The 53,763-nt window shown below is 41.4% G+C and overlaps 1 protein-coding gene across 1 annotated transcript; it reads left to right on the top strand.

Moving 5' to 3' along the window:
- Nucleotides 1–2,245: 2,245 nt before the first annotated feature.
- Nucleotides 2,246–40,253, top strand: LOC117415786 (FYVE, RhoGEF and PH domain-containing protein 4-like). Its single transcript, XM_034922072.2, has 16 exons — nucleotides 2,246–2,397; nucleotides 10,509–10,680; nucleotides 12,400–12,922; nucleotides 19,001–19,090; nucleotides 21,963–22,108; nucleotides 23,392–23,548; nucleotides 24,932–25,070; nucleotides 28,497–28,555; nucleotides 29,268–29,414; nucleotides 29,927–30,099; nucleotides 31,327–31,357; nucleotides 31,684–31,779; nucleotides 32,552–32,677; nucleotides 35,238–35,387; nucleotides 38,054–38,194; nucleotides 38,286–40,253. The coding sequence occupies exons 2-16, from the start codon at nucleotides 10,601–10,603 to the stop codon at nucleotides 38,538–38,540; spliced, it is 2,313 nt and encodes a 770-aa protein (XP_034777963.2). The 5' UTR covers nucleotides 2,246–2,397; nucleotides 10,509–10,600; the 3' UTR covers nucleotides 38,541–40,253.
- Nucleotides 40,254–53,763: the final 13,510 nt, after the last annotated feature.

Here is a 53,763-nt window from a genome sequence, read left to right as displayed (position 1 = left end):
ACAGCTGCTGTATTTTCCCTAGTGGATGGAGCTTACAGTAACTTGAATGTAAAACCATTATGTTATTGAATGTTTTGGGGGTTCGCTATTACCCTTTTCATACTACCTAAATAATGCATGATTGCCATTCACTTCATTTGTTTTCATCCATAGCTATAATACTCAATGGTGCTGAATTTAGAAATATTTAAAGAAAGTTAATACAGTCATTCTTTTTCACCATGCACATTATAGTGTGAATATGTATCTATAGTTCACGTGCTAAAAGAAAATGTCAAGAATTAAAACCTTAAATGGTATGATTTGTTGAATCGTTAATTATTTACTCTGTGAATATTTCTGCAACCTGAACCTTGTTCTAAATGGATTAATCGAACCAAGTAAAGCAGTTAATGATATAATTAAACATAATAAACCTGGGATAGCCAACTCAAGCTGTTGATCAATAAAATAAATCTCCTTGGGACAATTATAAGTTGGGGTATTTGGTTGATATAATACTTTTGAAGTAAAAATAGCATAGTGATTATAAAAAACGCATCCTAGCAAGACCACAGTCTTATATACCTGTGAGCACTGGTTCAAACCTGGGCTGGGAATTGCAGTACCCGCATATACCAATAGTTTACTTTTTTGCTGGAGGTTGTCAACAGAGCTCAGAGAAAGGTTTAAGCACACACATGCATGTACTGTAAGTAAGTATGTGTGCCAACGACAGTTAGACAGTAAAGCATTGTGAATCTTTTATCACCCTCTTCCATTCCACACAGCTGATTGTTTTCTGTGAAAAAGGACGCGCTAGAATGTTTGTGACTGCAGTGTGTTGAGCTTGTCCTCTATATGCAGCTAGTCACAAGGAAGCAGAGTTTTATATGCATGTTCTGGCAAATCCTGGATAAAATAATCCTAATTATCCTTTGCTTTGGATGAACTTCCCCTACACGAGGTCTCACACACTTTGGAGCGCCAGCGTCTGGGACATGTGGAGTCTGTCTGTCCATCCATGTTTCACACTTATATTTTAACACATATCTAGAGAAGCCCTTATCCAATCGTAATGACATTTTTGTAGTTATTACACAGTGCCTGTCTGTATGTCACACTAACATTTGTACACATTTATACAGTGGCTGTGGATCATGTTCTACTTATTCGGGATTATTATTTATCTATTAATTAATTAATTAATTAATTAATTAATTAATTAATTAATTAATTAATTAGCAGGCACCCTTATCCAGGGTGACTTAGTTACAAAATATCACATTACCGATAAGAGCAGTTATAAAATACAAGTCAGCAGTAAGTAAGAGCAAAATCAAATAAGAGAAAATTAGTACAGAAAATAATTACGTTTGAGAGCGAATTTGACTAAGAGCAGTTCAACTTATAGTAAAAATATTTGCTTACAAGACTAAATTCCATTAAGAGAAAGTAGTAAGTACAATAAATGGATAAGAGCAATTACAGAAAACGTGAATACGGTTACCTTTGGGAGTAAAATCAAGTGCAAGAAAACATGATTATAATACTGATCATGTTGTAGTCTTGTTATTTTAGTATTGCTTAAAATATAAAGCCACATGGGTCAGATGAATCAGTTGCTATGAAAATAACTGAGCATAATTCATGTAGTGAATTTTATTTCTCACACTGTTGCCTTGGCTCATCTTCTGCTGCTGGTTACATCGTCTTCTGATAGACTTGTGTATCATGAAACCGCTTGACAATACAAGCAGGAAGCTGTGAATCTGATATCGACCCCCCACTCAGCATCTGTAAGGTGTTTGTTTTGGTTGGTTGGCTGAGGCGGAGCAGAGGTCTAATTCACTAATCTTTCACCCCTGGAGGACACAGTTGAAATGAGTTTGCAGGTTTCAGTAAGGGCCCCATTGGACACATCAGAAAAATATACTTTTTAAAAGAAGAAAAAATAAAGATATGTCTCTGACAATCCGCTGTTGCATTTAATGATCAGTGACTTAAAAACCTACATTTTTAAAAGTTTATTAAAAAAGTAGTGTTGTCTTAGAAGCTAATATTACAGCATTACTTAGTTGGAATTTGTAGTGTCAACGGTGAGCTCTTAATTTGCTAGTCCAGCCTAATTGAATGCCAGATTTATTGAGTGAGTTTGTTCTCCTGACATCTCTTACTGTATGTTCTAGTTTATCTTCTCATGTGCTTAGTTCTGTACTGAGGCTCTTGCACTGACTGTGTTCCTCATATTTGTTCTTGCAGTTGGCAGCAGTCCAAAACCTCCTTTACCAGAACATAAACCGGCCACCCCAAACTCCTGGATAGCTCAGAGTGCCGGCCGCAGAGATGCTTCGGGGATAAATCGAGGAAGTCCAACCTGCAGGATTGCATGCCAGACATCCAGCCCCAAGCCTCTAGGTTGGTATTGTCATCCAGTCTGAATGTGTGAAGAACTGTATGCAGGGTGCAGTCTTCACTGTTGAAAATAATACATCCACGACACTCTTGCAAGTAAAATAAAAGCCTCCTTTTGTTTGTAGGTGTTGATCAGCACAGACAAGACGATCTCAATGCATCTTTGCTAATAGGACAACTCTGCAAAAATGACAGTCAGAGAGAATACCCATAACGAAAACAATATGTACTCCGCAGCATGACAGAGTATTGACCCGCTCACTAGCTCTCCTCAATCATTACCCACAACCAGACAAAATAATCTGATTACCCACAAAAATAATCTATCCGCTACTTGGGTAGAGATATGCAAATGAGCTTAATATCAATTATGAACAGTTAAAGAGGTAGGCTATGTATTAAACAGATTCATTCAAAGGGAATTAACCTGAACACCTTAAAAGATCAACTCATTACAAGTATGAAATATCTCACTTGTAGTATCTAAACAACATTCTTCTTGGTGTTTCAATCCTTTTCTGGTCCAGTCATTGCAGTACAGGGGCTTCCCATTTTTATAACACTGTAGTCAACAGCCATAGTTACAAGACCGTGCTGTTTGTGTGCTGCCTTATAATGAGGATGAGAGTGCTACTGGAATGGCATTATGAGGCAAGTGGGAGCCAAACAATGTTGCCTTATAACCAATTATGCAATATAAAAGTGGCTGCCTTATAAAGGGGAGCATTGTATCTGTTACACCAAGAGGGACACCATAAACCTTCCTCTGGGGTCAGGGTGTTGCAGGGGGTCAGGTTAATGGTTAAACTGTGTTGAGGACTCAGGGTGCACTAAACTTCACCAGAATGTAGAGACATGGACAGAAAAAATCTAAACAGGAAGAATATAGTTAAGATCACAACAACCACAGCAAACAGACTTACACATGCCTCAGAGCGCTGTACACATTGAATACAGAACTACATCAACACAATTAAGAGAAGCAGGTCTAGGGAATTGCAAAGGTCAAGCTATATACATAGTTTTTCAAGTTTGTTTTGAAGGATTGAACAGAATCCGCACTCCACCAAGATCTTGTGACTTCAGGGCACACTAGGGACATGTGGAACAGTAATATTTCATGCCTTATATCAAATTGCTATTTAAATGCCAACATTGATAAATCTGGCACTGATTAAGCAACACCGACACCCACGTGGGCGTTATGCCAAATTATTTTTCTGTGCTAGGTCTGTTTATGTCGAAAGGTTTTTTTAAAAAGCGTAGGCATATAATGTTTAATAAAAATATATATATAGTTAAAACATGAAGTATACACACAAGAGGAATGCGCCTGTCTATTTTGATTTATATATTTGATTTATTTTATTAATATGAAGGCCTGTCTGTAATAGAATGAATAATGTTTTTTTTTGTGGATAGAACAAAATAAAACTTAATTTGTGAAAATAAAATAATTTGATCAGGCTCAACCTGTACGCATTACTGAAACAAAGTAATATACTTGTAATACACCTGCTTCATTATTTAAATTAGTAAACTACATACAGTTGTTCTCCATACAGGCACACCTCCAGGCCATATACTGTGCATACATTAGCAACAAGCCACACAAATAAGAAAATACTTACAGAATGAGCAGACTTCAGAGGAGTTCACTCCTTTCTGCAACTCGGTCTATTACTCCATCAAAATCAAGGCTCATAAGAACGTCTTTTTCTGTTGCCATCAGTATGAAAGACTCCCAAATGCTCCTGGGAAACACTGCTCCTCAGGCGGTTCTTGATGACCTTCAAGGTGGAAAAGTTTCTCTCACAGGCAACTTGCGTGAAAGATAGTTTGTAGGAATTTGTAGGCCAGGCCAATCACATTTATAGGCATCAGTTAAAAGATTGTATCGCCATTTGATAGCAACGAATAGCACAGTTCTACATGCCAAGCACTGCTCCATTTCCATGCCACCACATTCCTTACTCTTCTGGTCTTCCGCAGGTGTTTTTCTTGTCACCCTGACTGTGTATTCTTCTAGTGCTGATGTCTTCAGCTTGTCCCAGTGCGAAGCTATACTCGTTAATTCACACCGCAAATTTTCAACTGTGGCTCTTTCATTAAATTTGAGCAAGCGTTTGCTTAATTCTTCTAGCGGCAGTGTCTGAGGTCCCATGATCTCTTATGTCGGAGAAGTTCCTAGGGTCCAGACAAGCAAGGTCTGCATAGAGTGTCCCGCTGACGAGAAAACAGCGATACATGCTCTTGTGATTGTGTTGAGGATTACCTTGTGGATCCTATAGGTTGTAATAGCGGACTCGCTTGCCATGTTTTTCTTTTTTCGTAACCTTTTTCAGGCAGAGCGTGCCTGTACTTCAAGTTCACAATCTTCCACTTCTTGCAGCTTGTCATTTTCCCACTCTACAAAATGATCTGCAGTTTTCTTAACAACATCAAAATCTCTTTCAAACTTTTTGAGCTCCTCCTGTGTTCCAGACACCATGTGATGAGCTTTTACGTATCCATTCCACTAGTTTGGAGATATTTTGACAACAATGAAGTCAATTCAAATATGCTCAGGAAAATTTATATAAGAACTGTCCTCGTATTTAAGCAGCGATTCTGTATATGCTTTCGCCTTTATGCGCACGTCAGGTTTTGATCTTGGTTTCTCTGGAATCCTTGTCAATGTGAAATAAGGTCAACGTATAGAGTCTGGATTTGAAAATGATCCATATACTTTTTTCGGTGCTGCATCTTTAGACCACCAGCGAGTTTCACCGATCATATCGAGTCTTCGATGGTGAGTGTCCTGACTGACATTTTCCTGTGTACTCATCCGTTGATATGACTCCCAAATAAACACTGCAACGTCATTCACCAAACCAAATAGTGATGCACTTGCAATCACAACCTTTGTAGTATCTGACAGTACTAAATTTAGTACATGTGAATAGTACGATACATGAATTTGGTCTGGGGACTCTGTTGATAGCCACGCAGAGAAGACTTTATATTCCCCTTGCATATTTGCTGCACCATCTCATTTAACTCTTAATGAAAAAAACACCCAAATTAACGGTTCAATTACTTTTTAATTTTTAATTTCTAGGTGCCAGCAGGGAAACAGTACATTAAAGCATCAGAATATGTCACCTACTATATTACAAATGCAAATGGGTGAAGAAAATATGTACAGAGTGCAGTACAGTACTTTCAGTATTGAACGACAGTCATTGCAGTTTATGGTAGCTGGGAAAGGGTCAATTACCTTGAACTTTATTTCAATCTGCTTTATTGTCCTCGTTTGTTTAATTTGGCCGCCAGCAAAATTAGTGCAAGCCAGAAACGTGTAGTTCATTATAGGTTTGAGTTAGGACTTTGGAGTTTACACTAGTGGAGTTCCCGTAGTTAAACCAGGCACAGACCATAATAACAGTGAGTAAGTTAGAGAATCGGAGAGCGATGGAGAATCCGTCATTAAGCAGTACATACCTTATTGTTCCTGTTTCTTGTACTCCTCCAGATAGAGAAAGAAAGATATATAAATAAATGGTGGTTCATTTTGAAGCCGGACCCTCGTTGATCATTTCAACATGTACTATACTGGTAATATTATATTATTGCATAGCCTTTCTAATGTGTCTCCATCTTCTGACACATCTCAGATGCCACAGTTTCTCTTTCCTTCAGTAAGGAGGCTGTGTGGTCCAGTGGTTAAAGAAAAGGGCTTGTAACTAAGAGGTCCCCGGTTCAAATCCCACCTCAGCCACTGACTCATTGTGTGACCCTGAGCAAGTCACTTAACCTCCTTGTGCTCCTTCTTTCGGGTGAGACGCAATTGTAAGTGACTCTGCAGCTGATGCATAGTTCACACACCCTAGTCTCTGTAAGTTGCCTTGGATAAAGGCATCTGCTAAATGAACAAATAATAATAAATAATAATAAACAAAATTACTTTTCTTTTAAAGCTGTATTAACAAATGTTCATGAAGTTTGCTGTGCAGCCATTTTAATATACCCGGTACTGTACCGAGAGTAATATCTGTAGTGGGCAGTGTTGTGCAAATGTGGAAGCATTTGAGATATTGTTTTTACAGGAGAGCACTTATTGTTCCCTTTGATAAAACCATTCATTTTATACCAGACATGCCAAATGTGTCTTTCAGAAAGGACAGTCTGTATTTCACAGCTTTTTTACCCCTCAATACATGCACTGGTGGGACTGCCCTTAGGACTCTGGCCTCCTGTCATTTTGTACATTTTCTTATGATCCTATGTTTCACAGAAACTCTACTCTGTATGTGGCAGAGCCATATATAGAGAGAGTTTGGCCAACCTTTGATCTTTTTGGCCGAACTCTCTCTATATACGGCTCTGGTATGTGTATATCTCTACCACCACCTTGTGTTAAATATTGGTAGTGCACAAATAATCAATAAGGACATTTTGAAGTAGTTTTGTAAAAGGATTGTTTAAGTAAGGGGTGGTTTCAAAATTATACTTCCTTATCCTATGAGCACGAGCAGTAGTGTCACTGGCCCCCTTTTCTTTTCTTTTGGTACTTTTTCTTGGTTTTTTATGCTTCAGTTTGGAATATGCTGGCATTTAAAGGACTTACTCCAATGGCATACATTCAGACCAGGCAATCCACTGTAAAGCAAATGAATGTAAAAAACAAAAGTGGTAATGTGAATAAAGTTAACAAGCAGTGAGAAAATTGATTTTAAACATTTTAAAACATGGATTAGCACCTTAGCATACAAAGTAATAAATATATACCAAATCATTCTATTTTAGTGTAAATGTAATCTTGCAGTAATTTCGAATGTGTTTCTAGACATTTAAGCTGTGTCTTTACAGCATGTAGTCCACCAGTCGCTATTTACTATCTATGCTTACGATTGTAAGTCGCCCTGGATAAGGGTCTGCTAAGAAATAAATAATAATAATAATAATAATACTATCATCCGTTTTCTAATACCAGCAGGAAGTCCTGAATCTTTTTCATGCTCCACTGACAGATCGTGTCTGCTCGCTTCCTCTCTGTTCTTAGACTTACTTAACAGCAAAGACTACGAAACAGGGAGATAATGGCAAAGAGCCCCCTTCATTGTAGAAAACTGACCTTGTGCCTTCTCAAGTTTGAGATCATTTAACTATTAGGAAAACATATATGGTGGCTGACTTTCCACTTTTAATTGAGTCGGTTCTTGAGACTTGTGTGTGTCTGTGTGTGTGTGTGTGTGTATATATCTATCTATCTATCTATCTATCTATCTATCTATCTATCTATCTATCTATCTATCTATCTATATATATATATATATATATATATATATATATATATATATATATATATACAGAGATGCAGAAAAGAAATGCAAACACTCTGATGGAGTTAATCAAATATTGTAAACATAGAGATCAAACAAAATCACAGAAAATGTGAACAAAAATACAGATCAAAGAATCATGATAAGTTTTCAGTATGAAACGTGACACACTGTCAAAATGAAAACATTGCGGGGGCTCCTGAGTGGCGCATCCAGTAAAAGCACTCGCTAGAGTGCAGGACGCGCTCTATAGCCTGGACGTCGCGAGTTCGAGTCCAGGATATTCCACAGCCGACCGTGGACGGGAGCTTCCAGGGGGCTGTGCTCAATTGGCCGAGCAGGCAGCTTGTTTCCTTATGGCCGCCGTTATCTGATGCCAGGGACTATGCATGAGATACGCCCTTTTTTTTTCCGGCTTGTCTCGGCTCCTGTCGCTCCCACTCGGCCATTGAATGGTTTTCTCGGCTTTTTCCAGAGAAAAAACGACTAGAAACCCGTTTTTTGTGACTTTTTGGTGATGTGGGACAGGGTCCGACATTGGACAGCAAAGGGTTAACACAGTCCTGGCAGCATTGATGCATAGACCTGATCAGCCTCTGGATAGACTGCTGTGGGATGTTCCGCCATCTGCAGCCAGTTGGCGAAGGTTTGCCAGTCGCAGTTGTCTCCTGTGGATGACATTGGCGATTTGGCGATCCAACACCCCACTGGTTGGCTTCAACAACGCAACAGTCAACATAACGCTTACCACGACTTTCAAACTCGGAGAAATCTTTGCTTCTACCTCTTATACTGCCAACTGACTAGCAGCTAACTGCTCTTGGCCTCATATACTGTACAGTGAGTCTCGTGACACGTCTCCTGGTTGGCACAACCGTGCCTTGTGAGGTCTGTTTACTAAATAGTTTACAAACAAAAAATTACGATAAAGACCAACATCCTGAATTTAAATAAATATTTACAAAATGTAGTCATCTGAGGTCTTATTAAAATAGTTGTATTTCCTTTCATTGAAAAAAAAAAAAAAAAAAAAAGTTTTTCAGCATTAACACATACATTTGTGTAGGCGTTGCTGCTTGCAGAATGGTATCACATGCACGTATCTTCGTAGGAGAAAAAGGAAGGACCAGAATAATTATCAAACCACACTTATTTACACCTATGACAGTGTCAGTTGTCACAAGGTTCTGTGGATTTTCATTAGCTGCACTAAATCATTTTCTAGGAAGTGAAGATGCTTTGATCAATGGCATGTATTGTTGTTAACTTCTGCACTCACAATAAATTAGAGGTTTAAATAGAGCATAACCAACGAATCCTGTATCTTTCACAAGATGCTCTCTATTTTGCATACGCAGTTTTATCATTCATATTCTAGTGTCAGAAAGACATTTCGGTCATACTGTTAATGAATAACTGGACTCAGTTGGGCTTCGCAAGGGTTCTGTGTTAATCATGCTGACCACTTGTTCACAATAGGTTCTCTCCTGTGCCCATTATACAGAGAAGGTGGTATAGAGAAGGACAACCAGCCTAATCCAGTCTTACTAGAAAACAGCCAGCTAAGGGCAATTCAATTGAATTTACCAAATCCTAAAAGGTAAAGTTAACCCCAGTTTGAACCCGGATTGATTTATTGAAGAAGACAGCAGTGATGATTCATTTACACCGTTTTATAAGAGAACTTAAAAGCAGAAGCAGTAAACAGATGGTTTATATTGTAAACACTTCCTGTGTAAATACTTCCCATGTGCCTTTTGAAGTTTCATTTTTAATGGAGGGGAGGGGGGGGCTTTCATTGTCATAAGCTGTGAACCGCACTGTACTTTTAAAGATTTGTTTTTTGTGTTCAATACACACCAGACCAGAATGAGAAACAAAGGCCACACCCAGTCATTCTTTGTTGGCAGTAAATGAAATAATATTTTAATTCAGCATATGTGGTTAGCAAGGGGTCTGGGTGGGATAAGACAGCCTGTTTGCTCTGAATTTTGTTCATTTCTCCCAGTTCTTGTTAGGGCAGTGTAAACAGAAGGCTCCAAACCCTGCCTATAGTGGGCACTGCATCACAGGGAGAGATGGGAAGGTTCCCAGTGGATGCATATGGATCCCCAAGCAAGCGTCTAACTGTTGTACAAAAATGTCAGACCAGTTTGCAGGGATAAATACTGTGATAAATATTTAGGTTTTTTTGACAGTCAGCTATTACATTTCCATGTTGTCTCTGCTTTTAATTAGCACTTTTTCAAACGGCACTGACCTTCAGTAATTTTCCAAATTCTTAAACTTTAGGATTGTCCGTGCTGTGAAAGCACAGCAGAACATATCGCTTGTGCTTCCTTGTGCCATCTTGTGTGTTTTATTAATTGTCAGTTTTATTGAGGTTCTTTTTTGTTGTAATTTAGTTTTTTGTTGGTAAATATTTGTTGTAACACTACATAATAAGGCTACAAGTTTGAAATTAATTTCAGTAGTTTCCACAGTTTTTACATTTGTATTGGTATCGCTTAGAGATTTTCACGGTTGTAGTGTTTCCTTAAATTTAAATAGTTTTCTTCCCCCTCATTCAATCAAAATAATTTCAAATCTGGACATCATTATGATCTGCTGGTTTTGCCGTAGCTGTTCTTATGCGAAGTCGGTTTGTGTTTTATTTTTTACAGGTGGCACGTACAGTTGTCTTATCTTACAGGGGTCGCACATCAGCTCTTTACTAATAAGGCTGTGAACTCCTGCAGTCAACACACTTGTAAAGGGTTTGCGTTTGTTTTGTTTTTTGTTTTCCGGCAGTGCCTCCAAAGCCCTCTGCCCTCCAGAGTCCGGGGACGGGACTGACGAACCAGAGCAGCGGCAGCAAAGCTCCCCAAAGCGAGAGAGGCAGGATGGAGGAGACGCCGCCGGCACCACAGGGGGGCCCCAGGGGCAAGGTGTCCCATCTCATCAGTCACTTTGAAGGAAGCAGGTACTGTGCAAGAGCCAGCTGCTCTACACCAGTGTCTGTCAACCAAGGGATAGGGTCTTCCTAAAACCTGTCTGACCACACCAACCTGTATTCATTTATTTATTCATTCAAAATACGTAACCTGGAGAAGACCCACTGAGAAATCATCTTGGTGTCCAAGGGAGATCTCCGGCTGAAAGGTTCATTCATGCATTTCATTACATATATAACATTGCTTATCCAACAATAGAGTACCCACCACAATCTGCTGGTTTTAGAAGACGGTATACTAAGTTACTGTGAAGGCCGGATGCATTTGTAATGCCGTTGGAAGGCCATACCGAGCGAAGACTACCCTGTGTCTGAAAGCAAGAGAACCCATATAGTTCTTAACATTATGGGGCTGTTTTTTTAATTTCAGTGCAAAGTTACCAAAAAACATATACTAAATCTGAACATAGAGTAAATGTCCAAAAAGGGAAATTAAAGTGCGTACTGCAAGTTGTTTCTTATTGCATTAGTAATCAAAGTGTCAACTGATGGGTTATTTTATTCAATGAACTCCCAGGGACTGCCACTGAGGCTCTCACAGTCCAGTCAATGAGAAACTCTGGACCTCCTTGGGCTTTCTGCCCTTCTCTTCAGTGATTACACTGCACAGTACAGTGGCAGTGTCTTTATTGCTATAGCAACGGATCAGCAGCGTCTGCTGCACATGACAAAGGTGTCCGGGCCAGTGCTGTCTTTTGGTTTTAGACTTGACACACTGTGTAGAGTGACGAAATAATCAATAGGGAAGCAACGTGGCTAACAAGGGCAACACTCCATCAGCTGACACTGGCTCCTGCTTTTCTGTCACATTGGTTAAAAAATGTAATAAGGCTGAGCTGCTTACTGCAGCCTACTAGGGTTCGAGGTTTGATTATTATTAGTAGTCATAGTAGTCTTTGTACTTTGCAATTCTAATATTAGTAATGCTTTTACTTTGCTTTGTCAGTCTGACAATATTTAAGTAACTCAACTCTCAACACTGCAGACCTGTAAAAAGAGCAAGGAAAAATAACTCCATTCAACACAGCGGAGCAGTAAACTGGAACCACTAGTCCATTAGTTAAAGTAGGGTTGTCTCTCTGCAATGCTGAATCGGTTAACTTAAAGACAGTGACGCCTTTTACAGCATTGATGGAGTGTAGAAGCCATGTGACTGCTATTGTAACTTACAGCTTCCTTTTGCAAATTTCATTTCCATGTAACACCTGATAAACAGACTTGTGCATTACTGACACACACGTGTTAGAAGCTGTTGGGGGATGATTTAGCAGCTTGGTATGTATTTAAAGAAACGGATTGAGCAGCAGGTTTTGCTGTTAATGGGAGCCTTTGTGAAACAGGATTAACAGGATGTATAATGTCAATGAAAGTAAATGGTGACGAGATTTCACTTGTCATACAATTAAGACTTACATTGTAACCGCTTCAAACAGACCGAAAACAAAAGGGTTTCATCCACAATGTGTGTGTTTAAAGCTGAAGCTGAACATTGTATCTGTTAGATATAGGGCAGACACACCCCTGGGACTGTAGCGGTGCTTCTTTGTGCCTGGAGTCTATGTGGTAAAGCTTCCTTGCTTCGCTCTGTTTACAAGCTCAGTTGTATTTCAGCACTGAAGAGGAAGTTGCTGACTTCAGGTTACACGGCAGTTTTTCACTCTGATTTCTCTCCTTCTTTCTCATTTCAAGCCCTTGCGAAGCGAGAAAAGATGGTACTCCAGCTGCGAACACTCCCAAAAGTCTCGTGAAGCAACACAGCGCCACCTCCAAATCTTGGCTCTCATCGCACTACCCCAGACAGAAGTCAGATCCTGTGAGGTGTAACCACAGCACAGATGCAGCCTCGGAGCCCCAGGATTCACAGAAACACACAACCAATGGAGTGGTAGCGCAGATGGAGGTGACAGATAAAGAGGAGATGCCCCCGTCCTCATTCGAGAGACCAGCTCAGCAAGACAGCACCACGGCGGACAGCGCTTTAGTGAACGGAGACAGAGGGGACTTATCAACACAAACTACAAACGCCTGCAAAGGACAGGCTAAAAATAGCATCAGCAGGACTCCAGACAGCCAGGCTATAGCCCCTCTGGATACAGAACCGGGAGTGTGTGTGGATGGGACCAGCACAGATGGTTCAGAACCAGAGCTGGAGAAAACGGAGGAACCTGAAAATGAGCAAAATAATAAGAAAGTGGATACCATGGAAATCAAGGTAACATATTCTTACTGTCCTAGCAAAAAGGACAGTGGAATGGGCTGATCATTTTTTATTAGTGCATCCAGGTCAAATTATTTTCCTGTAGGGCTATCCGATGGTTCATAGTCTTTGATAAAAGCAAGTACAGTCAATATTGATGCAGAAAACTACTCAAACTGTGCCTTAGTGTAGTTGGTACTATTTAGTCAAACTTTTTGTATATATATTACACACGTCTAATCAGAAGAATTGTTGTGTCTATTATCTTACATCCCTGTATGAGATGAAAGTCAAAAGCTTAACTTTTAGGAAGTACTGGTATTGCCTGCAGGGCAGAATTGAAAGTCAGAAGTGAGCACAAGTTCTGCTCCATGCACTGTAACTCTGCTTAGTCTTTTACAGAGACTGCAATGGCAATACTGCATGTGAAGTGGTACAGATTTAAGCTGGTGAACAATAAAACAATTGCATGCATCTGTATTTTGCCTAAAAACTTGTCCGAGCTAATTCTGTTGGGCTCTTTTCATTGATGAACAATGGCACTAGACAGAAATGTTTGACTTGGTGGTTTGACCTCAATTTCATAAATGCGCAATTTAATAAATAAAAGCTTAACACTTATAGAAGCTAAGTCGGGTAGACTAATGTTTTGGGGGGTGTTCTAGTTGCTTATAAGTTTTACTTTAGAATTCCGATTGAGCGTTTTGAAGTTATGGATTCATAAAAGCATAAACTACCAATCTCTGTATTACTATGGAAGGATTCTCGTTTCTTTGTAAGAAATGTCAGAACACTACCCTACCCTCAACTAAAGAGGCCTGCAGTGCTTACTGGTAATATGTACTTGTCCAGTAATAGCTATGAAGATGGCTGTTACTGCAGTGTGGTACCTATTTTTAGCTGTAATTTTATCCAATCTATCATGCGTCATCTGTCATCTCTCAAAGGCCGTAGTGTACCATATTTTGTTTTGCCGGACGAGTTGTTTTTCTTCACCATGGGAAAGCAGCACATTGCCCCTTAATTATTATTACTGTAGGTACTTTCTGTGCTGAATGGCATGTCATTGATTTAGAAATTATTGTTTGGCTTTGCTGTGCCTACAGTAAGGATGTGTTGAAATACTGTATGTGTAGCTTATTCTATTGACTTATTTTATTTCAAATTATTAAAGAAAAATGTTTTTAAATGTCACGTATAAGTTAACCCGGGTCCCAGACACCCACCTCAGGATGTGGGATGACGCGCTTTGACCCGGGTTGAGCGAGACAAAATGCTTGATGGCCATTCGTGAGCCGACACAAAAAAAAAACAGCCACGCCTGCATGAAGGTTTCACTGCCACAAGGAATGTTTCTGTTTGTTCTGTTTAGCCATATTTGTGTTGCTTGAGACACACCATGAGCCAGATTGCAGCAGGGATGAAGAAACATTTTCTCTAATCAACATCTGGGCAAACAGTTCAATCCAGAGAAGCTTGGATGGAAGCGTCTGTAACAAGCTGCTTCCGGGGCACTGATACTCGCATATTTTACTTGCGTCTGTCAACCCTGCTTTATCAAAAGCAGTGTGAAATTGCGTACCCGACCTGCATGACACCGGGTAGGTTCTGACCCGGGTAGATCATGCCAGTGTGAAAGGGATGTTTTATACTGTCAGCAGGAGTGTGCAATTCGTATCGCCGATGCCCGGCACAAGTTTCTGAAAACTGAATTGCAGAAGTCTAGCTCCTACATACAAATATTTAAAAAAGTGTTTACGTCCCACCCCTATCACTTCTGATTGGCTAGCTGTGGGAAAAGCTGATCCTCTGTTGGTTACAAAGAAACACATAAATGACTGCCAAGAGAGCCTCTGGCATTGACTAATCTTTTAAATTTAAGGTATTATTTATGTTTTTTGTAAATTAGCAAATGTGATGCTGTTTTCTTAATGCATGAACCTGACATTTAAATGGAGCAATCTAGTGAAGTTACAACAACAAAAAGGTATTAGAGATTAGAAGATATCGTATAGTGTAATATTTAAAGTTATTTCTGAGTCTACTTCTGTGGTCAAGCATGTACAGTACTTGTTGGGATGTTTTAAAAAGTGAAGTTTACTGTTTAGAAGCATTTCAAGACAAACTTTCCCTGGCAAAAAATGTAATGATTTTTTTTTCTTTCGATTTAGTGTTGCTAACCTAGTTTGCTATTTACCATATTTACATTTTTTTAAATGCTATATTAAAAATAAATAAATACTTTTTTTAACTAGATTTGAACAGAAGCGATATTAGTTATTTATTGGACATTCACAATCCATCGATTTTGTGAAATGAAAACATGAAGATTGTCAAATATGTTTATAATGATAGAAATGAAATGCTTATATATGAGACTATCTGTACAATATTTTGTTGTTATGTTAAAATAAAATACAGGGTATGAAACCAGGATCCCCCTGCTGCAGCAGTGTTCCATTAGCCATCATGGGACAAGATGTTAGATGAGGAAAAATAGCTGTAAAATGTTGTACACTGTTTAGAAAAAAAGAAAAAAAAAGAAAGTATATAATAGAAATAAAGAAAAGATGAAACATATTTTGTCTTTGCAGAATTTTATGGGAGTCTACTGTAAATAGTGTGTGCATTTTGGTAGAAAAACAGTACAAAATGCAGAGAAACTTGACAGGGTATACACAAGGCCTTTAAAAATCAGTCCCGTTTCTGTGCAGCTGGGCTAAATCTGGATCAAGCTGCAACACTTCACAGAGCACAACTGCTTGCAGGCTGTTAGATTAGGAAGTACAGGTTTTTTAAACTCTGCAAGGCAACTAAAATGTGGCCTGTTAATCTGAGATAACAAATAACTACTGAAGCAAATGAATGGCAGCATATACCCTAGTGCATGTTATTCAAGTAGAACAGCACTGGCCTCATTTGAAAGTATTGTGTAATATTAAAACAATAATATTGTGTCACGTTCTTAAAGATGCCTGAAGCTATTTATACTAGCAGGTGGTATTTCATGGCAACAGCAGCAGATTGAACAGTTTTATTTTATCAGTTGATTTGTAGTACTCATAGCTTTAGGATGCCTCCACTTACCACATTTTTTCCACTAGAGGCTTATTTTAGAAACTTGCTTTTGAAGTGTACGCATAGATCAGTTCTACTCTATAGCATCATGGTCATTTATTTTTAGTGCAACATTTGTTCAAATTTGTATTAGGCGGGGGAAAAAAACGCATAGCTTTTCACAGCTTTGTTTCTGAATGGCTGGTAAGGGGGTGTACGGTATAATTACTAGCATGCTTGTTTTGGTGTGCCACGATACTATATTATATAGAAATTCGATTTTTGTTCTTATAACAGATTTTTGAGTTGGCTATTTATAATTAACTTTTTAGTTGGATGGTAACCTGGTGTAAAAACAATGTCAAGTCTTCTGTTTATTTTATTTAACCAGGAGATTTAACCATTGAGACCGATGCCTCATTTACAAGGGGGTCCTTGGTGGAAAGGACAATTGCAAAGTACAAACAACACAATGAAAACAAATAGAATCAGCATCATACAGAGATCAAAGAGCAGAATAAATGAGACAGGTATCTATGTGTTAATGTGGACTGAAGGAGGTAGGAGATTCTGAGCAATTCCCCAAATACGATCTTTCAAACCAGCGAAAGAAAGATGATCAAATTCCATCTTTATACTCTGATGGAACTGTTTCCTCGTCATGCAAGTGTTGTATTTTATGTACAGTAGACATTTAATATTATTACACAATTACTGCACTTTCGTGGATCTCCAAAATATTAGTGGGAACAAATATTGTAGATATTAGGTGCCTTGTGACTGTAGTGCGATACTCCTTGAGAAGAATATTATTTGAGTTATTAAGTGAATCAGAAGCTGAGGTCTCTCTGTCAGACCGCTTGACTGTATATCACATATTTTTACTTTACCTAGAGAACTTCTTTTCTAATAGTGGTGACATTTGCTGAGTACCTTCTTAAACACGAGTTATTGAGTATTGCAGAATCTGGGGGTGTATGGAGGCTGTCTGTAAGTAACACTAACATTTTAACATATTCTAGAGAACTGCTTGTCCAATTGTAATGAAACCTGCCAACCTCTCTGTCTGTCTCTGTCTGTGTATCTTTGTCTCTCTGTCTGTCTATCTCAGTATGTCTGTCTCTGCGCCTCTGTCTGTCTCTCTGTATGTCTCTTTGTCTGTCTCTTTGTCTGTCTGTCTCTCTGTCTCTGTCTATTTGTCTGTCTCCCTGTATGCCTCTCTATCTATCTATCTGTCTGTATGTCTGTCTCTTTGTCTCTCTGTCTGTCGCTCTGTATGTCTGTCTGTGTGTCTCTGTCTCTCTCTCTCTGTCTCTGTATGTCTATCTGTCTCTCTGTATGTCTGTCTTTGTCTCTCTGTCCCTCTGTCTGTCTATCTATCTGTTTGTCTATCTCTGTCTGTCTGACTGTATGTCTATCTATCTGTCTCTGTATGTCTAGCTATCTGTCTGTCTGGCTCTGTATGTCTGTCTCTTTGTCTCTGTCTGTCTGTCTGTCTGTCTGTATCTCTATCTATCTGTCTGTCTCTTTGTCTGTCTGTCTGTCTCTCTGTATGTCTGTCTCTGTCTGTCTGTCTGTCGCTCTGTATGTCTGTCTCTATGTATGTCTCTGTCTGTCTGTCTCTCTGTATGTCTCACTTTAAAATATATCCTGCAAACTTCTTGTCTAATTGTGATGAAAGTTGTTTGGAAGATTCTTTAGCACAAATCATTAGAAGCTGGGGCGATATGGAAGCAACCATCTGTCCATACATGTGCAAACAGTAGATCATGGTGATGTACATCATATTCCTGGTAGCTGTAATTTTGTATTTAGAAACCCGACAGGATGTGTGTCACTGATATACTTGTATAATAAAGTGAGCAACACGATTTGAAGCATGTAAAGTACTCTGCGAACGAGACTGGTCTCTGAACCTGTAGAGCGCTGTTCTGCTCTCAGTTTCTACCTCTGTGTTGTGGTAAGGATGTTATGTATAAGCAGCTTACAGTAAGTTTACAAACGGCAGTGGAATTGTATATCATTGTTACAGGGCGGGGGCTGGGTGCGACCCGCCAGCCCCGCACACTGCAAGCAAGCACCTTAACTGCTATGCAGAAGAGCCAGGCATCTCATATCACTGACGGGACAGAATCCGTAACGCCATCCGCTCCTATACATTTCATTGAGAAAATACTTCTGCAATAATTTGTCTTGCAACAGAAGTTTAACTTCTGACCATAAGTTACTGTATCTTTGTTATTCATGATAAAAAAGGGATCTGTCTCTGTGAAGGCTTTTGTCTTGTGAATCAAAACACAACACAATGGAATTTAGTAACTGCGGGTCTACATCTCCACCCTCAAGAGGTCAGAGCTGTACCACAAGTGGGCTTACTGGCTGCTCTGACCAGGAGTGTGTGAAAATCAGCTTGTATTTTACACAGCATCCTACACTGTATATTTTATAATATAACAGGAAACAGTACATTTAATGTGACATCATTTCCATCTGGTACAAGCCAGTTGATACAAAGAATATCAGGGTCTACAATAAAGGACAGTAATATATTTATTTAAAGAGTTAAACACCCAAATGTTTTGGTTGCACCGGAACAGATATCAGGAACTGAAATCTTCCCACTGGAATGTGTCAGTGGGTCTGTGCAGGGCATACTACATGAGTGTCCGTTTGTTGGAAACCACCTGAATTCAACATTTTAATGTTTAAATCATTAAAACTTTTGTGACATTTAACAGCATATTCTCATTAACCTGTAATATTCAGCTTATGTTAACCTTTGACTTTAAATTTCTCATAGTAGTGCTTTGTGTAACAAATGTATCTAGTGCACAGTGACAGCCCTACCCTTGTGCTTCCCTCAGACACAAGTCCCTCCTGGAATCCTTGATTTCAAGTGAAGATACAAGCATTGAATTATGCAATTCAAGCTGACATTACTCAGGGTGAACTACAAACATGAATAAATTGATCTGAGTGGGCTTGCAGTAGCTAAGTGGCTGGTGGTTAGAATAATGATGTTCTTTTCTTTTTCAGGAAACAAATGAACAAAAAATTTACAAGATCGCCAGGGAACTTCTACAAACAGAAAGAGCTTACGTCACCCGGGTAAACCTCCTAGACCAGGTGAGATCCATCAGCTTACAGGTCTTACATAACTCTATAGTAACTTGGTAATAATCAATCGTTCCTGCTCTCACATACTGTAATAACTACAAGTGGATATTTGTGTGATGGAACTGTACCATGCAGTTAATGTAATTCCATCAGGCAACAAGCTGTCATTCTCAAGGCTGTTTCCATGTAATTACACAGTACTTACCGCGTAAGAGCAGGGGCCAATAGTAATTAACAGGTTATTGTTGGGTGACTGCCACTGTGCTCAAAACAAAGCAGTCTAATTATTGACCTTGTCTAAGTGTATTGTAATACAAAGTACTGTATAGTATAAGAAATCAACCAATCACTGTTCATTTCAGTACATCTTCTGTATAGATGTCATCCTGTGCACAGAACAGCACAATTCTAAAGTTAAAAAACAGTAACACTTTTGTATGTTCCTATGTACAATCTGTGTTTTTGTGATTTATAATAAGTGAATACTTTGTGCGTAGGGTGTCTCTTGTTAAAACAGCCATTATTTCGCTCAGCTTCGTTACATTGACCTCTCACCCAAACCACACAAGATGATGTCTCTTCTACAATAAGGGACACCTGACCCTACACACAACTTAACTTGCATTGAAAGGGGCAAAAATACCTGCAAAATACCATGTTCTTAAAATACTATGTGCTTAGGAAAGGGCTGCATTGCATAAGTGCTTCCGGCTATGATGCCATAAATTAATGGAATTAGTCACATTTTTGTTTTATTACACCAAAATATGTACAACGTGGCACAGCAAGCACAGTGTCTGTGCAGGAGGGCCTGGTTTACAATCCTGTTTCATTCATGGTGTGCTTGGGTTAATCTTTTAAAGAGTCAGGTGATTAGTTAGTCATTATTCCTATTCCTGTTATTGCTGTTACTATACAGCAGGGAAAGGTACACGCTGACAAGCACAACCTTGGTATGTTGTCCTGAACTAATGGGTTGCTGTACAGTTTGCTGCAGTGAATGCTTGTGGTTTCATGAGTTACCACAAAGCTATATCAACTGAGGATCCGTTTTACACTTCCAGCTTCCTGACATGCAATAGTGACTCATCATCTACTATAGATATACAGTATATACATAAAAATCCACTTTCAATCTGTAGACATATTTATTACACCACACCATAAACTGCTTTTATGAAATACAAAATCCAAGTCTTTAAAAACATGGCTTCGGATCCAAGTATAACATGATTTGAAAGCTGTAGCATGAGTTTAATATATATATATATATATATATATATATATATATATATATATATATATATATATATATATATATATATATATATTATATAGAATAGATCAAAACGAAATATTGATCTGTATTTTTTATTTCAATGTTCAGCTTGGTTGCCCCGTATGACAAACCTAAGAAACAGGTATGCCTGGAATCTGTAAAAATGGGCGCCTGTGAAGACTCTTTTGGAAAATTATTATTTTTTAAATAAAATAAAAAAATGGAAATGTGCCACAGCAAAAGATCAATGTTTTAATGTAAATAAAATTAAGTATGAAAAAAAAGAAAATCCTGCGAGATTTTAATACAACCTCCTCCGATACACACATAGACAGTACATTTCTGTGTACTATTCGCACACACACACACACACACTGCAGACACACACACATTTATTTATTTTTTTAGTCGTAAATTTACAATAAATTTCGATAAATGTAGTCGTTGCCAATTATTTTTATTATTTTCTCCCAATTTGGAATGGCCAATTATGATTTGAAGCTCAGCTCACCGCTACCACCCCTGCTCTGACTCGGGAGGGCGAAGACGAACACTCACTGTCCTCTGAAGTGTGTGCCGTCAACCGACCGCTTTTTTTCACACTGCGGACTCACCATGCAGCCACCCAAGAGCTACAGCGTCGGAGGACAATGCAGCTTTTGGGCAGCTTACAGGCAAGCCTGAACTCGAACTCGCGACGTCCAGACTATAGAGCGCATCCTGCACACTAGCGAGTGCTTTTACTGGATGCGCCACTCGGGAGCCCCTACACACACATTTCTATTGCTTTTTAAAACGTTTCAAAGTTGTATTGGGCTATCTGGAAACACACAAGGGAATGTAAAAAATAAACTTTACAAAACGACATGTTTGCTGATGTATGGTTTAACACTGGGCTATATATACTGGGGATTTACGCTTGCAACTTTTTGACGTGAGGCCACTGAGATATGGCAGAGGTAACCACATAGTTCCTTGATGATTGCATGCAAAGAGGATGAAGTTAATACTTAAAGCTGAGGTTCCTTAAAGAAGTGAAGTAGAGAAGTACTGTGGGTGGGGCAAGTGAGTGCCAGAAAGCAGTGTGTCCGAATAACGGTTTGCACTTGGCTGTGCACTTCCTGTGTTAACCACAATGTTTACTCCATGTGTCAGTGGCCAATGTAACACTGTGACCAACTCGACAAAAAGAGATTCAAATAAAAGAAATCTAGGTTGGGGTCTCCTGTCCAGCTTGTTTATAATCATTACAATACACAGTCTATAAAGTACTTCTGAGCAGCCACATTTATTGCATCAACATTGGTGAACCCCTGATAAAGTAAACTTTGTGTATTGTCACTATAAGTTCAGTCCCTTTTGAAGTGATACCAAAAGGGGTTAACTGTAAATGGTACGATTTTTGGGGGGGTTTTGGACCACAAAACCCCACACTGAAAACACCCCCCCACCCACAATGACAAGATCAGAAAGAAAAAGTCCTTAGTGATTATACATACTGTTGTTGGAAAGTATCAATCGCATTACCTGGTGGTCATTATCTTGAAGTGTTCAGACCTCCTGACACCCCCATCAATGTTGTTTCGTCTGTGTCACTCGCAGGTATTTTGTGCCAAACTGATGGAAGAAGCCAACAAGGGTACATTCCCAGTGGACGTGGTAAAAAACATCTTCTCCAACATCTCCTCCATCAACGCCTTCCATGGGCAGTTCCTGTTACCGGAGCTGGAGAAGCGGATGGGTGAATGGTAAGAGAGACCACCAGGTCTGTGTGAACACCTCCGACCGCCTTGACTCCCACAGATCTGATCTCCAGAAGCTAATAGGGATGGAAATAAGACTCCTATTGCATAGCGGTTTCACCCATTCCAGGTTTTAATACAAGCTTGATGAGCCACAGTGTATAGGTAACAAGCTCAGGTGTGTCATCTTAAACTCATAATAGTGAAACCAGGAGTGGACCAAACTGCTATGCAATCAGAGTCTTATTTCCATCCATGGCTAAGCAGGGCTGGTCTAGTTAGTACTTGGATGGGAGATCTACTGGGAATCTCAGGCACTGCAGGCTTCAGTATTTATTTACTTACTCTCTGGCGGAGTCAAGGCGATCTAGTATGAAATAGAACAAGTGCTGGATCCATGGCATTGCAGAGAGCATCACAGAAACATCAAGATGGGGATAAGTTGTGTTAGCACAGGCATGCTTTCCACAGTAGAGACAAACCCTGGCCATGTTTTTAAGTTGTAATATGTAAATATATCCAAGATGAAAGGGTTTAGAATATGCAATAGACATTAGGATAGATGCCATTATGTTATTGTTAGGGCTGTGTTATTTTCATGGTAAAAATTGCTTATTTCACGGTCTAAAAATAGGTATTTGAAGATCTTTAATGATTTAAATGTAATATTTATTAAAGCAGAAAAAAGTTTGATGTCACATTCAAAATTCAAAATTGTCTCTAGAGCTATTATACAACAACAAATGTTCATAACTATTTAAATGCTTACCTGAAAAACAGTAAATACTAAATTGTAGAATATTTCAGGGTTTTTTTTGTCCACCTTTTAAAGACATTCTATTTTAACCATCAGTAAATTATCAAACAAAATAAAAACATAAATAAATGTCATAATTACAACAGACACGTGAAATGTCCCCTTTCTTGTACTGGACAGAGCGATCTTTAGCAGAAATATTTATCATCTTTTGATGCAGCTGGTGTCTTTTTCACTTGAAGAAATCGTGCCTGTCTATGCAGTGTGTTCAGTCATTTACTGGAAGCAAACTAAACTGGCTGCCAGGTTCTAAATGCACAGATAGTGCGTCCAAAAGGCAAACATTCACTGTACTTTTAAGTGGGGGGGAAAAAATATGTATATTTACACTATTGTTTCAGTCAATTTTCATAGGATACTACATATTAACAGCAATGGGTAAATTTCACGGAAATCATGAAATCTCAGATAACCGGAAAAAAAAATACAGCTTTATAAGTTATTGTTATATTCATGTCTGATTCATGTGTAGGACCTCGACACCACGGCTAGGTGACATCCTTCAGAAGCTGACCCCCTTTTTGAAGATGTACGGAGAATATGTGAAGAACTTCGAGCAGGCCATGGAGCTTCTGAAGGTCTGGACAGACAGGTCTCCGCAGTTCAAAACCATCATCCAGGACATTCAGGTAAAGTGACACACCACTGCAAAACCATCATCCAGGGCATTCAGGTACAGTGACAGACCACTGCAAAACAATCATACAGGACATTCAGGTACAGTGACAGACCACTGCAAAACTATTGTTGTTACAATGACTGCATAAAACCCAGTGCACATGGCTGTAAAAGCTGCAGTGTCCCACAGTCATTTCAGATTATTCCTTGGGTGACTTTTTACTCCATCTTTATGTAGGTTAACCTTCAGTACAATTTAGACAGACACACAAGTATCCTCCCTCCTTGATGCTTTCTGGCCAGTACTAAACAAATATCCTCCCACTACTACCTGCAGCAGCAGGGGGTATGAATACCATATGCAATCTCTGAATTATTTCAGAGAAACAAAATGTAGCCTGCATTTTTTTTAAAAAGAAAAGCCCATAAAGCTAATAAAATTGTCAACATGGACTAATGAGGTAACTACTTGTCTTAATTGGACCTTTAATTCCAGTTAGTTAGTATGTTGTGTGTGTATGTGTGGGGGCCGGGGGTGGAGTTCTGGCAGGCCCTACTGTATGAGATGAAGATTAAATTAATGAACCCTGAGGCTAGTAACTCTTCTGGGATTCTTCTCCCACGTGTCAGGCTGAAGGTGTCCTGTGTTTTGTCCTGTGCTGTCTGAAGGTGTCCAGTGTTTTGTCCTGTGCTGTCTGAAGGTGTCCAGTGTTTTGTCCTGTGCTGTCTGAAGGTGTCCAGTGTTTTGTCCTGTGCTGTTGGAAGGTGTCCAGTGTTTTGTCCTGTGCTGTCTGAAGGTGTCCAGTGTTTTGTCCTGTGCTGTCTGAAGGTGTCCAGTGTTTTATCCTGTGCTGTCTGAAGGTGTCCAGTGTTTTATCCTGTGCTGTTGGAAGGTGTCCAGTGTTTTGTCCTGTGCTGTCTGAAGGTGTCCAGTGTTTTGTCCTGTGCTGTCTGAAGGTGTCCAGTGTTTTGTCCTGTGCTGTCTGAAGGTGTCCAGTGTTTTATCCTGTGCTGTCTGAAGGTGTCCAGTGTTTTATCCTGTCCTGTCGGAAGGTGTACAGTGTTTTATCCTATGCTGTTGGAAGGTGTCCAGTGTTTTGTCCTGTGCTGTCTGAAGGTGTCCAGTGTTTTATCCTGTCCTGTCGGAAGGTGTTCAGTGTTTTGTCCTATGCTGTTGGAAGGTGTCCAGTGTTTTGTCCTGTGCTGTCTGAAGGTGTCCAGTGTTTTATCCTGTCCTGTCGGAAGGTGTCCAGTGTTTTGTCCTGTGCTGTCTGAAGGTGTCCAGTGTTTTATCCTGTCCTGTCGGAAGGTGTTCAGTGTTTTGTCCTGTGCTGTCGGAAGGCGTCCAGTGTTTTATCCTGTGCTGACGGCAGCTCTGCTGTGTTGTGTTGCAGAAGCAGGAGGTGTGTGGGAGCCTGACCCTGCAGCACCACATGTTGGAGCCGGTGCAGAGAGTGCCGCGCTACGAGATGCTGCTCAAGGACTACCTGAAGAAACTGCCGCAGGAGTCCTCAGACCGCAAGGACGCAGAGAGTGAGCCCGATACCACTCCTTATTACCCACAGGGAATAGATCTTAATACCACCAGGACTGAAACAATCCAAATAGGACTAATACCTACAATCCTAACAGTGCTAGCAAGCTCCTTCAGTGCATCTCTTTCTTTTAGAATATACAAAACTTCAGAATTTTATAGCGATGGTATTAGGATGTGTTGTTGTTTAAATCAATTGAATAAATACCTGCCAATATTTCCTTATTAACATTAAATGTATCTAAAGAGTAGCCACCAGCATTTAAATAATACATGTAGTTACTTTAAGACAAATATACTAAACAGACAAATGCTCTGTAATAGATGTTTGTTTTCTCAAAGTCCCTTTATTTGAATGATTTAACCAATGTCAGAATATTTATATCCAACACTGTTTAGGTCAGTGGAATATACACAGTGTGTTTGATGCTGTCTGTTACAGAGATTAAACCACATCATTCAGGCTTTGGTATTGTGTATTCTGAAGCAGTGCTATGTGAAAATGTTAGAATTCATCATACGCCATAATTTGTTTTGTAAACTTTAGATTAATGTGAGTGTGTTTTTTTTTTATTTAGTTTGTTTTATACTAGTCTTCAGTTTATAAAAGAGAAATCACATGACCCTGTGCTGGATTGCACAGCCATATTTACATTCCAGAACACAGGTTCCGGATTGTAGAGGAGAATCACACCATTCATTTCAATAGGGATTTGGTCAGGACCCCAAAATCATGCCGAATTAGAATGCCAGTTTGTAAAGGGGCTGGATTAGACAGAGCTTTGCTGTATTTTCTATTTACCTACCCAACAAACCACAATTTTAAGGATTGCCTAGCCAGTTTAGTTTATCTTGGTTTTACTTTGATTGAGTTGTAAAAACTCAGAAACTGCAAACTACAGAACTGACTTACTAGCGTACAGTAAAACCTGAATTAACCTGCAGTCACTGGAGGGGCTAACCCATTTGTGGCTGCTTATTCAAGGTGTCATTCAATAAAGAGCTGGTGTACCACTGGGTTCAGGAGGCTATAAATAAACACAGGCTTCAATGTAACTAGCAGTCCACAGACTGTGATTCACAATGGAAAGGTTGGTGCTGCCTCCTTTGAAAGATCAGAGGTGAAGATCTTCCAGATCTGCCTGATCTTCACAGTTCTGCCTCTGCTGTGTCTGATCTTCACAGTCATGCCTCTGCTGTGCCTGATCTTCACAGTCTTGCCTCTGCTGTGCCTGATCTTCACAGTCCTGCCTCTGCTGTGCCTGACCTTCACATCTTTGCCTCTGCTGTGCCTGATCTTCACAGTCCTGCCTCTGCTGTGCCTTTTCTTCACAGTCCTGCCTCTGCAGCGACTGATCTTCACAGTCGTGCCCCTGCTGTGCCTGATCTTCATGGTCCTGCCTCTGCTGTGCCTGATCTTCACGGTCCTGCCTCTGCTGTGCCTGATCTTCACAGTCCTGCCTCTGCTGTGCCTTTTCTTCACAGTCCTGCCTCTGCAGCGACTGATCTTCACAGTCGTGCCTCTGCTGTGCCTGATCTTCATGGTTCTGCCTCTGCTGTGCCTGATCTTCACAGTCGTGTCTCTGCTGTGTCTGATCTTCACAGTTCTGCCTCTGCAGCGACTGATCTTAGGGCAGCAGTGTGGAGTAGTGGTTAGGGCTCTGGACTCTTGACCGGAGGGTTGTGGGTTCAATCCCCAGTGGGGGACACTGCTGTTGTACCCTTGAGCAAGGTACTTTACCTAGATTGCTCCAGTAAAAACCCAACTGTATAAATGGGTAATTGTATGTAAAATAATATGATATCTGTATAATGTGATATCTTGTAACAATTGTAAGTCGCCCTGGATAAGGGCGTCTGCTAAGAAATAAATAATAATAATAATAATAATCTTCACAGTCCTGCCTCCGCTGTGCCTGATCTTCACAGTCATGCCTCTGCTGTGCCTGATCTTCACAGTCCTGCCTCTGCTGTGCCTGATCTTCACAGTCCTGCCTCTGCTGTGCCTGATCTTCACAGTACTGCCTCTGCTGTGCCTGATCTTTACAGTCCTGCCTCTGCTGTCTGATCTTCACAGTTCTGCCTCTGTAGCGACTGATCTTCACAGTTCTGCCTCTGCTGTGCCTGATCTTCACGTTCCTGCCTCTGCTGTGCCTGATCTTCACAGTCCTGCCTCTGCTGTGCCTGATCTTCACAGTCCTGCCTCTGCTGTGCCTGATCTTCACAGTACTGCCTCTGCTGTCTGATCTTCACAGTTCTGCCTCTGTAGCGACTGATCTTCACAGTCCTGCCTCTGCTGTGCCTGATCTTCACGGTCCTGCCTCTGCTGTGCCTGATCTTCACAGTCATGCCTCTGCTGTGCCTTATCTTCACAGTCATGCCTCTGCTGTGCCTGATCTTCACAGTCATGCCTCTGCTGTCTGATCTTCACAGTTCTGCCTCTGCTGTGCCTGATCTTCACGGTCCTGCCCCGCTGTGCCTGATCTTCACAGTCCTGCCTCTGCTGTGCCTGATCTTCACAGTCCTGCCTCTGCTGTGCCTGATCTTGACGGCCCTGTGTCTGATCTTGACGGCCCTGTGTCTGCTGTGCCTGATCTTCACAGTCGTGCCTCTGCTGTGCCTGATCTTCACAGTCTTGCCTCTGCTGTGCCTGATCTTCACGGCCCTGCCCAGCTGTGCCTGATCTTCACAGCTGCCCCGCTGTGCCTGATATTCACAGTCCTGCCTCTGCTGTGTCTGATCTTCACAGTCTTGCCTCATCTTCTCCTCGCACAGGGCTGGCTGTGGTGCTGTGGTTCTCAGGTCTTGCAGGGTTGTTTTATGTCAGTCTATCAGATACCTCCCACTCAGTGTCGCTATTTCTGGGGGTGAATTTCTACAGCGCTGAAAAGGATGTTGGTTAAGTCAGTTGCATGAGGTAATGTCTGGTTTCAGACACCATATTAAACGGCATTAACCTAAGCTAACTTATCGGGGTCTGTGAGTGGCAATTAAATATTTTAGTCGTAAGTTAAACACTCAAAAGTATTTCAAATAAATATTTTATATTTATACTAAATAAAATAAAAAATCATGAAGTGCCATTGTCTTAATTTGAACACAGGTTACTTTGTAATTTGTTGGACATTTTAATCTCTGTGTTAGTTTAGCAGTGTGATCCATTCCTGGTTTCACTGTGAGTTTATTAAGACACACCTGAGCTTGTTACCTCTACACTGTGGTTAATCAAGCTTGTATTAAAACCTGGAATGGGTTAAACTGCTATGCAATTTCTATTCCTGCAATGCATTAATTTTTGTTGTTAGTTGCCTGTCCAGGATTAGATTAGGAATTTGGTTGCTGATTGTACCTCTAATTCTTCATTTTGTTTTATTTAAATGTTAGCTCATGTTTGAACCAAATCTGTTGTTTTTAATCTTTTCCAGAGTCGCTTGAAATTATTGCTACTGCTGCCACGCACTCAAATAGCGCAATTCGAAAATCAGTGAGTGCATTCTTTTTTTATTAAAAAAAACCCCAGATAGAATAAAAATACAGATCAGTAATAAATAACTAGGGCTTCTGATTTTCTGTATTCTACCCCGACTTCTATACTCTGCTCTGCAATTCCAATGATATCTGTTAAGCCATTCGTGTATCTCAATCACAACTGAGAAACGTATTAATAGTAAAATTGATTTAATTTTATGTTGTTTTTTTTATGTGAAACTAAATGGCCTTTTAAAAGCCTTAATTTTTAATTTACAAGCATAATGTACAAAAAAGATCGCAACATGTTAATAAGCGACAAAACTTTATTAAAACTATAATTACTATTATTATTAGTTTATTTAGCTGATGCCTTTAACCAAGGCGACTTACAGAGACATGGGTCTATGAACTATGCATCAGCTGCAGATTCACGTCCAACAATGTCTCACCCGAAAGACGGAGCACAAGGAGGTTAAGTGACTTGCTTAGGGTCACACAGTGAGTCAGTGAGTGGAGAACGCAGTATTTCCACTGAAATGAAGGTAGTGTGAGGAGCAGCCAGGCTTACCCACTGTCCAGAGTGACGCAGGGAGTGTGAGGAGCACCCAGGCTTACCCACTGTCCTGAGTGACACAGGGAGTGTGAGGAGCACCCAGGCTTACCCCTGTCCTGAGTGACACAGGGAGTGTGAGGAGCACCCAGGACTGATATTCTTTCACTCACAGGAGAATCTGAAGAAGCTTCTGGAGGTGTACGAGATGCTGGGTGATGAGGAGGACATAGTCAACCCTTCCAATGAGTTAATTAAAGAAGGACAGATCCAGAAGCTTGCAGCCCGCAACACCTCCGCCCAGGAACGATACCTGTTCTTGGTAAGTCTGTAATCAAGACATACACCCTGGTTTGGCAGGGACTCCGGAAAACTGTTTACTGAAATTAACAAAGCCCTTGTATGTAGCCCAAATTCATGACAGGTGTGTTTATCATATCTCTTTGTATTAGTATTAGTTCAGAAGTTGCTACTTGCAACTGTGCCTCTGCTTTGACCGGATTCCCTTTGAACACATCTTCTAAAAAGTGAAGAGCTGCAGCTTCTATAATTGACTATGAGTGAATTGAGATCCATCTGCTGGTAGAAAGGGGTCATTGCAATATCATGTTTAAGGCTGCACAGTAAACCAGCGGTGTGAAACCTGAGGACCACAGGCTGCATGCGACCCCAAAAAGGGTGAACCTGCAGACCTCGGACTGAGATGCTTAATTAACGGATTCAAGAACACCAAGGATGTGTGCTTCTGCCAAGTCAGACCTTAATAGGATCATGAAAAATTATTAATTTGTGAGACAATTTATTGAAGGTTTTGTTTCTGCTTTCTCCTCGCAGTTTAACAACATGTTGCTGTACTGTGTGCCAAAGTTCAGCTTAGTGGGACAGAAGTTCACCGTCCGGAACAGGGTGGGCATTGATGGCATGAAGGTGCTGGAGACCCTGAATGAAGACTATCCACACACATTCCAGGTGTCTGGGAAGGAGCGGACACTGGAGCTCCAGGCCAGGTGAGAAGCAACCGAGACGACCTCACATGTACTCCTGTAGAAACGTTTACCACAGTATTTTTGCACTGTAATGTTGCACTTTTCCCATGCTTTGCCTATGCATTTACTATAGCTTGCCATGATTTTTATATTCTTTACCATACTGCTTTACCATGCATTCACTGTGCTTCATACACTTTGCTTTGCTTTTACTATGGCAAACTTTTATAAGGGACTGTACATCGTGTCTCTCTAATCCAAACCAGCTGGGACCAGACCACGTTCAGATCAGTGATGTATTCTGGGTACTGATCTGTACAGCACTAAAAAAGACATTGTTTAGTCTTTATATTTTCTGTTTGTTTGTATAAGTATATTAAATAAAAAATTAATTAAAAAAAAGTGACATCGATTTTTCACACTTGACACACAGTTATGATATGGAAGTTTGTTTGGTGCAGCTGCTTGCATTTCATAATCACTGCTTGGTTCGGGTTAGCGAAAGGCTGCTATGAAAAGTAGGATGATCACCCATAACTATTAAACACTCAACAGTGAGGAATTTAGAAATATTCAAAGAAGCTTGATAAATTCACTGACAAAAGTCTTTCTCAGTGACTTTGATGCAAAGTGAAGTTTAAAACCTGATATAGAAACATAGTCACTTAATCTGTGTATTTGAAACCTTTTAATCCAAGAAACCCCTAGATTGTAGGTTGGTATCATGACTTGGGTAGAAGGTAGTTGACAGAACACTCAGATACAGAAACCAACCAAAGGGGAATCAGAAGGCAAGGCAAGGTCAAAACTACCAAGAGAACCAACACCAGCTACCACTGCAGGCATATCCAAGAAAGAAAAAGGTTAAAGCAGTCATAAGTGGAAACCAACAGCATTGGAATATGACCCTTTGGTGGAATGTTCCTGTATGTGGTCTCTTACCAGGTTTTATAAACACTAACAACTTGTTTTTGGAGCTGCACCCTTTACAACTTCATTAAAGACAGAGCTTGCAATATACTATTGAACACTGACATTTTAAAGTGGCACAGGAATGGGTTAGAAAATGTAATCTTGCTAGATGTAACTGCTGAGCAAATGACAGCTAATGGTTCAATGTATTTGTAGTTTTTCAAAAAAAATTCAAAGTTCAATGTAAATGTCGGTGTCAGTGTCAAGTTCGTTCACTTGTAGTATTTGTGTTTGTTGTCTCTTGATTATCAATGAATATCTCTTTTACAATTTTAGCTCTGAACAAGACAAAATCGACTGGATAAAGGTAGGTATTTTAATGTTTTCTTTCATCCATTGCCTCCATTAAAACTCAGTCAGGATCAGTTTGATCGAAATAAGTCAACAGCAGAAAGTGCATCTTTATATTTTCAGATTCTAAATATATGAAACTGAGCTGCAAGGTTGTTTGATTGCTGTGTGTTATACCATACTGGGTGTAAGTGTTTATCACCTTCAAACCAGCCTTGTTTGTCCTCTCATCAGCACATTGTTTAAATGAAGAGCAGCCACTGCAGGCCTGTGCCAGTATATAAATACAGAGTGTGCTGCTTTACTGAATATTAAAATTAGGCAATTTCCTTGTGTTTGTAGGCCTTCCAGAAAACAATAGATATCTTTAATCAAAAGAACGAGACCTTCAAAATGGCCATAGCAAAGGAACTGGAGGAGCACCCTCTTGAAGTTTCGGTAAGTCTTCAGTTTCTGTTTGCTTTTTATTGCACAGGTTTAATAATAATATAGGAGGCTGTGTGGTCCAGTGGTTAAAGAAAAGGGCTTGTAACCAGGAGGTCCCCAGTTCAAATCCCACCTCAGCCACTGACTCATTGTGTGACCCTGAGCAAGTCACTTAACCTCCTTGTGCTCCATCTTTCGGGTGAGACGTAATTGTAAGTGACTCTGCAGCTGATGCATAGTTCACACACCCTAGTCTCTGTAAGTTGCCTTGGATAAAAGTGTCTGCTAAATAAACAAATAATAATAAACTTAATATACCAAAAGCATTTCCTGATCAGATGCTTGACAGCAGAATGGAGAAGCATGACAGAAAGCATTGTGATACTGTATTTATTCTCTGTCTAATGCATAGCCTACTCCTTTAAGAGCTAATATTTAATATTAAGCCAATTTGCATATCTCCACCCGAGTAGCAGATAGTGTGGCTTGGTGTCCGGTTGAGGAGGAGATGCTGTGGAGTAGGCATTGTTTTCTTTATTTGTATTCCCTCTGACTGTCATATTTGCGAAGTTTCATAGACATAATCTTGTGTTACAGTTTTTCGTAATATGTAAAACACACAGTAGCCGTTATGAAAACTCAAACCACCTCCTGTGTTTTATTGCATCATGTAAATACACAACTAATTTTACACTGACAAGTCACCCAATGGATTTGTAACTCTGTGTAACACGTGTTAAACTACAGATTAAATTCAGCTGATGGCAAAGTGTTTTCTTCTTAGACTGCAGAGCTGGGGAAAAGAGCCCCGCGCTGGATACGAGACAATGAAGTGACCATGTGTATGAAGTGCAAGGAGCCCTTCAACGCGCTGACCAGGAGGAGACATCACTGCAGAGCATGTGGATATGTGAGTACAGTGGCGCTGCCAAGGGCTCTTACTAACATGTTTATACTGTGTAGTTACCACAGTTTACCCTGGTTTGCCATGTTTATTAATATGCTTTGTCATACCTATTTGTGCTTTACAATCCTTACTTTACCATGCTTTCACTGTGCTTTATTACTCTTTGCTATTGTTTTACTATGGGGAAACCTTTATAAGGATTAGTTAACCATGGTTTTTTTTTTTTTTTTTTTTTTTTTTAAATATGCTTTACCATACCTCTCTGCGGTTTACATTGCTTATCAATGCTTTATCTGCTTTCACTGCGATTTGTTTACTATGGGGAAACTTTTATAAGAGTGTGATCATTCAAAGCCCAGTTGCCCCCCATAAATGCTATGGGTGGAAGTTTGGATAGTCAGAAAGACCTTTCTTTGTCCCATGGCTAGCTTGAAAAATGATAGTTCTGAGCATTTGATCTTTGTCTATAACTCTCTTATGTAGGTAGCATTGAAATTGTGGCTGGCTTTAACATGAGTGCTATGGGGAAAAACAGCAGTCTATTAAAACAGAAAAAAAGACAAAAATCATCTGTGTTATCAATGTATCCAAGTTTCCACAGAACCAGAATGTTACAAACCAGGTGGTTTAGCCCAGTTCCAGGTACAATACAACACAAAGGGTTTGGAGACAAGCATCAGGGGGTTATTTTCTGTCAAGAGCATTACAATTGGAAGTTTAAACTAAGAAACCAAGACAGCAGTGCCAAGTTAGACACAACTCATGCAAAGGGTGTTAAAGCCTTTTTAGCCACTGTTAAAATCTGCAGTCAATTTTCAGTTCTCGAGGTCCAGAAAAACACACAATTGTTTCATGTTTCGTTGCACAAAAATACTGTGTTCATAATTCCTTTATTATTGTTATTGGTGTTCTTCAAAGGGTATAATTAAGCCTAAATCAGTGAAAAATAGCCCAAAATATTTGTTAATATAGTTTACTTTCAAAGTTGCTTTGTTGGTCAAAAGTATGGGTATTGGGAAACTCCATTTTGCATACAATATGCTGTATAACCGATCACTACCTAAGGGTCGTTCCAGCTATGGTGGACCAATTCTGTGGAGGTGTTTCCTCTATTTGTGGTTGATGATGCATGAAAACTACATGTGATGTAGAAAGGGTTTCCAGAGCAGGTGATGTGTGCATGCAAAGGAAGAGCTGTGTAACTCATGTAGCCCCACGTGGTGAGAAAGAAGGTGGTAAAAATGTCAATTTTGATGGGGAATATTTTCCATGTGAGGGTTGAACTAGGTAAATGATGTTATCATTTTTACTGACAATGTCAGTTTACAGCTACGGTACGCAGGGCCAGATTAACCCATCACTGGGCCCTAGGCAAGCATACACTTGCAGGCCCCCCAACCCTGAACAAACAGCCACACACACACACATACAATACACACCTCTATATACATTATAGCCTTTATAACTAGCCCTCCACCCCTTTACAACAGGCATAATTCTCAGTTTGAAGTTATTTTGAATGAATCTGACAGAAAATTAAACATGTCTCTGTACATGAACGCTTGATGTTTCTGAACAGTATTTACATGTAATACAATGAAAATGTGTTTTAAAAGAAAAAAAGTTTGTATAAGATTCTGCAGTGGAGCCACCAGATCTGTGTTGTCCTCCGGCACTATAGGTCTGGTGGCCTCGCTGTGGATCCGCAGTGTGAAAAATAACGGATTGGCAGGAGCACATTTCGGAGGATGCGTGTTCCAGCCGCCGTTTCCCGAGTCCGCAGGGGGTTGCCGAGGATACAGATAATAATTGGGCATACAAAATTCGGGGTAAAAAATTGGCGACGACTAAATTTATAAAGTTAAAAAAAAAAATCAGTGGTGTTAAATGTGCTATTTTATTTTGCCACATAATTAGTTTTGTCTTGTTTACAATATCTGTTGCAAGCTGCAGCAGAAATCAATGGAGAACACAACGGGGCTCGGGCACAGAAATATCACGCGTGCACGTCCAGCGATCTTTTAAAAACTGCATCTGCACAAGCATGGAATAATGTGGGGATACAGAATTCTATGTGGTAATGTTACAGAAATCTGCGTAACACCTGTCAGAACAATTTGATTTTGAGATACATGCCTTGGTTCGAATGTCAGTGAGTCCAGGCAAATGCCTAGTTTGCCTATGCGTTAATCCAGCCCTGTCGGTATGTCAGTAAAAATGTCAGTACCCCAGATGAGAGGAAAATTCACTTCCAACTGGCTTTTAAAACATGGTTAAGCCATTGATTGGTTCTCCACTTTTCTTGTTTTTAAATCAACACATTAATAAATAGGTATGTTTTGATTTATTTAATAACTGCCGATAAATACTTCTGAAAGGTATCAGCACCCCCCCTAATAACATGTGCACCTCACTGACCTCCTGTAATCAACCTGGGAGACTGGGAACTGTTCTAGGGAATTGTGGGGATCACTGGAGGTGTGTCCAATGTAGAATTATTTTGCAGTATTTTAAGTGGTGTACCGTAAATGTATTTTGACCAGCGTGCTTTGTTTGATTTCAGGTTGTGTGCTGGAAATGCTCAGACCACAAAGTTCCGTTGGAGTACGACAACAATAAAATCAACAAAGTTTGCAAAGACTGCTACTTAATTTTAATGGGACGCTCCGACAGCGAGGAGAAGAATGACAGTAAGAAGAAAGGAATTTTGGAGGTATGAAGTAGGATGCTGCAGAACTCTGGAAAACACTCACTGCTAAGCTATTCATGTTTTCAAAAACAGTGATCTTGGTTAGCAGTGATAGTGTCACCTGCTTACCTGTTCTCCTCTCCAGATTTTCAGTGTTAGTTTAAAATGTAGCATATGTTGGTGTAAATAGTTTGAATTAAAGGCAGAACAATTTAAGCACCTCACAGACACATTGAATCAGTGCAGCTCTGCCTGACCAGGCTGTGCAAAGAGGCCGAACTTTGCTGGGGACTCTGAAGGGGGCGTCACATTGGCTCTGACCCTCCCGGGGTGGGAGATGGGAAACCGGTAGGTACTCATTCTCCTCATTGCGCAACAGCGAACCCTACTGGCCAGACACTGAGCACATTCATGGATAAAATGAGTGGATCAAAAGCAGGACTGATCTCTGTTCTCTGTGATTGGTAGCCTGACCACCTCTGCTCTGGATTGCTTGGCATAAAAACAATTCTGGCTTTAGGCTTGTGAGATTGGAGGATGCTCACACGCCCTCAGAACATCTGTGCTGTGTGGGAACTCGCTGCGGTGAGGAGAAAAAACATAATTGGACATTCCAAATTGGGTAAAACCATGTTCAGTCATGTCAGAAGCCATGGAAGGCAATTCCTTGTGTGCGTGTGTGCGTGTGTGTGTGATTTCTACATGGAACAAGTTTTAGAACAAGACCGTGTAGACATTCAGCTTTTCAGGCCGCTAGATCGTCTGGAATGAAACCATTGTATTGATATAAAATAATACATTAACTGATCCCACCTGCAACCTAAAGTGGTTTCTTTGTGGTATTAAGACCATTCACATTGTTTTATTCCTTTACTGAAAATGTGCCTTTGCACTCAAAATAAGGACTTCCAGTTTAAAAATGTGTGTTAAAATACATCATGGATTATCCATACCCTGTTCTGATTTAAATATTATCTTTGGGTGTGTGGTGGTCAGTGAATAAATAGGAGCACGCTAAAAGAGCAATGTTCTTGTATTGACGGTGTGCTATAGACTCAAGTAAATATACAGAATGTCGTAAAAAGTCAAGCACTTACCAAGTATCTGCTGTTAAGCTTATATATTTATTATTATCATAATCATAAAAAACAATGAAGCAAATTCATGCAGACGCGTTGCAGCCACTGGCCTTCGTCAGTGCAGTAACATAATTTAAATCAAGCACATACAAGTGAGACATTTATATGTCTAAAACATGAATTATTCAATGATCTTTCAATAAAGCAATAACAATCAATACTTTAAGTGCCCAACTCAAACGATGTAAATACAAAACAAAAATATTTTATTATTAAAACGTACAGACCAACACCAAAACATGTATATTCAGGTCTAGTCTATTGTAAAATTACAAACTAGCACACAAAATCATAACGGACCACCAGATGCAACGACAGTAGATAAGATTATAAAAAAGGTGTAAACAACAGCTCCTCGTTCACACCACCAGGAGATTCAGTTTGCAAAGTATGTATCCAAGAGGCTTCTCTTTGTAGTAACAGTTTATTACGATCTCCATCTCGACGTGGGGTATTAACCACTTCAATCCCTATAAATCTGAGAGTACAACCGCTATGTTGTTGTTCATTAAAATGTCTCGCTACAGCTGATCGGATGTCATTATTCCTAATAGCGCTTTTATGTTCACTTATACGCGTTTTCAATTCCCTAATGGTCTTACCCACATAGCACAGACCACAAGGGCATTTCAACAAATAGACTGTTGCTTACACTTTTTTTATAATCTTATCGATTGTTGTTGCATCTAGTGGTCTGTTATGATTTTGTGTGCTAGTTTGTAATTTTACAACAGACTAGACCTGAATATACATATTTTGGTGCTGGCCTGTATGTTTTAATAATAAAATATTTTTGTTTTGTATTTACATCGTTTGAATTGGGCACTTAAAGTATTGATTGTTATTGCTTTATTGAAAGATCATTGAATAATTAATGTTTTAGACATATAAATGTCTCACCTGTATGTACTTGATTTAAATTATGTTACTGCACTGATGAAGGCCAGTGGCCGCAACGCGTCTGCATGAATTCGCTTCATTGTTTTTTTATGATGATGATGTTATAATAATAAATATATAAGCTTAACAGCAGATACCTGGTGAGTGCTTGACTTTTTACAACATTCTGGTTAGTGAATAACACTAGTAATAATAATAATAATAACACTAGTAATAACAACAACAATAATAATAATAATAATAATAATAATAATAATAATAATAATAATAATAATAATAATAATAATAATAATAATAAAATGTACACTTTTATAGAACCTTCCCCTCATGAATCAAGGCAAATCATTTAAAAATAAATAAAATAATGTCATGTGTTTTGATGAGTTTCATTCATCAAAAAGATTTACAATAAAATCTAAGAAAAAAAGAAAACAAAAAATAACAAAACCCAAACCAGGGACCCTCAAGCCCCAGTGTACTGTATCCTGAGCAATATACAGTTCTACTGTAGGTTACATGGGCAGTTAATGAGAACTTCAGATCAACAAGAATCACTCAAAGTCGTATTATAGTAATAATATAATGAACAAATGCATTTACATCCTGAAAACATTAAAGGAATAACCAGCATGATTGTCATTTGTTGTGTAGATTGAGGCCGCTGAGGTCTCTGGAAACAGCATTATCTGTGGCTTCCTGCAATATTTAGAGAAGACAAAACCATGGCAGAAAGCTTGGTGCGTCATCCCCAAAAACGAAGCACTGGTTTTGTATTTGTACGGAGCCCCACAGGTAAATCATTTCAAAATGCATCTTTAGTTTTGCTGTATACTTACTGCATATAGTCTTCTGACTTCTGCAAACCACTCTCTCTCCCCGTCAGGATGTGAAAGCCCAGGCGACGATTCCTCTGCTGGGGTACATGGTGGAGGAGAGCCAGCGCAGCGGGGACCTGCCACACAGTTTCAAACTGACCCAGTCCAAGTCTGTGCACAGCTTCTCAGCAGAGAGTGAGGATCTCAAAAACAAGTGGCTGAAGGTCATCAAGCTGGCAGTGAAGGGGGACTTCACCAAGCCTGAACCCGAACCCAGCGCAGACCCTGCAGCCTCACTGGAAAGCCCGCCAGACAGTCTCTGAAACACAGTGTCCTGTGAATGTGCTTTGGGCTTTACGATCCACTGTCTGCTGTTTGCTCCGTAGACAGATTTCGTTTTCTTCTCATCCACCTCCAATCTCAACAATACAATCTGATCAAGTACTGATACGATAATTAGTTATTTTAGTAAGTTTGTATATTTTAACACTAGGAATGAGAAGAAGAAAAAATGAGTTGTTTGGATGGGCCAACCTCTGGATGTGCACCAAGACTGGCCATTGTAAAAACGTCAGCTGGGAACACTTGTCATTGCATTTGCAGTAAGACAAAGAGATGACATCCTGAACATATTTCTGACATTTTCTTATTCATATAACTTGGTGCTTCAGCTGGCTATGGTCTTGTCTTATCTCAGTAATCCCCAATAATGCACAAGCTTGCACAAGAACAAGGAAGAGCTTCTACAGCAAAACAGTGGAGTTGCTTTGAATGCTTCTTTCAAATCATCTGTGGTCTTTGTTTTGTGCTGCAAGTCAGTTTTTTAAAAGCTTTTCTTGCAGCAAAGAAATTCCTGCAAGTATTAGATGCAGCTCTGAAATGCAACTTACCTCCAGTGACATTCAGATTGGGGATTTTAAGCTTAGATGACCAGATCCTAGATTTATCCATCCATCGGTCTGACTATTGATATCTACCTGTGGCCGCAGAGTGGACGTCCTGCTGACATTACATGAACATTATGTAAAAGTATATTGCTTTACTTGTCACCTAGTCCTTAAGTTACTTTAAAACTGAATCTGCTCTAAAAGAACCACAATCCATCCACAAGTTAGGGAACAATTAATAAAATGAATTGATTTTGAAAAAGTACACTGGCTGTGTGGCATGTTATCCTTACTGTGTGTTGCCATATATATAAAAATGATCACTTCTAAAATTATTTAAATTGCATAGCCAATGGAGTTTATGAAGTGCGGAAAGGTAGCTAAAGACAGAGGTAGCCCACACTGGAGAGTGCACCCCAATCACACGCCTACAAAGGAATTGGATTGCAATAAATGTTGACAATACATCAAAAGCACAATCACGAACCCCTGAAATTAAAATACAGCATTTAATTGAACTAATTGATACCACATTAGTGTGGAATTGCATTATTAGCAAACTGTAGAAAACTTTTAGTTTTCACTTTTACCAAGTTGTCCAGTCTCCTTTTCTAAGTTAAGTTATTGAATATGTTAGTATTTATACAGTAAAGAAATGAGAAATGGGCTGGATTTTTGAAATGTGAATATATGGTTCATGAACAAGTTTATGTGCCTCCTTGTTTAAACAATATATAAATTCCAAATAAATTAATAAATGCCATATTTTGAATCTTAAAAAAAAGAAAGATATATTACATACTGAGTATATGTTCCCAACTTTTATGTTTTTTTTGTTGCTGCTGTTGTTGTTGTTTTTTGTGATGTTCTTCCGTCTCTTCAGCCCCAATGTAATTACAGTACTAATGATTTAAATATATGTATAGTTTGTTCTTGTCTTGCCATTCATTTAAGTCTGTTAATTATTGGGTGTGTTTAAATAAAAAAAAAACAACAACAAAAAAAGAAACTTTGAATGTAAAATAATAGATTGTATATACATATATGGCCGTGATTGTCAGATTATTTGAAAAATTACACACTTTAAATTGTCAAAATGGACAAAATGTGTACCTTGTAAAATAAAAGTGATTCTGTCTATGTAATTCACCCTTTTGGATATTATTTTCTTATACTTACACTACATTTATTATGTTATAGAGCAATTACACATATAAACATATATTAATGTACATCTACATGTCTGATTTTAACATACAGAGTTGGATGATTACAGTCAGAAACAGTGGAAAAAGTCTGATTGGTAGAATGCCAGCTAGAAATGTTTTGTGTCCCAGGTTGCAATGTTGTTCACGTCTTCACTTGCTCATGTTATGCAGAGAATGCAAAACCACTAGAATGGTTTTGCTCCAGTTGGGATAAAGCCTGGTATGGACCTTCTTTAGTATCAGAATCAGGGTATAAGGAGGCTTCTGTATGTAGGTAAGTGTGTAACATTGGTTCTTCATTATCCTTGTAGATATACTGCAGAGCTACAAAAAAGCATGTTATTTTATAGAGCACAAAGAAGTGTCTTGTCTATCAGTCATTAAGTTCAACTACACAATAATAAGGGGAGTTGTGGAAATTGCACTAAAGCTTATAAAGGGCAAGGAATAATTTTCAACTACTCCTTTAATTTTGTCTTTTAAATCCATAGTCAGGAAGACAAATCCCTACAGCAGTAGATGCAGCAGTATACTGTAGCTAACTGTTAATATTCCGCTCATTCACAGGCTGCATTAGAGCTGAAAATGTGACATTTCTCTCTGCAGGCCTGTAACAGGCTTGTTACATGTGTGGGTTGTCACTGAACAATACTGAGGCAGACACAAGTGCTGACACTTGGGTAAATGGTAGCCCTAATGTCACATTTAATAAAGAAAACAAATCTAAAAATAAAAGTTTGCCACACAAAAAGTGCTAGTCCATCTAAAACAAACGTCCAGCTCCAGGAACCTGTTACTCTACGCAAACCCTCTCTATACACTTTCTGGGATCAACCTCCCCTAAACTAACCTACTTCTGAGCTCCCTGAGTCCCGGCCTTCTCACAGCAACTCCGGCCTTTTCTCACGGCCTCGTCATGAGCAACGTCTTGCGGTTCAAGGGTTCTGTAGCAGTTCATCCTTCGGAGCGGACGCTCTCCTGGGTTGTGGTCGTGTGCAGGGGTTGATGCTCCCGGAGCTAGTGCTGGTTCCATAGCTTCAGCTCACGGGATGATACGGGAGTCTGCAACACAAAAAGAAATAGCACAACAATCTTTTGCTCAGCACCCGTCTGTATGGCTGTGGCCGTGCAGTAGCCTCGAGCTGTGGCGCAGACGCTTTTTGAGCTCCACGCAACCTCCTCGGGCACGCCCCCCCCCAGCAAATCAGGACCTCCCAATCAACCGGGCGAGCCTACCTGCTCAATTAGTTCCTTAGCAACACGTCTCCTGCTGCATGTCCCAGCTGCTTCCATAAAGGCACACATGCACTCCAGAACCAGAGTTCCCCTGTCACAAGGCCTCAAAAACCTCAAAACATTGTTACGTGTGCAAGCCTGCTGCAGAGCGTACAGCTTTTTACACGTTTTCTTATTTGTTTGGATGCCTTACTGGATCGATCTGGTGGGGGGATTAAATAGGCCCAGTTTTTATAAAGGGTTCCCCCAAAACACCCCAAAAATCTACCGACTATTAATACATGGTTTTTGTATAAGTGTTGTAAATTATTTTTGCGCTTCCTTTCAAGCCCACCCCTCATCTCTTGCTGGCATTCATTATGGGAGCAAAGTGGTGGTACTGTTGCACTGGTGACAGATACTCTCAGTGTGTACACACAGCTGTTTCTATGGCAACTGCAACAGCACCACATTTCCAAACTGACAGCTGGATTCAACCAATTAAATCAACCTCTCTGAGATTGTGGCAGGACAGCTTGTGGTGACGTTAGACCAGGAAGGATATGGATACAGAGAGGTGAGTGAATTGAGCTTGTGCACAGATTTACTGTAAAAATAAAAGGTTTAAACAGAAAACAAAACACTTCGCATAACAAAACGGCTTGTTAGCCAAAACAACAACCAAACCAAAACACAAAACAGACCGAGCACTAAATAAAACAAGTATCGCCCTGGTGAACTTTTCACCAGCGCGCCTAGCAATTGTTATATTCTTTTAGTTTTGGTTCTTACTGTCTCGTTCTCTCGTTCCACCTCTGAACACACACTCCTCCATCAGCCAAAGCTGTGGGTTGATCTAATCATACCTTAATCAATCAATCTGGAGACAGTCACATTCTGCACAGGTTTAGCATGGATGGGGAAGTTTAACCCCATCCACACTGCAAAACAACAATAACAAAACATTGTGTTTTATACAAATTAAACAATACGTTTTAAATAATAATAACACAAATACAAAATAATACACAATACACACAGGGGCGGGGGGGTACCCCGTCACAGAGATCAACTCAACTGCCTGAAGCAGCCTGGACCAAGCAATCACTCATACCCCGTCTCCACTGCCACATCTGACCCGTGAGGACTCGGTACGGTACGGTTACGGGTGGTTGTCTACTGGCTATTTGTCGAGCAGAGTGAGAACCAAACCATGAAACTCCAGCCTCACAAAACCTCTGAATCCAGCTGCGAGCTGAGCCGAGTCAGGGGCGGGGTTAAGGATTTTCATCATTACGTTGCGTCAGTCAGTACACTCCACAAAGACAAACAACAAACAACATGCCGGGCAGCGTGGTGAGAGAAAAGTACAGCCTTAAAAGTGCAGACTCTAGTTTCTCTGTGGGCAGATAGAAGTATTCAGGAACATCTGGAGTCATGCATCAGAAATGAGAAAGTTTATGTCCGAAAAGCAAATGGACATAAACTGCAGGTATGGTGCACTTAACTCACATACTCAAAAACCAAATACCAAATGTCTCATCCATCACCTTTATTATATTAATATAAAGGAAAGAAATGCGGAAAATAAAACAATTCTAAACTTATTTACAAAAATATAGTAAAACAAAATACAGCTGTACCATACTGTTGGAGAAAATCCAAACCTAGCAGCACTCTGGAAGACGTCAACTACTAGACAAGTCTGTACCCTCCCCCCACCGCTCCTGCTCCCACTACTACTGTACCTATCGGTCTCACCTGTCCTGCTATGACTGTCTCTCACATCCCTGTTATTCTGTCCTCTCACTCCCATCCTCTATCCTCGCTCCGCCGCTGCTCCCCTAACCCCTCTAACCTCATCCCTCTGCCTCTCCTCCCCTCCCACTCTCTCCCCTCCGCACTCTCTCTGGTGACCTCTGGAACTGTCACTATTCTGCTAACAAAGCCCTCACCTCCCGTCCTACCCGTCCCTCCCTTCCCCAACCCTGGCTCTCCTCTGTGCTCCGTTCAGCAAGAACCAAACTACACTCTGCTGAAAAGAAATGGAAGAGAACCAAACTCCCTGCTGCCCTAGACCTCTACCGCTCCCTCCTCTCCTCCTTCTCCTCTACTATCTCCTCTGCTATATGCTCCTATTTCCGATCTATTATCCAATCCTCCACTAACAACCCCCGGAAACTATTCTCTACCTTCTCCTCTCTCCTCAACGCTCCCCCCCTCCTCCCTCCTCCTCTATCACCTCTGACGACGTTGCCTCTTTCTTCTCCTCTGAAATCTCTGATATCCGGAAACGCCCCCCCATCCCTTCCTTTCTGGTTTCTTGTCTAACTACGCTTCACCCTCTCCAATCTGGTTTCCGCTCTGTTCATTCCACTGAAACCGCTCTCCTGTCTGTCACTAACTCGCTAAACTCTGCCTGTGCTGCCTCTCTCTCCTTTGTCCTAATTCGAATCAATCTCTCTGCTGCCTTTGACCTACCTCTCTGACCGTACCTACCAGGTGACCTGGCGTGGCTCAACCTCCACACCTCACCCTCTCTCAACAGGAGTTCCCCAAGGATCAGTCTTGGGTCCTCTCCTGTTCTCTCTCTACAGCTGCTCCCTTGGCTCCTTCATCGTATCCTATGGTTTCTCATACCATTTCTATGCTGATGATGCTCAGATCTTCCTCTCCTCCCTCTCCTCCCTTCCTGTATCTCTACTTGTGTCTGCTATCTCCTCCTGGATGCACTCACATCACTTCAAACTCAACCTCTCTAAATCTGATCTCCTTTTCTTCTCCTCATCTTCCCCCTTCTCTGATCACTGTATCTCCATTCCTCTGGAATCTACCACGCTCTCTCCCTCCCCCTCAGCCAAGAACCTCGGAGTAACCCTGGACCCCTGCCTCTCCTACTCCCAGCACATCTCCACTGTAGCACGCACCTGCCGTTTCTTCCTGAGCAACACACTAAGAATCCGACCCTTCCTCAACAAATACTCCACGCAACTCCTCGTCCAGGCCCTGGTACTCTCCCGCCTAGACTACTGCAACTCCCTCCTGGCCGGCCTCCCTGCGTCCGCCACCCGTCCGCACCAGCTCATCCAGAACTCCGCTGCTCGCCTGGTGTTCTCTCTGCCTCGCTTCTCCCACACTACTCCCCTGCTCCGCTCACTCCACTGGTTCCCGATCACCGCTCGCATCCAGTTCAAGACTCGTACTCGCCTACCGCCTTGACCAGACTGCACCCAGCTACCACCAGACCTTCATCTCTCCCTACACCCCCACCCGACCTCTCCGCTCCACCTGCACTAGAAGACTGGCTGTATATGCTCCCCAGCCTCCAGAGCCCACTCCTTCTCCACCCTCACCCCGCAGTGGTGGAACAACCTTTCTACAGATGTCAGGACTGCCCAGTCCCTGACCACCATCCAACGCCTCCTCAAGACACACCTCTTCAGACGACACCTGTGAAACTGAACTCGTCTCTTCTGGACAATATAGCACTCTGCCTTCAATGCACTTATCTGATCCCTATTTTTCTGTATTTAATCCTGCACTTTAACCCAATCTGTAGTATTTAGTATTTCACCTGCACTCATATCTAACCCTGATGTAACTATCAACACTGTTATCTGCTCGAACTGCCCCGATATCAAATCGTACTGTGTTTTGTATATTCTCTTATTAGGACTGAAGTCATTGTATTTTGTATCTTGCTTTTAATTGTACTGTAATTCTTGATATGTATTTTTTGTATACAACTGTAAGTCACCCTGGGTAAGGGCGTCTGCTAAGAAATTAATAATTATAATAAATAATACATACAACTACAGCTCTTGCCGCGCTTGCGCAGTTTCTTTTTTTTTAAGCATGCAAACAAAAAACAACTCTAGCAAAAACAAGAACTATCCTTAAACGGGATATCTTTGGCAAATCATATTTTTTAAACCTTCTTTTTCCCCCTTCAACAGAACTAATATGAACTTTATTAAATTGATATAATCAGTAAAATGTGTGGATTATTGTCACAAAGACGGCCGGAGTGGGTGGCGTCAGACCAGATGCAGGAAATACACAGACAGAGACTTGGAGTTTGGTGGAGCTGAGCGAATGGTTTCGCTCAGCATTTAATAAAACAGCACAGAAAATAAAAGGTTTGAAACACAAAAACACTGGACACGGCACTACACGCCAAAATAAAGAGACAAACAAAACGGACTACACAGACAAAACACGGTGAGTGAAAACACTTAACTATTATTATTATTCTTCTTCTTCTTCTTCTTATTATTATTATTACCTCCGTCTCCAATCCCGTTCTCCACTCACTGAACACCTAACCACGAGTGACAGAAAATGTGTCTATATATACTGTTTGTGCTGGGATTCAATTACTAATTAATTATTCACTTGAATCCCAGCACGTGAATTAATTCTGTGCAACCCCGTGCTCACATATTACATTTAACCAGCACGTGAAGTGATTTGTGCTCTCCTCGTGCCTAAATACAAATCTACACTTTTTAAATCACACGTGAAACACAGACCTGTTTATATCCCGTGTACCAATGACTATACACCAACATTAACACACGCAACATACAACACATAACACACAAAATACACACAGGGGCGGGCACTTTGCCACATATACCCCCCCCTGTGCAAAGCACACATGGCCTCAACGGCCACCTCCCCCCTTAAATACCCAGCAGTCCAGGCCAAAGTGTCGGGCTGGGAAGGGAGGCTTCAGTGGGCCCATGGCTGGAAATGCTGTCAGCTCCCCTGCCGGTAGTGGCACGGCTGACAGCATGCTGGTCCCGTCCTGCAGCGAAAAAGCTGCGGGGGCAGGTGGTCCCCCGACCTCCCCCTTCTTCGTAGCCGGCAGCTCCCTCCTGTGGGGCTCCGGCCACAAGAACTCCTGCAGCGAAACTGCTGCTGGGGAAAGTGGTCTCCAGACCTCGTCCCCCTTCTTCGTGGCCGGCAGCTCCCCTTTCTGGGGCTCCGGCCACCGTACTCCCTGTGGAGGTACGGGCAGCAGAGGCAGCTCCTGCTCCTCTGCTCCTGGCGGTGGTGGAGGCAGAGGCAGCTCCAGCTCCTCTGCTCCTGGCGGTGGTGGAGGCAGAGGCAGCTCCAGCTCCTCTGCTCCTGGCGGTGGTGGAGGCAGAGGCAGCTCCAGCTCCTCTGCTCCTAGTGGAGGAAGCGGTGGTGGCGGAGGCCATGGGGCTGATGCTGGCCACTCAGAGGGAGGCTGTGGCAATGCTGGCTCCCTCTGCTGTGGCGGCTGGGCTGGTGTGCGCCGTGCTGCCCTCATCAGCATGAATAGAGGCTGCTGGGGGACACCAGCCTCCTGCCCCTCTCCCCCCCAAAAATTTTCAGGGGGTTGAGCCTGTAACTCCTCCCCTTCCGGCTCTTGGGGCTGAACCAGCAGGCATTTTCTCTCTGCTGGTGGCTTGGGTCCCAGGGCTGTGGAAGCCCCGACTTGCCTCCCTTTGGGCTGTGGACGCACCGACTCCTCCCTTTTGGGCTGTGGATGCACCGACTCCTCCCTTTTGGGCTGTGGACGCACCGACTCCTCCCTCTTGGGCTGTGGACGTTCGGGCTCCCCCCACTCAGGCTGTGGACGTTCGGGCTCCCCCCACTCAGGCTGTGGATGTTCGGGCTCCTCCCACTCAGGCGTAGGACGTTCGGGCTCCTCCCACTCAGGCGTAGGACGTTCGGGCTCCTCCCACTCAGGCATAGGACGCTCGGGCTCCTCCCACTCAGGCGTAGGACGCTCGGGCTCCTCCCGCTCGGGCTGTGGACGCAAAACCAGCAGGCATTCACCCTCTGCTGGTGGAGATGGGGACAGCAGGTACTCACCCTCTGCTGGTGGAGATGGGGACAGCAGGTACTCCTCTGCTGGTGGTCCTGCTACCTGGGCTGCTGTTCCGTTTATGATTGCCTCCAGGTAGCTGAGGACCAACCCCACACCTTCCTCCCAGGTGCTTAGGGTCTGTTCCCTTGCGTAAGCCTCCCATCTCTCCTCATCCATAAACTGCAGGAACTGGACGACTATTGGGATAGACTGGGCCTCCAGCCCAGCATTTTCCAGCATCCAGTCCCGCACTTTGATGGCGTCTTCTGCCATTTTTTTATTTATTTCCTTTTTTTTTTTTTTCCAAAAATGCTGTTCCTGCTCTGGCCTGAGTCCTGGAGGTGCTGTAGATCCCACGCAGGACACCACGTGTCACAAAGACGGCCGGAGTGGGTGGCGTCAGACCAGATGCAGGAAATACACAGACAGAGACTTGGAGTTTGGTGGAGCTGAGCGAATGGTTTCGCTCAGCATTTAATAAAACAGCACAGAAAATAAAAGGTTTGAAACACAAAAACACTGGACACGGCATTACACGCCAAAATAAAGAGACAAACAAAACGGACTACACAGACAAAACACGGTGAGTGAAAACACTTAACTATTATTATTATTCTTCTTCTTCTTCTTCTTCTTCTTATTATTACCTCCGTCTCCAATCCCGTTCTCCACTCACTGAACACCTAACCACGAGTGACAGAAAATGTGTCTATATATACTGTTTGTGCTGGGATTCAATTACTAATTAATTATTCACTTGAATCCCAGCACGTGAATTAATTCTGTGCAACCCCGTGCTCACATATTACATTTAACCAGCACGTGAAGTGATTTGTGCTCTCCTCGTGCCTAAATACAAATCTACACTTTTTAAATCACACGTGAAACACAGACCTGTTTATATCCCGTGTACCAATGACTATACACCAACATTAACACACGCAACATACAACACATAACACACAAAATACACACAGGGGCGGGCACTTTGCCACAATTATAAAGAAATTCCTAACTATATTTCCAAAATATAGCAATTCATTTTTTAACACCATTTGTTTGCGCATCTTTTGGCAAACTGAGATAATTAATAACAATGATTAATAACAACTGTCTTTTGTTGAGTGTGACATCAGTAGCACGGCTCGGCTCTGCAGTGGAAAAACAAACCAGGCTCCTGTCAACCACACCCTGAGGGCTCGGTATGGACCCGGCGCAGCTCGACCTTACATGGTTTTACTGCAAGTGTTTTTGATACAGCAATCTAAACAATGAAAAAACATTAAAGACATTTAAACAGTTAGAATTTTCCCAAAGGAATTCCATTCCATCAGCAAACAGAGCCACCAATGCCGGTTAGATGACATAACAGTGAGCCCAAAACCACGCCGACATCACCGCGAAGGACATTACAGCGACTGCCCATAACAGCGCTACGACATCACCGTGCTGAACTACAATTCCCAGAAGACTGGGTTCACCACAGATTTTCTGATTGCAGAAGACTATAGTTTTTTTTTTTCACTGTTCTCATAGAGCTGCATCATAACTAAACTGGTAAATACGTTAAGTAAAACCTCCATGCATTTTTTATGTAGTTGTGCTGCATATTGTTTTTTGTTTTTATTTTCACTTGTTGCAAAATGATATTCAGCACATGTTTTGATATATATATATATATATTCAGTATATATATACAGAGCCAGCTGCCCACCTGGCTCTTTATATGGCACCTTTGGCAGCAATTACAGCCATGAGTCTATTTGGATAAGTCTCTACCAGCTTTGCACATCTGGACACTGCAATTTTTGCCCATTCTTCTTTGCAAAATTGCTCAAGCTCCGTCAAGTTGGATGGGGACCTTTGGTGAACAGCAATTTTCAACTCTTTCCACATATTCTCAATTGGATTGAGGTCCGGGCTTTGACTGGGCCACTCCAGGACTTTGACCTTTTTGTTTTTAAGCCACTCCAGTGTGGCTTTGGCTGTATGTTTGGGGTCATTGTCCTGCTGGAAGATGAATCTTCTCCCAAGTCCCAGGTCTCTTCCAGACTTCAGCAGGTTATCCTCCAGGATTTCTCTGTACTTTGCTGCATCCATTTTGCCCTATATCTTCACAAGCTTTCCAGGCCCTGACGCAGAGAAGCATCCCCATAGCATGATGTTGCCACCACCATGCTTCACGGTAGGGATGGTGTTCTCAGGATGATGTGCGGTGTTAGGCTTGCGCCAAACATAGCGCTTAGCGTTGAGGCCAAAAAGCTCTATTTTGGTCTCATCAGACCATAGAATCTTCTTCCACTTGGTCTCAGAGTCTCCCACATGCCTTCTGGCAAACTCTAGCTGAGATTTGATGTGAGTTTTTTTCAACAATGGCTTTCTTTTTGACACTCTCCCATAAAGGCCAGTTTTGTGAAGCACCTGGGCTATTGTTGCCATATGCACAGTGTCTCCCAGCTCAGCCGTGGAAGACTGTAACTCCTTTAGAGTTGCCATAGGCCTCTTGGTGGCCTCCCTGACTAGTGCCCTTCTCGCTCGGATACTCAGTTTTTGAGGACGGCCTGTTCTAGATAGATTCACAGTTGTGCCATATTCTCTCAGTTTCTTAATAATGGACTTTACTGTGCTCTGGGGGATATTCAATGCTTTGGAAATGTTCTTATATCCTACCCCTGATTGGTGCTTTTGAAGAACCTTATTTCGGATTTGCTTTGAATGTTCCTTCGTCTTCATGATGTAGTTTTTGTTTGGAAATGTAGTAACCAACTGTGGGACCTCCCAGAGACAGGTGTATTTAACCTGAAATCATGTGAAACACCTAATTGCACACAGGTGGACTCCATTCAACTAATTATGTGACTTCTAAAGACAATTGGTTGCACCAGAGCTTATTTAGGTGTGTCATAGCAAAGGGGGTGAATACTTATGCAATCAATTATTTTCTGTTTTATATTTGTAATTAATTTAGAACAATTTGTAGGTTTTATTTTTCACTTTGACATTATGGACTTTTTTGTGTTGATCAGTGGCAAAAACTCCTAATTCAATCCATTTTGATTCCATGTTGTAACACAATAAAATGTGGAAAAGTCCAAGGGGGGTGAATACTTTTGAGAGCCACTGTGTATATATATATATATATATATATATATATATATATATATATATATATATATATATATATATATTACTCCTCCACAGGAAATCCGGGATTGGGCAAGGACTGTATAATGTGTCTGCCCAGTTCTGAATGCTGTCTAGATAATTTTGAATTACCTTTGCTGCTGCAACAGTGTTTGCCACTCTTCCTATTTTTGTGTCATCTGCAAATTTAACAAGTTTGCTTACTATACCGGAATCTAAATCATTAATGTAGATTAGGAATAGCAGAGGACCTAATACTGATCCCTGTGGTACACCACTGGTTACCTCGGTCCATTTTGAGGTTTCTCTTCTAATCAGTACTTTCTGTTTTCTACATGTTAACCAACCACCTAATCCATGTGCATGCATTTACTTGAATCCCTACTGAGTTCAGTTTGAGAATTAATCTTACTAAGTTTACCTAATTTAATTAAGCTTATTAAGTTCTCTTTTATAAGGGACTGACTACACCCTGAATCTAAGAGAGCATGGGTTTGTGTATCATCCATTGACACAGGAATAACAAAACCCATCTGCTAGAATGACTGATGAAATGGAACAGTCTTACCTGGTCAGATGAGGTCACATCCCAAAGCGGGGCAATCCCGATCAATGTGGCTCACCTCTCAGCTTGCTCCACATATCGGTGAACTGGTTTCTCACCATGAAGCTTCAGCAGGAGGTTGAAACACAGGAGCCATCAAAGGGGCTCGACGGTAGGGTGGCCGCGCGAGACACCGTTCCAACACCGCAGCAGCCTGTGGGTGACCCCACCCTGCCCCGGTTCTCGGGCCGGGAGCTCCTGGTGCCACACTCCGTCCAAAGACCTGGTTACCCCCCAGTCCCTTTGCCCTCCCTGGGGCCAGTAGAGGTGGTGATGCAGGAGTAGTGCTGTTTTCAGGCAGCTGAGTGGGCGTTGGTTCTGCTGCCTGGTACTGCCCTGCCAATTGGAACGCCCGATCTAGGGTGGCGGGTGCCTGTAGTTGCACCCACAAGCGCAGCCCTGGAGCAAATCACCCCAGGAACCGCTCAACTATGATCAACTCCACCAGCCTTGTAGTGGTGGTCACCCCCGGGCTCAGCCATCCCCGGGTGTAATCCTGCAAGCGGTGAGCGATGGCCCTGGGGTGTTTCTCCGCAGAGAAGCTCTCCTCCCGGAATTTGCGGCGGTAACACACTGGAGTCACCCCCATGTGGTTGAGGATGGTCGCTTTTAGCGTGGGGTAGTCCATCATCACTGCCAGATCCAGGGACCCTCGCTGCTGCCGTAGTTCTTATAGGTCGAGCCACCCCCCAAGGCCCACCTGTCAACCACTCAGAGAGAGGTGAAGACAGCACACCCTCACCCAACCTCTCCGTGTCATTGCCATGATTGACAGGTGGATCTTACGGGGCTGCTGCCCTCTTCCTGCAGAACCACGCATGCGCCAGACAGTCAGCACAGATCTCCCCTGTTACAGGGATTTATACTTGGGTTGAACTCCCCATTCCTTGCAAGCTTGCTTCCAAGCTTTGGAGATAAATTGGGGTCCGTTGTCCAATACAAGTATCTTGGGCACTCCCCAACGACATAATACTTCATTCTCAAGTTTTTGAACAACAGCATTTGAAGTTGCTTTGCAGAGTTCAAAAATTTCTGTCCATCTTGTAAACTGGTCAACCACTGCAAAAAGATATTCATTCCCATGGTGACTTCTTGGGAAAGGTCCCATTAAGTCCACGACTACTTTGTACCATGGTTCTCCATTGCGATTGGGCACCATGAAACCCACGGGGCGCAGATTTCGCATGTCCTGACATACTGAGCTACATCTCTGGACATCCCTCTCCAGAAGTATCATTGCTGCACTCTCTGAAGTGTTTTTTGGAAGTTAGGATGGCTGCCGTCTTATCATCATTAAACAGATTCAACCCCTTTTTCTGTAAATCTGTAGGGATAACAATCTTCCAAGCAGTTTCTGCATAGTTGGAGTTAGGGTCCTCTACAAGACGATACAGAATGTCATCCACCAAAGTATAGTGTTGCCTTGCACCTCAAATTCATGCTGCTTGAGCGTCTGAATGAGGAAGTTCACCATGTTTGACATAATGTAGGCTTAAATACTCATCCTTGGCCTGGGCTTCACGTAGTGTGTCACGTTGTAGGTGTGTGTGGCAATGTGCCCCGCCCCTGTGTGCATGTGTATGTTATATGTTGTATGTTGCGTGTGGTGTGTTAAATGTTGGTGTATTGTAGTTGGTACACGGGATATAAATGGGGGTGTGCAGCACGAGGATTTAAATTGTATAATTATATTTAGGCACGGGATTGCACTTCACGTGCATTTAAAGTATGTAATAATATGTGAGCACGGGGTTGCACGTAATGAATTCACGTGCTGGGATTCAAGTGAATAATTAATTAGTAATTGAATCCCAGCACAACAGTATATATAAAGACACGTAGCACTCACTCGGGGTTGGGTGTTCGAGAGTGGAGAACGGGAGAGAGAGAAGGAGAAAGAAAAGCAAAGCAAAATAAAACAAAACGTAACGTAAAGTGTTTGTTCTCACCGTGTTTGTTTGTCTCCATGCACCGTTTGTTAAGTGTTAGATCGTTTTGTTTGTCTTCTTTATTTTGGCTACCAGTGCCGTGTCCTGTTTTCTGTTCTGTCTGTTTAAACCATTTTCGTTTAATAAACGCTGAGTGCCACCATTGCACTCAGCATTACTCATCACAACCGTCTGTCTGTGTATTCCTTTCTGGTCTGACGCCACCCACTCCAGCCGTCTTTGTGACAAGGTGGCAAAGCAATGCCATCTGCTGCAGTAGCTAGAGACAGTGGGGTTGTGGATTCTGAGATGGGCATGACGTGCAGGTAACATCTTGTCCCCCGGATGGCTGTAGTCTTCCTCACTGTCTGCTATGGGATTGCGTGAGAGAGCATCACAGTGCTTTACCTCAAAGTCAAACTCCTGCAGCTGAAGAGACCACCGAGCCGACTTGCCGCTTGCATCTCGCATGCTGGCCAGCCACTTCAGAGCGCTGTTGTTGGTTAGAGGCCAGAAGTAGGAACCAAAACACTGACACCAGGCAGTACTGCAGTTCAAAGACAAAAGATGCGGCAGCGCCATTTATTTAAATACAAAAATAAAATAAATATTTTATAACATAAAACACAGTGCTCACAGAGCGAAAATAAAAGTTTAAACAAAACAAATCTTGAACACAAAATAATATACTTAAAGGTCAGGCTGGGCAGTAGCCTTC

The sequence above is a fragment of the Acipenser ruthenus genome, unplaced genomic scaffold, assembly GCF_902713425.1.
Source record: "Acipenser ruthenus unplaced genomic scaffold, fAciRut3.2 maternal haplotype, whole genome shotgun sequence".
In the NCBI taxonomy this organism is placed as follows: Eukaryota; Metazoa; Chordata; class Actinopteri; order Acipenseriformes; family Acipenseridae; genus Acipenser; species Acipenser ruthenus.
Note: the sequence above shows the minus strand (reverse complement) of the source record. Positions and strands in the feature narration are given on the sequence as shown.

Coding starts and splice junctions, on each gene's coding strand:
- LOC117415786 (XM_034922072.2), top strand. CDS start 10,601: ATGGAGGAGACGCCGCCGGCACCACAGGGGGGCCCCAGGGGCAAGGTG. Junction 19,091..21,962: donor GGGTAAACCTCCTAGACCAG/GTGAGATCCATC, acceptor TGTCACTCGCAG/GTATTTTGTGCCAAACTGAT. Junction 31,358..31,683: donor ACAAAATCGACTGGATAAAG/GTAGGTATTTTA, acceptor TTGTGTTTGTAG/GCCTTCCAGAAAACAATAGA.